We start from the raw sequence: 72089 nt of genomic DNA, 5'->3' as shown, positions 1-72089 counted from the left end.
AACAGTGTTGGATCGGATTTGGATAACCCTGATTCGAATCCGAATCGATACATTTGCATCCCTAACTTTATTCCATTTGTTAACTTTCCGTCAACTATCTGGAGCACATGATGTCAGGCATGATTTAAAACATTTCAAAATCCCAAAATTACCCTTAAGAAGAAGATATTTTTCATCGTCTTCTTGAGACTGAACTAGAGCAATAGTATCTTTTCCAACTCTTCGGAGTCTAAAATGCCAATGCACACAATTTTGTCACCTATTATCATTCTTTTACTTTTTAGGGTGATGTTCGGTATTGTTTTAATCATGGTTTTTAAAACTGACCCAGAGATCGAACTGGTCAGGGGTCCAGTTATTGGGTCGGACGGTCAGCTCGTTCTGACAAAAAAATAAAAAAAAAAACAATTAAAATTTTTTAAAAAAATAAAAAATGGGCAAAACTGTTCGAACGATTAACTGTCCGGATCAGCGGTTTGCTGACCAAAATCAACGATTTTTTGAGAAATCCCGGTTTTAGGGAAAAACAGAACCGATCACCTAACCGGTTCTTGATTTTTCAAGTCTGACCATCCGGTCCGATCCAGTTTTGAAAACTATGCTTTTATGCCCGTTTTGAACTTTTGAACCCTGAAGGAAAATGGATTTACTCGTCATAGAAGGGATTTGCTTCTCATAGGAGTCTGGATCTCCTATTCATACAAACTTCGCTCATGTCTAACCATGTAACATCGCAATCACATATGGAGAACATTTCATCCTCCTATTCCGGATTTCCTGTCCATATGAACTCTGCTCAGATCTATCCACATCTCATCCTTTTATATAGTATTATACAGGAAGAGATGTTCCCAATTTACTGGGGTAGTGTGTTGTGGATAAACCTGGTCAAGAGATCCAGAATCTTCTCCTCATAGAGCACCTTTACACTAATTTTATATCATATCATAGTGGTTTATTGGCAACATCTTCTCAAAATTAACAAAATCAAATATTGAAGATGTTCACAATGCATGGCTGAAAGGTTGGTGAGAGGCACATTCTGTGAGAAGTAGTAAATCCCACCGAGTCCAGATCTGTTCCTCACAGAGCACACCTCAGACTGACTACACAGCCTTATCTTACCGTGTAATGGCAGTATCTTCCATACTTTGTATCAATATTCATGGGGAGATATTCCCAATACACGGTAGGATGGGGCTGTGAGGAAGGTGTGAGGTGCACTTTGTGGGGAGGAGATCCAGACTTCCATCCCACTTCCCACCACATCTGATGATATATATCAGTGCGGTGCTAGTAATCTGTCTTCCTGCAATCGAAAATACCTGTAAGAACTAGGATTTCGAGGCCATGTTGTATTAGGAGGCCAAATCAGATGGAAGAAGTAGTCCATTCACTCAACCTTTTGCTCACGACTGGGAGTCATCCACGAGTCATAGCCCTCAAACCTGCCGGAGGAAGGATCACTTGCATATCCCTCTTTTGCTTTTTGTGGAAGCTGAAAGAATTCCTCACCGACATCTTGGAGACGGCGAATGAGCGACGCCGAGATGCAATGGTCAGTGACAAGAAAGAACCCCCATTGTGAACATGCACTTGATACATTGTTCACAAGTGCATCAGCTGTTTGAGAAAGTGAGATTACGGGTACTGAAACTCCTTCAATGGCCGTGGTGTTTTCCGGCCTCTCGTTTGCCAGATGGACAAATTTCTCCGGCAGCTCCTTGATCCCTCTCAGTGACAAGAATTGCACACTCTCCACCTCCATGTTTCCTCTAGAAATGGTTTTTATTAGTTGATTCTGTGCCCACCCTTTCCACAAGGAAGGGATAATGGATAGTTGACCCTAAATACTTTTAACCAATCACGCTCACCTAATTCGAGTGACAATTTCGTCCCTGAATTTTAAAATGTGATAACCCAGCACCTAAACTTTCAAAATGTGATAATTCAGTACCTGCCATTAATCAGTTCATTAATCAGCCGTTAAGTGACATTTGAAAAGTCAAAAATGCCCTAAGAATGCCATCTAATTTTCTTGATTAACCATCTAAGTATTGACAATAAACTGAACAGTTCCAAATCCTAGCATCTTCTATTCAAAAAAATTGGTGATTGTTTAGAAGAATCTAGAATTTGGTACTGTTCATTTTATTGTCAATGTTTGGATGGTTGATAAAGAGAATTAGATGGCATTCTTAGGGTATTTTTGACTTTTCAAATGTCACTTAACAGCTGATTAAAGGACTGATTAACGGAATTATCACATTTTGAAAGTATAGGTACTGGATTATTACATTTTAAAAGTTTGGGTACTAAATTATCGCATTTTAAAGTTCGAGAACTAAATTGTCACTCGAGCCAAAATGCGGGGTTCTGATAAGGAATTTTCCTAATAAAAAATCTAGATTTCCAACATCAAGCAACATTATGCAACCATCTCCGAGGACCTTGGTGATGGTTCCAGCCTAACGTTAAGTTTGTTATGGCCAGTAGGAGTTTCTTATCCTATATACGGACCCTTCAGTTCACCTACCTGCCTATAAAAATTTGCCATGTCATGAATGTTTGATGACTTAAATTTTGACGGAACTTTGTTCCTAACGGCAGTTTATTAGGCGAGACTCCCAAAAAGTAAATAATTCTGGTATCAGCCAGACTGAACCAGTCTACCTAATCTGAAACATCAAACAATTTCCACATAAATCCTTTGGATTACTGGACAGTGTATTCCCATAACCGGAGTTCCTCAAAACCAATCCCCTCTTTTAATATATGAAAGACTGAAACATTAAACAAAACCAGTCTACCTGATCTGGACACATTTGAATCCAATTTTGGCGATCCCAGTTACATTTTTGGTTTCAGTTGAATCTCTAGGTGATAAGTTGATGCTCTAAAGTAGGGTATTATCTATTTGACTCAGAAATTCATCTTTGTCCGTGGATGGAAACTGACGAATAGGGTGTTGCGAGAGGATTTCTCGAGAACACACTTACACTTCTACACTTCTACACCTTCGATGTAGAACTTTCTTTATCTATGTTCTCTGTAGAACTTTGTTATCAGAAATTGTTTCATAATTATTTAAATTACAATCAATTATTATTATTTCAATGAATAATTATTAAATAATTTAGGAAAATTATTTGATTAACTTCGATCCTTCGTGGTTTTACATCAATTAAAAATAAATTCTTTACTTTTAATTAAAGTTACATTTTACTTTGTTTAATAGTAAATAATTTAGGCTTAAAAAGTAAATAATTTATATTAATTTAGTATATGTTTGGTATCGGCTCTGCAGTTGCAGCACCGTTTTCTCTGCTGATGTGTGGCTTGGAGAGAAAACAGTGTCTTCTTTTTGTTTGGAATTGTTGCTGCCAGGTAGGACGTTTCCTGGAGCAACAACTTTTTCTGTTTGGTACCAATACTCTAGGTAAGGTTCAAAAAATCGTTACTTATTAGTCCGTATCGGTCGATACGTGTCATATCGGGCCCTTCCCGATACGCCCCTACAGGGGTTGTATCGGGTCAAGGCCTGGCTCAGAGGGTAGCTAGGACTTAAACCGGCTCCTCTGAACCAAAATCCGAAAAAAAAAAAAAAAGTGGACCCTATCTCCAAGGTCAACTTTCTCAGTGGGTACGACGTATCGGCCAGTATCGATATTTTGAACCTTGGCTCCAAGAAACGTTTTCTACACTTCTACCCATTATCCACTGCCACATCATTGCCACATCACTGCCTTATTGGCAGCAACGAGTTGTAGCTCCAGGAAACACCAAATTTGGCGTTGCTCCAAGCCATTCCTTCCCATTTCCAAGGCTTGGTTCGGAGCACCGTTTTCTATGGAAAAAAATTCCAAACATATGGCTATTTTTTTGGAGCACCGTTTTTTCCTACATGGCGCTGATGTGGCACCGTTTTCTGGAGCAACAACAACGGTTCTAAACAGATGCTTATTGTTATTGTAAATAATTAATTTACTATACATTACTTCTAATCAATAGCAATTTCAATAACTTTTTGGAAATTATCACAAAATATTTAATTTATTGTTGTTTAATTTATTGTTAGTTAATTAGTTATAGAAAATTATTAAAATTGTAGGGATTTCCCTATAAAACTAGGGCCCTACCCTGCCCTGCCCCGAATGGGGCAAGTTTTCTCAAATGAGGACAGGGCAAAGATAGGGTGGGGATAAGGAAAATATTTTTGCCCCAAATTAGGGATGGAGTTTGCATATAATTCCCTGAACGCAATGGTAAATTAGTAAAATATCCATGGATTTAATATTAATTTTTAAAATATCTCTAAGTTTTCCTCATATTCTTATAATCCTAGGATCCCATAATTTCATTTATAAGATACCCCCAAATTGTCATAATCCAATTCCTAAAATATCCCCAAATTCCCATAATCCTATTTGTAAAATAACCATAAATTAGATTTTTTTAGGCGATTGCCTCAGGGTAGGGAAATTTTGGGGATTACCCATCCCCGATAGGGAATGGGTGCTTCGCCCCAAACCCGCCCTGCCATTGGGGTCGAGGTGGGGATGGAGTTGTGTCTTGATTTATGAGGGCAAAGGACAAGGAGGGGTGCCCATCCCCGATGGGGAATGGGTGCTTTGCCCCAAACCCACCCCGCCATTGGGGTCGAGGTGGGGATGGAGTTGTGTGTCTTGACTTATGAGGGCAAAGGACAAGGAGGGGTGCCCCATCCCGTGCATTGCATGCCTCATGGGCCTCCACTAAGTATATATATATATATTTCATGAAGGAAGTGTAGGAATTTTCTCATTTTGTACAATTTTTTACTTTTCTAATTCCTTGTTATTTTTTAAACAACCAATAAGAGATTCTCCATTGCCCGTAAAAATCTTCCTAAAAGTTTTAATCTGTCTTTCTCCATACGTTCCAATTAACCTAAATAATCTCTAAAATTTCTCCTAAACTACCTCCCCCACCTAAAACATCTCCTAGTCTATCTCACAATAAACCATCTAATTCTAACACCTCTTTCCCACCTAAAACATCTCCTAGACTCTCTCTCTCTCTCTCTCTCTCTATACCTTCTAAATAGATGCATTTAATTTTTAACCAATGTATTAAAATATTATCGTTTATGCAAAACCTTTTTCAAAAAATAGTTTAAATTAAAAATTAAATATTGAAATAAGATGAGTAAACAAATCTAAAATACTAATAAGAGAAAAATAAATAATACAATAAGACAAATGATAAAACTAAAGTGATAAAATTTAATAATTAATTAAAATGCTATTATAATTATAAATAATATTTCCATGCTATCATTAAAAATTTAAGATTTATTTATAATAACTTTATAATTATAAAGTAATAAAATTTATTTCAATTTAAAAATGATTAAAATAATAGAAAATTCAAAGCCATTTATTGTTTTTAATTTTAACAATAATAATTGTTAAATTTAATTACATTAACATTACACTTAATTTGAAATAAAAAGATCTAACATTATTAAAATTTTAAACAATAATAAACTTAGCATAATATCATAACTTAAATTATGCAGTAATAACTATTTATTAAAAATTAAAACTTAATAAAAGTAAAAGTTATTAATTTAAACTAAATTTAAACTTAATTTTAAAATTATGAAAAATAAATAGCACAAATCCAGTGTAGTACAGGTTTGCCTTCCCAAGCCCTTAATTTTGCTACATCATCAAACTCTTAGCCTCTGGCCACATCACCTTGCTTCCCATTTCACCACCATAACAAAGGTGGAAACTTCCAAAACATAATATGTATAGGACAATTAAAATAATTAAAATATCAATTTATTTTGATACATTTAGTAATTAATTATTTTTAAATACATATATTTTTAAAAATTATTTTATTCAGATAAATTTATTGTTTATTGAGATTATTACTCATATAATTATCATGAATTATTAATTTATTTATCATTAATGATAATTAAAGAAATAATTATTAGTCAATGGTTATAGAGATAATTTGAAGTTTATAATTAATAAAAATTGCTCATATTTACTTAATATTAAAAATAGTTATCATAAACATGTGGATAGAATTTGTTGAAAAATGCAGAAATTTTCAATAAAATGTAGAATTTGCTAAATATCATAGATATTTTGAAGAAAATGCATATATTTGCAATAAAATATACGGTGATACACAAAATCATTAGCAATACGTATAACATGCGTTTAAACATTAATGACTATTAAATATATTTTATTTAATTCAGTTTGCTTTTTTCTGCAAAGCTTTTTGTCTACCTTAAGCTTTCTACCATCATCAATAAGTCATTAAAACTCTTGTTTTTTTGAAAGTGTTCATTTTTTATCATGCAATATATGTTTTTATTGGACTTCAATGTTATAAATTTCTTTGATAGTAAATTTTATTTTTGTTTCATATGATGTTTATTTTTATTGATTATAAATACCAAATATTACTATTTTTATATGTTTTCACCATGTGAAGAAGACAAATCAAGGATAAGAGGAAGGCTTAAGTTGGTGGAGGGAAGAGATGAGGTCTTTGTTAATCAATTTTTTTTTTTTTGTAGTTATATCTAGAAGTATTGAACTTAATAGTCATTTTTATTTAGGTTGGTATCTTTTTCAACAATACCAAGTATGCAATTGAAACTTTGAAGACTAATTTTTGGTTAAGAAAAGAAGAATTATTTAATAACTTAATTAACTAATTAAATGTAATAACTTAATTTATTATACAACACTCAATTATCCATACGGTATATGGGTGTGAATTTCTTTTTTTCTTTTTTTAGATTCATGAGGCTAGACAACGGGATGTGAGTTAGAACATGTCCAGGCGCCAAATAATTTTATTATAATTAGTAGTTTAAAGATTCATTAATAAAAATTCAAACTTAAGTAACAAAACCTTAGCACATATTGCATTAAAAAAATTCACGTAATAATATTATAACAATTATAATTAATTATAATTTGGATAAATTTAAATTATTTTTAATTACTTGGAATAAATTTGAATAACTTTATTACTAATTAACAATACTTAATAAATCTCATCTGACCAAAAAATAATACTTGGATTGGACTTGAATTAGTACATCCCAATTGGAAATGTCACAATGCTCCTTTTGCTTCAATTTTAATTCCCTTCATCATTGTATTGGGTAGAGGCTTTTCTCATACATCACACGGGGCCCTACTAATATACATTATAGCAACTTGTGTTTATCAACCAACTTAAGGCAAGGATGGACAAACGTTTAGCCTCAAAGCATTTAGGTTAAATCTTGAAAAATGGCACTTAACTACTAATTACCCAACGGTTGAAGCCTTTACCATAGCATTTCCATCTCTTTAATGAGCTTGGATCTTCTGTTTCCCAATATACAACTCTACTGTCCTCTGAAAAGGTGTGGGTATGATTCTTGTGAGTAGGAGATCCGGATTAGAATCCCCTTAGTTGGTAAAGTAACATACAAGGACCTCCCCTGGGTTTTCTGACAATCGTAAAAGCATCCCCTATATTTTGACCTTAATAAAAATCTCCCCTAATATTTAAAAAAAATGTGTGAATACCTCCTTTTCATTATGTGCCAATTAACGGAAATCTTCAAATCACCAAAATACCCTTCATTACTATCAGCTAATGTGCGACTATCAATTAATGAAGGACATAATTCAATTGTTGATTTCCTATGATTCCAATGTTTTAAAAACCGATTCAGAGGTTGAACCGATTTTGCCTCTGGGTCACGGATCACTGGTTTGACCATTCGGGTCAAACAGGTCAGGCTGCTCCATTGATAATATATGTTATATATTATTATCAATAAATAATATATTGATAATATATATTATCAATAAATAATGTATAATTATGTTTTAGATATGTTATATGTATTTTTATATTTAATTTATGTTTTTTATTTAAGTTTTTAATTTTTTATTTATAAAATATTAAAAATTGTAACTTAAGGCCAAAAAAGATATTTTTTTCATGAAAATAGCGGGGCAAGAAGACTATGGCTCCTTGAGACACAGATCTTGAAAAGTTACCCAAAATTAAAAAAAAAAAAAAAAAAAGAATTGTCCCAATTGCACATCGAAGTACAAAGTTATTGCCTCCAAAAGTTTATATGCATTGAATGTACAACCCATTATAACCCGGTGATTGGATCTAACAGGTCAACGGTTGAAAGAAAAAGAAACCCAAAGCTACCATTTTGATTAGTGAAGAAAAAGATCCAGCTGATGTGGCAATGAGGTAGCCAAGAAGACGGAAAATTTTCTGTGCAGAAAAGATCTGACAATGAGGCAACGTGCTTGTTTTCTGAACTTCAGACCTGGTCTGATGGTTACTTTCAAATCTTTTTGGCAAGATGTCCTCCAGTTGTGCCTTGTTTTGTACTTAAACATCGACACATGAGAAAACTCAGGGGAGGTTTTTATGCTTTACCGTAGTTGGAAATGAACTAATTCTAGCACAGTTTCCAAGGATAAAAGACCGTCTTTGGTTTGATATGATGGATTTATAGAAAATAAAGCCCCGACTGAGTGTTTTTTAGACTGATCAGACTGTAAGAAAACAATTTTTCAAACTGGCTTTTCGAAGAAGCGCTTTTTTATTATTAGGCTGATCACAACCTATTTTTGTTTACACTTTACAATTTATTTTTTGCCAAAGTGAACTGAAAAGCTTATTAGAGCTGTTTTGTTTTTCACCAAAGTTCTTTTTTATTAGCTTTCGATTTCTCCAATTTGAAAAACACAAAGCCCACAAAGCCCATTGGAGAAGCTCTCCCACAGCCTAAGAAAAAAAAAGTTGAGGAATTTCTTAATAACTATCCCTCAACTTTCCGTTTTTCTGTTTTCTACTAAACCAAACATAGATTAATTGTGCATAGTCTGCATGGTTGAGCGGTTGAGCCCCAAATGTTTAAAATCCAAAAATTCACAACAATGATTCCCCCATCAGAAAACCTATCATGAATTATTTAGAATTGCAGGGACATAAATCGGAAACTTTAAGTGCAAATGAATTCAAAACAAAAAATATATATAATTTAATAAAGAAATGGAGCTTACAGCCCGGTGCCAGTATCAATTGGTTGCCCAAAGAGAGAATTATTTATACACTACTTATTGATTTCAATTTCCCAAGCATATAATGGCCTCTTTCTAGCCAGTGGCTTTAACCATAGAATGCCCTGCTCAACCAATAGAGATGAGACTGGGAGTTACGATTTCAAGTAATCCCTTTGGATTGTCCACGTGGACCCAATGTCCAGAGTTCGGAAGAACATGAACCAAAACACTCCCCTTCGATCCATATGCCTCACGGGCACTAAGGCTCTCTAGTCGTTCAATCACATCCGAAGACCACCTATCACTATTCTCCGCACGCACAATTGAAATCTCTAACCCTTCAGGTGGATTCTCCAATAGGGACCAATAGCTGTTTTTCCTGCAAGATTTATTTGTAGGGTTGTGACAAGTTTGAGAAAGATGCTTGAAAAAGATGCTGGAAATAAAACTGAAAAACCAATAACCAGGGTGACACAGAAATTACATGTATGAATTGAACATCTCAACAGCAGCTTGGAGATCAAAAGCCCATGTCTCGTGTTCCCCACTCTTCTTTAGGTTGCTCCCAATCCATTCAGACAGTGACTTGGAGAAACCAAGCTTAGTCATGTGCTCCACAAGCCACCTGAGAACAGGATATACATCATCTACTGTATCAAATGCCTGACATGTCAAGAAACTAAAAGGGGGAATACTGGAATGTGCAATTATTTGTGAGTGGAACTGGAAAAAAAGTGGTTAGAGAGAGAGAGAGAGCAAGACAGAAGTATGGGTATTTAAGTAACTGTTCTACAATTACCGGTAGTTTCTTCTCTTTAAACTTTTTATTACCTGTTAAATTTACAAAATGATGCCCTTACTAATCTAGTTGAGCATTTTTGGAATATGAGAATATCATGGTAAAGAAGATGAAAGTTGAGAAACACTAGAATGAAAGAGTCACTTACGGTAATAAATGAATGTTCTTTTGGTAGTATTGATTAAAACACATCATCCAAATACCAACTTAAACAGTTTTTGAAAAAACATGGTCACCAACCTAAACCTCTTCCAGATTGACTTAAGCTTGGCATTCGTTGTGGCTTTCTATTTAAAACATAAAAGTTGAACTGCTCCTTGTTTCTAGGTATTAGAATTTAGAGCCATAAATACTCATGCACTAAAGATAATAATGGCTTTTTGTAACTCAAGTAATTTGTTAAAAATGATGAGGAAAAACCCTTCATATAGGAGTAAAGCAACTTTAACATTTTTCCCATCATACATATTGCAGCAGGTTTGGCTATTATATCAAATTAAACTTTGACGATTGTTGCTTACTACCAAGATAATGCTGTAAGTGGACAAAGCATAACTAAGATTTCTATGCATATAAACAAAATAGCAATGTCCCAAGATTTGATGGCTAAACAAATCCATCATCGAGAACCATACTCTGTCTCCTACATTATGGGTGATGGCTGCCCAACCACACCCATGTACAGTCAATAAACAACAGACACAATCAAGTAGAGAGACAAAGATATTACTTCCTTGATGGGATTGATGAAGGTAAGGTCTGCAATGTCTGTAGAACCTTCTCTACTTCTCCATTACTGTCATCAGAGCTCACTTGTCCAGGAACAGAGTCCAACACCCACAACTGTTCTGCATCAGGAAAGCATTAAAACTTCGTATTAGAAAATAAAATAGATATTTGTTACCTTGGAATAATTAAAATGGCATATAGGAAAAAAATGTTTTACTACAAAGTTACTTCTCTGTTTAGAAAAGCTTAGAATCAGGGGATCATACAAGTCTCAGGTATGCAATATCAATGTCATATGAACTCTATTGATGTAGGATATGAGTGTAAATTTAAACTACTTAAACAAATTCTGCAAGGCAGATGGGCTAGCAAAGCAGGGAACAACCAGAGATCAACCATACTGGGATCTGAATCCCCAAATGGGAATTTGTAAATCACGAGGCTAACAGGGGCTAGGCCAACATAACGGTGCTAGGCACATCACTGATTGTATGCCTTTCTTTTCATAATAACTAATAAAACTTCACATGTTAATGATCCAAAAAGTAATAGATAATTTATCAATAACAGAATTTCATTAGAAATATTAAAAATTACAAGATAGGGAGAGGTAAATTATCTTAACTCTCCACAGACAAACTATAATAGATAATAAAAGCTACAGAGCTTCAAGAGGGTTATCTTCAAATAGAGAAGGAACTTGATGTGTCAGGAGAGTTAAATCAGCAAGACTTGGAGAATGGTAGAAAGTAACTGGAGCAGCCAGCAAAGGAGGTGTATTATAGAAAGAAATACAGGATAAAACCCTTAGAATGAAAGGAAGATTTGGGAGGAAGAAAAAGATGAAGATGTTGAGGACAAAGTTGTGATAGATGAAACTCATATGGTAGAGAATTCGGTTGATTTGGAAGAAGTGGTTAATAAAGAAGTAGAGGTGAGTAAAATTTTGGGTTTGTTCTTTTTGGGTGGGGAGGAATTTGCAAGGATGATGATGTCCAGAGAGCTAGAGGAAGGAAGGTATGGTAAAAAATATGTAATGAGTGATATGGATATAGTTGGGAAGCAAAGTTTTCAAATAGCTTTTGATTATGCAAAAGATGGTCTTCTAGAGGAAGGACGGGAAGATGTTGTGATTGATGGAACTACTGTGGATTTCAATTCTAGTGTTAAGATGAGCTGTGAAGTGGATGGTGCAAGGACCATGTAACAAGGGTAGTTTACGATAAAAAGATTGCAGGGTTTAATTTCAATACAGCAAGACATTGCAGAAGTCAAAAAATCATTGAGATGTTTAAGTTTCAAAAGTTTTTAACAGATTGAAGAGAGGCTTATTTGGGATTAGCCCAAATAAAAAGGTGAAGAAAATTAGGAAAGTGTTGAGAAAAATTGGACATTTTTGGGTCTTGGAGGAGATGCTTTGGTTCTTCTATTGTGGATGTTTTTTTCCGGTGCTAGAACAGGAGAATGGCTTCAGTGGATAAAGGGTGATTAAGTTGAATGATGGTCTTGTGATTCTAGAATGGGGTACGGGGAAGGTGGTGGTTTAGGCATTTGTGTTTTGTGTTTGGTGTTTTGTTTTGTTTGAGGCTGGATAGTTCTATTGGGTTTCAGTGATCTGTGTGATGGTACTTTTTTGTTTTTCTTTTATTCCCTGATGATTTATCCTCACCTCTATTTTATTTCTCTTCCTTTTTCCTTTTAAAAAATTTTTTATTTATCTTCAGAGAAAAGGATCCAGTGCATATAGATGCTTTTATACCTATTTTCCAATTCCCAAAGTCCAATGTCATTTCTGAATTACTAATATTTTGCAAAATTAAATTAAACTTCTAACGTATATAGTTTTTTGGGTATTATTTGGTCACATCATTTGCATATGTTAAGAGTGTTAATGCTATAGAGTATACTGTATATTCCAGAAAGGACTACATGGTATCAAGTGCCATATCATGCATGTATCATCTGCATGTCTGATACTGGTCCACTAGGCATGCACAGGTATCCAAATATCAAATATGAGAGGATGAGTATAGGCATACAAGATAACACCTGCAGCCACCCCATCCTAATAAAAATCTAGATGATGAGAACAAATAGCCCCTCACACAAGTCTTTGGAAGGTGTTTGAAGTTCATTACTTACTTTATGTCCTTTACAATTAGGACAGAAAAGTATCTTGGAAATTTACTTTATGTCTGGAGTCCAGCCACTTGGAGTGATAGATCTGGTTTATGGCAGGTATCTTGAACCTAAGAAACCAGAAAAAGAAGAGAGAAAGGAGAGGAAGAGGAGAGAAGAAGTTCAAACAGGGAGAAAAAAAAAGAATACTCTTCCTATCAGCTAGATATTATTTATTAGTATGGGAGAGAGGTATAATCACTGTTATGCCCTGTTTAACTGTAGGACAAGTCATTTAGAATAGGGGTATAGCTGAGAAACAATTCGTACTAATAATATTGGTAAAAAGACTACTATATGTTTGATGGCCACTGAATAGGGGTAAAAATCACTGTTATGCCCTGTTCTACACACACTTGCTAACATGGTTCAACTTCAATTCTAAGTTTGATGGCCACTGGATCAATAGGTTTCAACTTGTTCTGATTTTGGAGTATATGCGATCTTGTAATCAAGTTTGATAGCCACTGGATCAGTAGGTTTCAACATGTTCTCTGACTTTGGAGTATATGCAATCTTGTAATTATAGTGAACAACGTTCTACGTTACACTCATTCACCTATAAATTTTTCTCTTCTTTATGAAGCTGATGAATGGAAAATTTAGAGTTTTGCTACTACAAGCTTCTGCTGTAAGATAGAACAACACTCATTCACCTATAAAGTTTTGCTGTATGAAATCACCTAGAGGTGATTTCTATGAAACTTCTAGTGTAATTTTAGGGTTATTCTCTTTAGTCTTTACTCTCTTGTTCTCAAGATATATATATATATATTTATATATATTGATCAGTTTGTTCTCAAGATTGTTATTCTTAATTTTTTGCAACATCTGCCAATGAATCATTGATGAATGTTCGAAGCCTAATCAAACTCTACTGTTGCGGTTTGACTTGCATCTGCAAACTAGTCTGTCGATTACCAGGAAACATGTTGGTCTTCCTACCAATCAGAAAAAGAAGATCCATAATTAACAGGAAAGTATCCTCCTTTCGCAAATTACAGGTGCAAATGGTTTGACCCAATTGCTAAAATTTCACATTTTCGGCCCCCCTAACAGCCCAACAAATGGCTAGGAGATTTCACTCCGGGTCACAAAGAAACCCATTCTTATTGATAAAAGCTATTTTTTAGCTAATATCTGAACAGCTGAAGAGCCTTGAATCATGGTAGCAGTCCACTTGATGGTATTGATGATTATGTGCAACAGCTTGAAAAAGAAATTCATAATTAGCAAAATTCCACGATTGAGTACAACACCATGTTCAAAGTTTGTCTTTGGGCATAAAAGAAGTATCCTGGTGGAGCCAATTTATCTAATATTGTAAGAAATAATCAAAGAAAATACCTGCTTGGGCAAGGTAGCAGAATGACCATAATCTCCACGAGCACAACTCTCCACAAATTGCAAAGCAACTTTTCCACCCATTGAATGACCTATAACAACATCTGGCCAAGACCAACCTTGACTCTTGACCAGATTGGCCAAATCCCTTGCAGCATTGAACATATCATGAGGTGGATTTAGACCTTTTATCTCAGAAGATCTTCCATGGTTTCTCAAATCAACAAGAACCATCCTCCAATCTACATAAACATAAATGGTTCAAAAATCACAAGGAAATGATACAACTGATAAATAAAAATTAAACCCCAATTTGCCAACTCAAGGAGAAAAGTAGAGAAATCAATCAAACAACGAAATCTAGACATAAGCAACCTTGGAAAAGAGACTGATTAAAAAATAAGCAAGCAAATTTAAATACAAGAAACACAGATATTTATGAGAAAATGGTAAAACAATGAGGTACCAACCAACAGAAGATGTAGAGCTTGCTAGTTTGGACACAAGATTGCGAGAGAAAGATCTCCAATTCCTCCCAGATCCCAGTAGTCCATGAAGAATGAAAGCTGTCGCACTGTACGGTCTCTCAGGATTAGCTTGAATCTCTTCATACGCTAGGGTTTCCAAAGATCTCGAATTTAGAAATGCTTGCACTAGATTTCTAACGACAACAGAAGAAAGGATTATAAATGAGTTCAGGTTCTTTATCAACTATGGTATTCCAATTAATTCTTATACAATCAAAATGAATGTTGCCATTATGACAAAAATCTAAAAAGCTTAATTTGAGCCCTATATGTAGCAAGTCAGCAAAAAGTTTTGTAACCTAAAATGCAGATTTAGTGAAGACCAAGAGTTTACTTGGGACAACAATATCTAGACTAACTGAATCCTGAAAGATTTAAGAACTAAGTGTTAAACAGTGAATGCCAAATCAAACTAACATAATCTGATATTTGTTGATGAATAAAATCAGAACATTAGCATTTCATGTGTGTTTTGGTATGCTCCTGTGATTTACCCCTTAAACTGGACATTTATGAGACTTAAGTTAGTTTAAAATGTTCTCAGCCATTTGATAAACTTGGGGCATTTATCATGCCAAGGCTGACACTGTTGTACTATCAAATTGGTGAAGCACTTTGCCTCAACTTCTAGGATTAGACCTAAAGTACAATAAATGGGTGTTTGCAGAAACACTGAACAAGGACCATTTCTAATTATGCCCTGGACCTTCGAGACAAATGGGAAAAATCTGGAATTGGTGAAGCAGTTTGCCTCAACTTCTAGGATTAGACCTAAGGTGCAATAAATGGGTGTTTGCAGAAACACTGAACAAGGACCATTTCTAATTATGCCCTGGACCTTCGAGACAGATGGGAAAAATCTAGAAAGTCACACTTAACCCTAGACTTGATAATGACACTATAATAAGTGATGGATTAGGTTGCTTTTGATATGCCAACCAATGAGATTCTCTAAGGGTCAAATATCTAAGTATGTTGGAGAAATTTGAAATCCCCTGAGTGGGTAATCATTGTGAAAAGAACAGCCACTTTGTCAAACAAAGAGAATATCCTAGTTTACACTCCCTGATGGAAACATCAAATTGTTGACAGTGGATTTCAACTCGTTTTGAAGTTGGTTTTGCAAAATGTATTTATATTTATAAATAGTTTGTTTTATGAAAGGGTTTGCAAAAGGCTTTAATTCCAAGATCCTTTTGAATAGAGAGTGTGATATTGTATTATACAATTAGGGAAGAAGTCCTTCCCTACGGTAGTGTATAGATACTATGGTCTAAGAGGTTAAGAGCAAAAGTCTATTAGCTGAAACCTCATGGGCTTATTTCACAAGTTAGACAAATGGATTTGGATTCATATGGTGGCTAAAACCCAAATCCCACTTTTGTTTTAGAGTTGGGCCAGTTCCAAGCCCAATAAGATTAGGAGGTGGTTCACTTGGTTTAACTAATGAATTCAGCCCATGTGTTTCATTACATGAACCAAACCCACATGGTTTAATGTGAGAGCTTAATGGATCCCACACCATACAAGGATCAGGTCAAATTGACTAGTCAAACATGTGAGTCAAAATAATTTTAAAGTTTTGATGCAATTCCAAACAAGACTAGTTTGAGTAGTTGCATGCCTAGTTTGACTAGGACATGGGGTAGTTGCATCTTTTGGGTCAAATTGGGAAGGATTTGGATTCTCACATGATTCCAATATGACTAGAATTGTTTCCTAATTAGAAACTGCTAATTTAGTTAGAAATCTGATTTGGAAACTCCATGTAGGACTCTAAGCATGATTATCATCAAGTTTCCTATCTCCAAACCCTACTTCAACCAAGGCTGAAATGGGAACCTTTTCTCTCTTTTCTCTCTAATATTTTCCAGCAGAAACAAAGAAATCTCAAGTGATTAACAGTTGCATTCAATAGAAGATATCAATTCACACAAAAAGACTAGATCAAGTTCTTGCAACATGGGTTGTGCCATCTTCAGCTTGCAACTCGATTTTGGCCAGATTCTTGGGTGTGTATCACCACTTTGGGAGCTATGTTTGTGGTATCCACATCGAGTAATGTTCCCTCTTCAATTTCACCTTTCTTGAGCTGATTAAAGATTTAAAATTTACACCAATTTTCCCAGCAAGGTTCGACCTTTTGTGTCAAAATCAGTTCACATAACACTAAGAACCTACATTACCCAGATATGGCAAGGACAAGGTGTTAGATATGAAACTTAGACTAAAAATTGAAGTATCTGACACATGGCACCCTTGCATACAGGCATCAAAGCTAAGAACAAGTTCAGCTCTCCAAGTAATAAGCAAGACCATTTACCTGAGAAGACTAAGGGACCAGACACACAAATAACCCCTATGGTTGTAGCCTTACAAAATTAACAACTCATTATCACTATTAGAAACGCTCAAGAGAAAAAATGAAGACATCAAAAAACAAACAAATCACCAATAAAAAAAGGTAAAGTCTCAAATACACCTATTAAATATCACATGCAATGTTACATTTTCACAAACCATACATGCATTAATTCAAATTCTCAAATATATAATAAAGAAGATACGAAGCTTACTTCCCGTAAATCATCTTGTCCTGATTGTATTTCCTAGCGAAAGCCATCAAAGAAGATTGGATAAATCCTCCTCGAAGCCTCAGAACCAGATGCAATGTAGACTCTGCATCAGCAGTAGCAACATAACGACGAAACAAACGATAGAAACCCGTTAAAAATGCGAAAGGCTTCAACAATAACTCAAAACCCTAACTGTTTAGAATTTAGAAAATTAACCTTTCTGGATGTTATAATCAGCAAGGGTTCGGCCATCTTCTAGCTGCTTTCCGGCAAAGATCAATCGCTGTTGATCAGGAGGAATTCCTGTAAAACCACCACTAAGAGCAGTAAGTAACCAAAATAGTGAGAGAAGATGCACAAGAAAAAACGAAAGTTAGAAACTGGCTTGGCCGAAACTTGAGAAATCAGTTTACCTTCCTTGTCTTGTATCTTTGCCTTGACATTGTCAATGGTGTCGCTGCTCTCTACTTCTAAGGTAATCGTCTTCCCCGTTAAGGTTTTCACGAAGATCTGCATGTTCGCGCTTCTCTCCAACTCTCTTGCAGTTAATCCGAGAAATCAAATAACTGGGATGTTTGATCACAATTATGAGTCTATAATAGAAAAAGAGCAACAATTATGTGTTCCGTAGGCGTTTATTGAAAAAGCCACGCCACATAAACGCCACATATGTCTTCACGATTAATTACTTGTTTGGTTCTCGGGGTTTGTTGAGTAAATGTTGCCACGTAAGCGCCCCATCAGCAAAGGCGTTGTTACGTGCATCGTACATTTGCAAATTCTGTGTGTCTTTCCGTCCCCTAATGAATAAGCGTTTATTAGCACTTTTGCTGATGTAGTGCTTAACGACGCCTATATGTCATAAATGCTTTTATTAATTATTTTTTTCGATTTTACAATTACATCAAGTATAAAACATTTATTCAATAAATGTCAATGGAATCAAATACATATTAAATGATAAAAACTGAAATTCTTTGATTTTTGTGTATGAGAGCGTGAAACACATGCATGCACAAGAGCATGTAGAAATTGATGATGGTTGAATGTGGTGAAATCAAAATACATATATGAGAATAAGTAATTAAAGTATTAAGAATAAAACTATTCATCCCAATAGAGTAAGAGGGATTCATTAGAGGGTTTGGAGGGTGAGGAGGTCGTTAAATCGGCATTAGAGGATCTAGGCAGTCATTACCTAGATTTGAAAAAAGTGTTTAAACTTCAATATATTTGTACCAACCATTCCCCATAAGGTTGGAAGAGGATTAGTAAGATTTAAACACTCTTGAGAAAAAGTTGAGAATATGTAAAATGTACAAAAATTAGGTTATGAAAGATCTAAGAATATTCTACCATGAAAAGTTGAAAATTAAACCCCTATTGCATGGAGCACCACATAATTAAGAAATTGAAGAGAAGTGTTTTAGGGCTTTGGAAAAAGCCCTAAAACGTATTCATTTGAGAGAGTTTACATATTTAAGAGAGCTAAATATATCAACTTGTAATGGTCCATTTACAAAGGCATGTGTGTAGGCAGCCACTAAGGAAGGATTTAAATAGATAGTGAAATATAGGGGCTTACCAATTTGGGTTTAGAGAAACGATGAGGGCAGGAGAAAAAAAAATAGAGGGAAAATTGGGTAGAAGAAAATAATTCAAGTTAGGGGAATAAAATCTCTCTAAGCAAACACATTAATAACATGGTAAATGACTATTATTGTCTCCATTTGTCAGTTATAAATTTCTCTGTATATAGGGAATAATGAAAAGAGAATTTAACAGTTCTATACGTGGCAATATCAACATTAAGGGTTACTTTTGTAATTTAAACAAAATAATATCACACATGTGAGAAGGGAGAAAACAGAGGTACTCATGTGAGCAACCTCGTGAGAGCCCTCTTGCCTTCTCTTGTTTCTCTTTATATTATTGATATAGATTTGGGGAAACGTCAAATTATTTGTTTCCTTCAATGCCCCAGCGTTTTTTGAAACCAAATGCTGATGTGGCATACTTTAATGGGTATTAATCTGAGGTGGAAAGTAAAAAAACGTTTAAAGTGAAGCCCAACTAAACAACAAAAACAGAAAACATTTAAAGTGAAAAAGTACAAATAAACAACCCATCCATAAAGGCCCACAAAACCAAACATATACTAGATGAACACATTGGCTGTTCAGCGGGCTATAGAACATGATAATAAAATACATGAGATCCATAGCTTTTATAGTGAGACCTTATATTCCATGTCATAAAACTTAAGTGTACCTTAAAGTAATTCAGGCAAGTTTTTAAAGCATATGGGTACTTTAAGTATTTAACCATAGGAAAAAAATCAAAACAAAACAAAACAAAGAAAAAGCAAAATACAAAACAAAAATAATTGGGATGTTTGATTACAATTGTAAAACCATTACTTTATTTGAATAAATTGCTGAAAAGTTTTTTTATCAATGCTGAAAACCTCCCCAAAATTTGGTAATTGCAATCACCTCTCCTGAACTTTTGAATACAGTTGCAAGTAGACCCCCCTTAATTAGAATCCTGCATGAAAAATTAGAATCAAAATAAAGAGGCTGAAGAGGGAGGTACCATTGGGGTGATTGTTGTAATTGTTGGGGACTTAGTCGTGGCAGGATACGGCCATACCACTAGGAAGGCCTCGATCAGGGAGTTGCAAACTGACCTCAGCACTCAACCTTTGAAGCAAACGAAGACCGAAGAAGCAATTTCATTCTTTGAAGAAGATCTAAAGGATGTCTGCCTACCTCATGATGATGCATTGGTCATGAAAATGTTAATAGCCAACTACAAGGTAAGAGAGATTTTGATTGATAGTGGAAGTTCAGTTGACATTTTGTTTTATGAAGTGTTTGAGTAGATGAAAATCGACTAAAAGAAGCTCGTCTCCACTGATGTGCCATTAGTTGATTTTAGTGGGACATTGTCCAATCGATTGGAAAGATATGCTTGTTGGTAACAATGGGGACCACGCCGAGATGGGCAACAATCATGACACAATTCCTAGTTGTTAAATCACCAACACCTTACTTACAATGTGATTTTGAGTCACCTTTTATTACATGCCACTCCAAGACATAGTTTTTACATACCACCTTGCCATGAAGTTCCCAATTGAGCGAGGGATTGGTGTGGTTTGGGGGGACTAACTCGAATCAAGGAAGTGCTATGTGGCAGCATTAAAAGGGAAGCAATCCTTAGTTGTCAACCTAGATCTACTTGATGGAATCAACAACAATTGGGGATAGCCTATGGAGCAAGTGGTCTCGGTACTACTTTTAGATGTTGAGCTAGACAAGATAGTGCAAGCTCATTCCTCCTAGATTCCCTTTAAACCGAGCTTCAAGTTTTCTTCATTTAAACTCTGATGTTTTTGCATGGTTTACTACTGATATAATAGGGATTGACCCATCGATCATTAACTCATAAGATAAGCATGAACCCCCAATTTATACATGTGAAACAAAAATGGAAGAACTTCACCCTAGATCGATAGAAGACAAATGAAGAGGATGTCGAGAAGCTCCTAGACGTGGATTTCATATGAGAAGTGAAGTACCAGGACTGGATTTCGAATGTGGTATTCGTTAAGAAAGCATATGGGAAGTGACGCATCTGCATCGACTATACCAACCTAAACAAAGATTGTCCAAAGGATAGCTTCCTGCTCCCTAGAATAGATTGGCTAGTAGAGTCCACCTCGGGCTTTGAATTACTAAGCTTTATGAACACCTCAAGTTATAACCAAATCCTAATGCATCTTGATGATCAAGAGAAAACATATTTTGATATTAACTGGTCTATATCGTTATAGAGTCAAGCCCTTCGGCCTGAAAAATGTTGGGGTGACCTATCAATGACTTATAAATAAAATTTTCAAAAATCAAATAAGAAGGAATGTTGAAGTCTACGTTGATGATATGGTAGCTAAAAACGATATGCTAACTCTTACATTGATGATCTGGCCAAAGTATTTGAGGTCTTGAAAACATATCAATTAAAACTAAACCTGAATAAGTATCTTCGGTGTTACCTCAGGAAAATTCATTGGATATATGTTAACTCGATATGACATCAAATCCAACCTAGAGAAAATTTAGGCCATCTTGGACATGCAACCACTGAGATCTATTAAGGAAGTTCAAAGGCTCACTAGCTGAGTTGCAGCACTTATTCACTTCATGTCGAAATTTAGAAGATGCTTACCATTTTCCAAGCCATCAAAAAGCAAAGATTTCTAGTGGACAAAAGAATGCCAACATGCATTTGAAGAACTGAAAGAGTACCTCAACTCACCTCCATTATTAATGAGGCCAAAGCCCGAAGATGAGTTATACTTGTACTGGTCAACAAGCGATGAAGTTGTTAGCATGGTACTGGTTTGATAGAGGAAAAAATATAGCAACCAATTTACTATGCCAACAAGGTTCTACATGCAGCCAAAACCAAGTACTTGAACATAGAGAAGCTTGCCATTGCACTAACCATTTTTGCTAAAAGGGTATGACCTTACTTCCAGTCTCACATAGCCGTGGTGTTCACTGACCAAGCACTAAGATAGGTCCTTCAGAAGCCCAAAGTATCAGGGAGACTCACCAAGTGGGTAATGGAACTCAACGAGTTTAACATATGACTTGTTTTGACTTGCTATCAAGGCCTAAACGTATGGTTTAACTTTATCACAGAGTGCACTTCAACCTAGAAACACCGACCCTGACTGAATCATTTACTAGTTTGGAAGCCTCCACCAATTTGATTGAAGAACTTGGATGCTCCATGTAGATGGATCGTCAAACCAGAAGGGTAGCAAAACCAGATTGATCCTGCTTGGACTTAAAGAAGTGAAGCTAAAATACGCCCTCCGATTTGGGTTCAAAGCATCTAATAACAAAGCAAACCATGAGGCACTACTGGTAGGACTGTCTTTAGCTAAGGAGGTTGATGTGAGGAGAATAGCCATCTATAGTGACTTAACTCATTGTAAGCTAGGTTAATGAACACTATGAAGCTCGGGAACCAACTATAGCCAAATATTTGAAAAAGTTATAAGAGCTCACCCAAAAGTTCGATTCCTTTACCATCCAACAAATCTTAAGGTCTAAGAAAACTCAGGTTGATGCATTGTCAAAGCTAACCAACTCTACGAACTCAAATGCTGAAGGACCGTCCATATAGAAGATTTGGCATGCCCCAGCATAAAAGACACACTAGAAGTTGAGGTATCTCCAGTGTTAGCTGCGGAATTGAGCTAGACTGACTTATTATAGAATATTTACGCCAAGGAATTCTACTTGCTGATCGAAGAGAAGCATGGAAAGGTTCAATGCAAGTCAACTCAATACACCATTGCAAGTGACCAATTGTACAAAAAGTCCTTCACCTTGCCCTACCTTAAATGTCTTAGGCCCATTGAAGTGGACTACGTGTTGAGGAAACCAATGAAGGGATTTATTGAGAACACTTGGGGGGCAGGTCGTTGACCTAGAAAACACTTTGGCAGGGGTACTATTGGCCCACAATGAAGGAAGATTCCATTCGAATGGTTCAACGGTGTGATTGATGTCAATGTTAGCTCGCACACCACATTGACCGACCTTCGACCTATAATACCTCACTAGCCCTTGGCCATTTTTTTAGTGGAGAATTGATATCCTCAGTTCTTTCCCACCAGCCCCACATCAAAGGAAATTCCTAGTCGTAGCTATTGATTATTTCACTAAGTGGGTGGAAGTCGAGACCATGGCTACTATCATAGCTCTACACATCCAAAACTTCTTCTAGAAGAACATCATTTACAGATTCGGGCTACCTTAGGTGTTAGTCTCGGACAACAAAAAGTAGTTCAGTAACTTGAAGTTCTAAGACTTTTACTCCAGATTAGGGATTCACTAGAGGTTCACCTCGATGACCTACCTCCAGACCAATGGATAGGCTGAAGTGACTAATAGGATGATCCTCCATGGGCCAAAGGACAATGGATGGAAGAGCTTCCTAGTGTATTATGGGATTAACGGACTATAAGCAGAATGACCATAGGGGAAACTCCTTTTAACCTCACTTTTGATACCAAGGCGGTTATCCTGACTGAAATTAAAATATCAACCTTGTGGGTAGAGAGCTATAACGAGGAGGAGAACGATGATGAGCTCCAAGCTAATCTCATCTTGGTAGAAGAGGTATGTGAATAAGCTTAAGTTCGAACTACAACTTATCAATAGAGGGTAACTCAATATCAAATGCTCGAGTCCGGAGAAAGAGTTTCTGTGTTGGAGATTTGGTCCTTAGAAAAGTTATAATACCCGAAGTGGGTTTTGAAAAACTCAGCTCAAACTATGGACCCTACAAGATAGTGAGGGTGTTGGGACCTAGAACCTACTAGCTCAAAAGGGGGGATTAGTATCTCACACATGGAATGCAAAAACTTAAAATTGTACTTTCAATGATTGTGTATTTCCATTATTCAATAAAGTCTCGAGCATATTCCATGTGTGTCTTAAAATTTTAAGGTTATCTAACTTGGTTTAGTTTGTTTGACTAGACTAGGGTGGATACATAATTCAGCTAGCCGTTATGAGCTAGGGTAACCCATCTTGATTCAAGTTAACACTAATGTGGGTAACTCGAATGTACCTTACTAGGAGAACTCAAGTGGAAATGTTTGAATTGTTTGGGTACGAGATCGACCATCTTGTAACCTTGCTTTGTTTAACCTAGGCTAGGCGTAAGCTCGAACTCAACCTCCTTGAGACCAATGTGTAAAAAATCGAAAAAAAAAACTAACTAAATGTTTAATAGAGGTTGGTGAATAAAAAAGGTCGCATCATTACAACAAAAGGGGTTTTCATTACAACAAAGAAAGGAGAGAAGACAAAACAACGAAAAAAATTGAGCACGAAAGCCTAGACTACATGGCTATATGTATAAGAGCCAAAAAAGAGGCAAAAAGGTTTTAAGTGTCACTAGGGGCATGTTGCCACCAGCCTCATCATCCTTGGCCGAGTCTCCCACACCCATCTACCTTATTTGGAATCTCCTCAGTGATGATGAATAGCTTTAATCCTTTCACTCTAACCTTGGGGTGCCAAGATGCAACCAACTTACAATATATCTTAAACCCCTTGATGAGGGACATTGAAGCATAGTTGTCTTGGTTCACCCGGAACTCGAGGGAGGAAGTGTACTCCTTGATGGCCTTAGCTTTAATGGCCAATAGGACTGTGGTGTTCTTCTCCACCTCAACCAATTTCTCTATTAGTCCAGCCCTCTCCCGCTCTATTGTAACCGCTCTCTCCTCCATACTAGCTAGGCTGGCCTTTCCCTTAGCTCGAAGAGCGTTTATCTTGGCACATAGTTTGGAGATCTCTCTTCTTGACAAGCTCGTATTGGGCAGTCTGTGCCTAATCTCATAGCAACCCCTATGTTAAGGAATTAGCATGAAAAAGGAGTAAGAGGTCAGTTCATAATAGAAGGGAAATTTTGGGACAAGGGAAAACCATGTGCCTACCATAACAAAACCAACTGAGCTCCAAGCACCATAGTGGCCTAACCTCCCTTCTGGTCTTGTGGGAGGAGGACGCTCTTGCTTAGCTCGAGTGCCACCCTGGGGTCCTTTACTTGTTGGTCCATCTGAATTGACCATTAAGGACAAAGAAGCGACACTAGCTCAGAAGCTTCCTACCCTTAAGTCACTCCTATGCTAGCAGCTCGGGACCCCAAAGTATTAGCCCCCTCCATGCTAGGTGTAGCAGGGGCCTCACGTTCAATAAGGGGGACCCCAAAGTTGGTAAACTTCAACACGGATGGCATGTCATTTGCTCTTGCCGAACTTGTTTAGTTGACCTTTCTACCTCGGTCTCATTGACATTTATATTTACAACCTCTAGGGTGGTAACGTCCCACTCGACTAACTATGAGTCTTCTCTGGCAACTCAAGAAGTTCCACCCTTCACCAGCTTCCTCTTCTTTCGGGCAACAGCGATCACCCCGATAATGTTGATAGGCGACAACTCTTCTACCAAAGGAAAACATGTTAAGCAATTACCCAAGGTAAGACAATAGTAAATTAAAACACTTAAAGGAAACATCGATAGCAACCTACTTATTGCATTCAAGTCAACCCTGATCAGTGACACCTCAAATAGGTACTCCTAGCCTTTAAATTCTTTTGGACCAATCCTTTAACTAATTCATTCTTGGCCTCTATCAAAGTCATTGTCTAGGTCACCTATGGTGATGACCCACTCAAAAGTAAAAGGCCACCCCCTCAATTGCCACAAAAATGAACTTATTCTTCTAGGTTGACGCCTTGGAGGGGAGACCTTGAAATATTTTACACTAAGGATGGTAAGACAACTAATCAAAACCATCCTCGCTAGTTGGATGCTTTATTTGACAAATGCCCTCCAAAGGTTTTCATGTGTAGAGGGAAGTTGAATTGGTGACAGACTGATATTGTGCATATAAGCACCCTAACAAAGTTCGAATGGAGCTGGCCTAGGGCCGAAATGGTTTAACACCTCCAAGAAGGCATGGAGAGGGAACCTAAGACCCATTATGAAGGACTGCTCGTACATGTAGATCTCCTTGTCCTTATGATCCCAAGGACACTTGTCGGGATATATAGGGGAGAATAAACCTAAAACTTTTAGGGACATAGTACTAATCTTTGATTCGCTAGAGATTAGAAGCATCAACTAAGTTGGGACAAACTCATACTTATTCGACCTTAGCTAAAACCCCTCTATGGGATCCTTGGTGCTCCAAGATCGGGAACCCCTCTTCCCTAGCCTAAGCTCCAATTTACTCTTCTTCTTCCTCCTCTAGAGATTATGACGAGATAGATATGTTAGAAATAAAATGAAACTAGATGAAGAAAGGAAGATTCACCCGGAATACTTAAATGACTCGACCAACCTGAAGGGTCAACACGAGCTCCTCAATCATGCACCAAGCTCTTTGACCCCACCATAAGGTAACCCTAAAATGGACAATGTGAAATGGACCTCTCATGTCCCTACTATTTACAAAGTTCTCCAATGGTCCAAATCTATTTGGTTCAATGGTAAAGAGGCACAACGGTTTGATCTCCCCGAGAAGTGAAATCAATTTAGCATGATTTTTAGCGCTTGATCAGGTTAATAATGCATGTGAAGTTTGCACGTAAGACAATGTAACTTCTCACTCTGTCAAAACAATCCCAAATTAGCAATCTGAACTTGCGAGAATACGAGATCTGTTAGAAACCCTGCACCAGAGCATTTGACACGATCCATCCACCATGAAGTGGTGGGGGTCGATTTACCTTCCAATAATGCCATGACACATGGTAGCGTGAAGGATGCTTTATTGCACCACATTGTGACATGTGGCAGCACAACACTTGATAGCTCCTTGGATCACTAGTGGCAAGCTAACTTGGGTATCCTGATGGCTACTAACCTTTGACCTAGAACGAGCTCAGACTGGGTTACTCACGAAGGCATGCATCCGACCTGAGCTACTTCGGACATGAAGGACATACTCCTGATCTAACTTACCTCCAACGTCAAAGGGGTAGGACTGACCTTTACCATATGCAACCGGAAATTACCACCTGGCGGTGCTAGTACCCCATTTCCCCACTTTGCGACTAATGCCTTTCGCATTGCTTGCCCTTAACCCCATGTTCCAATCGAGGCATGGGCTCCATATAAAGGTAAATAGTTGCCATCCAAGGCCATTTATTGGATTTCGATTTCTGCTCTAGCATTTTACCACTTCGGACATATTGACATATATTGACTTAAAGCATCAGAGTTACTACCCAAGACACCTACTCGGACCCTTATATTGTTGTTTTCTTCGCAGGTTCCTTCACTAGAGTCCACATCTGTGTTCAAGGGTCCCAGTTGTAGTAAGGATCAAGTTGATCACTTTTGATCTTCATCAATACATCAATTCAATTTGATTGACTTTAAAATCTTAAAAATGTAGTATGAACTTCATCCTCTCTTATCCTTATTTGTTGCTCAAATTTAGACTGCAACAGAATTTACGATTCTCACCTTTTTCATTTGATAGTTCAGGTGGGGTGTTATTTCAAATATTTACTCGGTCCAGCTCCACCAAACCTCTATATTATGTTCTCTTCCGCCCATATGATATCTCCGGATTATCAAGATTCAAGACATTGTGCAAGTGTTCCAAGAGGAATTCAATGTGGGTTTTCTATTGAAGGAGCTTCTCAAGATCAAGAGGCACCTCTACTCCAAGGGTATTTAAGGCCTTGTTTGGTTCTTTGGAACATAATGGTGTTTGGCATTGTCATTTCCGAAGAATGGCTCCAATTCTAGATGGAAATTCTCATCCGAATGGCCATTTCTTTAAATCCACTTATTCACGTTTCTAAAGATGAATGATTCTCATCTTTTGGTTTCTCGCTATGTATTTTAGTGAAAAACAAACATGAGTGCCCATGTTCGCACGTGAAACATGAGCACTTCTATAATTTTGCAATGCAAAATAGAGGATCAACAAAAGCCCTAATCCCAATCATGTTTTTCTCCCACCCCAACGGTTATCTACAACCTAGGTGATCTCAGGTAAATCTCATCCATCTCTTCGCTGTTTTTCACTTCCAATCAATACAACCCCAAAAATATCACCATTTCTATTCCATTTTTTTTTCTCTTTCTCTTCTTGTCGCTGCTTTCATAATATTTCCAAGAAAAGTGAAGATCTTTGCAACTCTCCAATGGCTATCTGCAGCCCGGACGATCTCAGATAAACAAATCACCCTCCTTGTTTTTTCTTCACTTTCAATCAATACAACCCCCAAAATCTCACGGTTTCTCTCTATTTTTTTTTTCTCTGCCTTTGTTCTCAAAATTTTTCTAGGCATCTGCAAGTTCTGGTTTGTTAGAACATACCTCACAAAATCCAGGTACCGTTAATATCTATTAAAACATCTCTTTGTTAAATATAGTATCAGGATCATCATATAAAAACATTGGTTCCAAAAATCACCATATATCCTCTGGCAAGGTAAGTGAATACATTACCCCTTTTGGACTGAGTTGGTTAACCCGACAAAGTATTAAACAATCTTAAGGATTTTGTATATATGGGTTAATTTCTGTTTATACAAAGAACTATGGATTCTTTCTTATCACTATGAATCTCTGGAGATATTTATTATAGGTAATTTTCATAGATTTGAACTATGGATTCATTTTTCTCACTACTTTATTTTAATTCTTTTTGTTTCCAGTTTTTTTTTTTATATAAATGTGTTGCATTTAATATAGATAGAGAAAGATTGCAAGTAACTTTAGCTTGGTAGCCAACTTGCGCTTACAGAAACTTTTATAAATTCTTTGACATAGATCTTGACAATGTTTTAAGGGTGCTCTCAAGAACTAAAATGCTTACACTAGGGAATGTGGGTCTATGTAGCAAGAAATAACTTTTGGTAGTGCAGAATCGGTCAATTCTATAGCAATAAAGTAATTGAAAAGAAGCTATTCCTCATATAAGAGCCTTCTGATGTATGATTCTTTAGTGTAGTCATGAGTATCATTCATGTAGCCAGCATACAAGGGAAGATTTTGGATTTACATCAAAGATAGACATAGAAGTTCCAAGGGGAAAATAATAATAAATACCTAGATACCACTAATATGCCACTAATAAGTTTATTGGATGGCATCTATTTCTCTCCTTTTTTTTTAGTTGTGCTTGACAATGATTTAAACGTAATAGAGTAAAATGTATCTTCATTTGAACTTTTATTTATTATAATTGACATGATTTTTCCTATCAATAATTTATTAAAAAATTGATTCAAAGAAATTGGTAACTATTGTTTATGAGAAAAAAAGAATCATATGACTCTGCTAAATACATTTGGTGATTCTTTGTTTGGATGGAAATGATCAGAATCCATTATTGTTGAAAGGATTCTTAAGTGAAAATCCCTAGAATAATTTCATTCATGAACACAATGAATTATGCTTCAAATAACCCAATTGCCCCTACTCGGAATCCCCATCATTGTGGTGTTCTCCAAAATTTAGATTTTGGGTTCCTCCGTAGATTTCACTCAACATATCTTTCTCTCCCAAAGAAAAGCCGCCAACCTAGCCTGATTCCTTTCCCTACCGTTTCTCTCCTCTCCAATGTCATTTACTCTTCAACTCTAGGTTAGTTTTACTCCCCCAAAAAAAAAGCCCCTGACATGTGGCATACTTTCATCAGTTGACAATCCCCCAAAGGGCAACAGGGTAACTCCCACCCTAAATGGTTGCGGAGCATTTAAGGTTTGTGAGATGGGGAAACGATCTCTGATGTCTATAGTTCGCATCTGCCCCCACATACTTGCCCCCCAAAAATGTCCCACAAAGCCGGAAGGTGACGCGTGTCATAACACACGCACATTAAGCGAGATGCATGCAGAACCCATTTCACGCCGTGAAATGCACCTCCGTTAATTTCTCTCTTGCTCAAAAGCGTTTCTTTTCCCATACTCCTCCATTCTACTTCGAACTGAAACTCTTGGCATCGTCCCCCTTTCGTAACCCACTCACCGGAGATTAACCCAGTCAAGTTCCACCAGCCGACGCCGACGACCATGCCGACATGAGGTAAGTTCATATATATATATATTGTTTTTTCTCATTAATTTTCTAACATTTGCAAATCTAAACCCACTGGAGTGGGAGCCTCCTGATGCCGTTTCAAACCCTTGACACCCCCAGAATTCAAAAGCCCTCCAAAATTCGAAACTCTCCAGAATTTAAGTTTTGACTTGAGGCGCTTGGCCATGGCTGGAATAGCCTGGGAGGAGGAGTGGGAGCTATGCAACGATGACGGCTTCGTTTACAAGAGAAAGAAAAGAAGACAAGATTATATTGCTGCTACCGCACCACCAGTATTGGCTTCTGATCCAATGGTGGAGTAGAGCAGCGGAGGGAGCGGAAGAAGAGGACGCTGTTGAAGTTGAGAGATCAGTTGGGACAAATGAATTTGATCATAATTTCCTTTGTAATGATTGTCATGTATTCTCTTATGAAATATTAAAGGTTCTTTGTCAATATTCTGTCTCTCTTGATTAGTATCTACATTGTAATACGATCTCTCTTTCTCTCTCGGAAGAGGCAGTTGGTTTCAGCAATGGTAAAAATTTTTAAGTCTTAGGCTTCATTTGCTTTTCCTTATTTCAAGGACTTACCTCTTTTTGGTGTTGGGGGCATTTTAACCACAAAAAGGAGTCCTTAAAACAAGGAATGCCAAATGCAGCCTTAGACCTAGAAGCCATATCTAGAGAGGTCATGTAACAACAACGGAAAGCAAAAATTTAAAGGAGCATCAGTGTTGATGAGAGTATATATCTACTGAGTACTTGCTATACAAGACTATAACTCCTGCTACTATAAATATATGAATAAATATACATTACCTTGCTATAACAGTAGAAATACTACTAGTCTTTGGTTATTACCAAAATCCCTCTTCTAGACATAGCAACTACCTAAATGCATACATGAGCAATAATCGAAGATATAATTGCATTTATTTAGTATTTTTTCTGATAACCCGCTCAAGTTGTAGAGGGTTTTAGAAAATGGTTGATAGGACCAACTACTGAAAGAACTCAGACCTTTGGCTTCTCTCTTTATAATCCTGCTCCCGAACTTCATCTGATGTAGATTGCTCCATGCTGCATCAACACAAATTGTCAGCCATATCCTCTTATAGTCAAAGTGTTGAAACACACCAACAGTTCCTTGCATAGTAGCTATGTTTCCTTCCAAACTACTGTTTACCATTATGAATTTTAATTGTTTACCATTATGAATTTTAATTGCTTATGACCAGAGAGTTTCTAATTTTGGAGGGCTTTCGAATTCTGGGGGTGTCAAGGGTTTGAAATGGCGTCAGGAGGCTCCCACTCCGGCGGATTCAGATCTTTGAATGTTAGAAAACAAATGAGAAAAAACAATATATATATATATATATATGAGAAAAACTTACAGAGTACTTACCTCCTACCGGTATGGTCGTCGGTGTCGGCAGGTGGAACTCGACCAGATTAATCTCCGGTGAGTGAATTACGAAAAGGGGCCGGCGCCAAGAGTTTTAGTTTGAAGTAGAATGGAGGAGTATGAGAGAAAGAATGCTTTTAGGCAAGAGAGGAATTAACGGAGGTACATTTGACGGTGTGAAATGAGTTCCGCACGCATCTCGCTTAATGCGCGTGTGTCACGCGTCGCGTTCCGATTTTGTGGGACGTTTTTGGGGGCAAGTATGTGGGGGGGGGGGGCAGATGCGAGTCCCTTCGTCGCTCGAGGAACAGTGATCCTTGCTGAATACGAATTTGTTCACCGGCGGACAGTGAGCGCGATTTGGAGCTCTCGGGTTTGAGAACAAAACCCCACCACATGTGGGGGTAATACGGTCATTTAGCTCTCGTCGTTCACCGGGGATTCTGATTGGTCAAATTTATTCCAGGACCCAGGTTCGATTCTTCCAGGTCGATTGAGGTCGTGGACGTGGTTCAATAATTCGAGTTGGTTTTGGGTTGATATCAACCCGACCTAACCAGCTAACCTCCCGGTCTTCCCCTACCGGAGTCGAAATTTAAGGGGCAAAGTACTTGAGCTCGCGAGCAAAGCAAAAGGCATGGCTCCGAAAAACAACGCACTCATTCCTTGCTCAATCCCTTCTCTCTTTCTCTCTCTTGGTCTCTTCTGTGTTCTTCCACTCTCCATCTTCTTTCTCTTACAATCAACCCATCAGCAAACCTCTTGTTCTTCTCCGTTTCTCACCTTCTCTCAGAAAATCCCTCAAAATCCTAACCAATCCATCAGAGTCTACGTTGCAGATCTCCCCAGATCACTCAATTACGGTTTGTTAGGCAAATACTGGTCCCTGAGCGACGACTCGAGACTTGGAAGCGACGTCGACAATGACATTCGGTCCACGGTTTCTTCTAAAGGGAAGCTCGAGTTCCCTCCATACCCAGAGAACCCGTTGATCAAGCAGTACAGCGCTGAGTACTGGATCTTGGGTGATCTGATGACCCCCGAGGAATTGAGAACTGGGTCATTCGCGAAACGGGTTTTCGATGTCAATGAAGCTGATGTTGTTTTTGTGCCATTCTTCGCAACGCTCAGTGCGGAAATGCAGTTGGGAATGGCCAAGGGGGCATTTAGGAAGAAAGTGGGTAATGAGGATTATGAGAGGCAGAAGGAGGTTGTAGATTTGATTCGAGGTACGGATGCTTGGAAACGCTCGGGCGGGCGGGATCACGTCTTCGTATTGACCGGTATGTTTTTTTTTTGTTATTAATTCTCTTTATATTTTTATTTTTCTGTTTTGGAAATGATTCAAATGTTGGTATTGAAGATTCTTATTCTGTGTCTTTCATTGTTTATCAGTGGGTATTATTGTAGACTAATAGATTCTAAACTCGTTTTCCATTGCTGGGAGCTTCATCTGTATGTTGAGTTTTGTAGATTTTACTGGGGTTTATGTTTTGTAGATTCTAACAAAGACAGTATCTTTCGTATATTGGAGGTAGTGGTGGCCAGTGGATGCGATCATTTGTCATTTTGCTTGAATTAGCTTTTGCGGTTAAGAAATTGAAGCTCCATTGCTTGGCTATAGTTGATCTTTCCATTAGCGTTTTTTTTATTATTTTTTAATTTTGAGTAAAGGTCAGGTAAATTTCATTAAAATCAAAAAGTATGGACCGTATAACAAGGTTCTGTACATGTATATTAGGGCCCTAAAAGAAGCTGAAAAAGTGTCATCTTTAACAACGTGTTGTATGGACAACCAATTCCTAAGATCTTCAATCACTCCATTCATCACCCTTTCTTCTTATGCTGATTTCTGTTCAAATAATCTATTGTTCCTCTCATGCCAAATAACTCCTAGCATTGTTAGTAGGATGGCTGACCAACAGCGTTTGCCTTTCTCGGAGATCCCCAAAACTTGCCATTCTTCAAACCTCTCCCCCGAGTGTGGGTGAGCCTCTTTGATCCATCTTTTTGCATGCAACCAGAGGTGCGTGGAAGGGCTATGTGGAGAGCTACAAGAACACCTGTGTTATGGTCAGTATGGGAGGGAAGAAACAATAGGATCTTCAATGGTGTGTTTAGATCCAAGGAAGAGGTAGTGGAAAGAATAACCATTAAGGTCATCCATTGATTGAAATCATGTGATCTGTTTAAGAATTTCTCAGCTGAAGACATTTACAGAAATTGGGGTGCTGTGGTAGCTACAACTCCATCCAAACCTTTGGTACAGTTAATTTGGTCCCCACTGACACAACAAAGGGTAAAGCATAACCTTATGGAAGCTCTAATGGTAATCTGGGCCTATCTGGAATAGGAGGTGCTTTCAGAGATGATGAAGGTAGGATAATGTCTCTTTATTCAGGTCCAGTAGGAGTTGGAGATACCCTAAGAGCGGAAATCTTGGCTCTACATCAAGGAGTAAGATTGGCCAAACAGTTTGGGCTACAGCAGATTGAGATAGAGGGGGACTCCAAATTGGTAATTGAGTGGATGCAATTAGGGCATCTGGGAATTTGGCAACATAGACAGCTGATAGGGGAAATTTTTAGCATAACAAGGGAGGTGGGTGTTTACTTTAAGTGGGTAAGGAGATCAGCAAATGATTTAGCTGATACCTTTGCAAAACAAGGGACTGTAAGAGAGAGTTTGTACTGGGTAGTGCTGTAATTTCATGTCTATTGGCCCAAACTCTTCTACTAGGGGTTGATGTCTGTATTTCAGAATTTTAAGGGCCTGTCGTTTCCTCTTAACTCTTATCTTTTAAGAGGAATCTTACAACTTTAAGAGGAAAATGGGTGTTCGTGTCCTCTTATCTCTTATCTCTTAAAGAGGAATCTTACAACTTTTGGTTTTCCAATGATACCCCCAAAACGCAAACAAAAATTCTCATATATGGGGTTAAAAGGGATATTTGACAATTTTCAGAATTCAGAAATCAGAAATCAGAACAACATACTCTGCATTCAGAGTTTAGAGGAAAGAAAAGTTCACCAATACCAATATACCTCTTAATGTAATTATTGCATTTCCACATATTAGGCGTCAGAGAAAATGAACATGCCCTAAATCTCATTATTGAAGTTATCGTTTCTGATAAAAAATGTTTTCACTGAGCTTGGGAAGCACTAATTTAGATTTAGGGCTTTGAGGAAATCATGCCAAACAGTTGCACTGAAGTTGCAATGAATGAATGAGTGGTTTGAAGTCTCCAGTCTCCCTGTTGCATAGAGGGCAAACCAAATCTGAAATGTTGAAACCTTTCTTTATCAACATTTCTTTAGTAAGGCACTTTTTCCAAAGTGCTACCCAAGCAAAGAGCTCACTTTTGGTGGAGTGGCATATCCCCGAATATAGTGTTTTTTTTTTGGTTCAAATGTTGCATTTCTGAAAAGCATTATGGGTCTCTTACTATAAAAAAACTATTTGTTTAGATCTCTTACTCTAAAAGAGCTCTCCCAAGCCTGGGTTTAGCTTGGAATCCATTAAATATGAATTAAATCACCTTCCATAGGTTCTCTTATTTAAAGTAAGAAATAAGCCAGACTCTATGGGCCATTTCTCAGTGTTATTCCATCTAATTATATTAGCTCACTCTCTATGGCCAAGGTTGAAATGCGAAGATGTTTGGCAATCTTGAGCCCTCACGTCAGCTTCTGTGGTATTGGTGTCATCCATGAGACTACTGTCATCATCATCCAAGCCTTATCCCTGTGGTTGGGGAAGGCTACATAAATCCTGTTTTGCCATTCCATTCCTTTTAATGCCAGAGACTGAGAATTTGGAAAAACTTTTAGTGTCAGCTGCCAACCTGGTGCAACCATCTTCCTTTATACCAGCTTGGGACTGGTAGTGTAAGATAAGCTGACACTGGTGATACCAATGAGACTACTGTAAGCATAGAAAGAGGGCTTCCACTTAGAAGAAGGATCATATGGGGATGATTGAAGGATTTCCAAAACATTCTTAAGGACCTCATCTTAAGAATAAAATATTGGTTATTCATAAGTAGTGCAAATTACTGGAGGATAAGGATTGGGGCAGTTGTTGATTTAAACATGTGTGTGGTAAGTGGAAATTTGCATTGTCTATTGTGAACCTTGTAAAGGCTTAGGTCAACTACACCCATGTTGGATGTTTCTTGTTTTCTTTAAACTCTGCATGAATTACTGGACAACAAGGGTAAAAGGGCTTTCCTTCTTGACCTCCCTTGTGTGAAACTAAACTGAATGTGATGTCTTTGCTACTTGTCTATATCTTATAAAAAAATTTTACTCTTTTTCTGATGACATAAAAGCTAATTTAAGTGCAAGGACCAGCATGGTGTATGAGGGATGACTATACTGTTAAGTGTTAAATAGCTGGAGATATTAAAACTTATAAGAACTATTAAGGGGGTAGTGGCAATGCTAGGTGACTTAAGAAGATTAGACATCAAATTTGTGAACTAGACCTCTAGAACAGAAACCAATTAGTGCAGATGTTCCTCTTCCCAGTTAAAATGCTTAGATATATAAAAGTGTACATGCCTTTCATCTAGGAAGGAGGAAATGATATCATGTTGCGGTTTCAAATTCCAAAAGCCTTATATATGGGTGAGCTTGACAACTGTCCATTTATCCAAATTTGAATACCAATTTGATCCATTTATAACTTGGTCAAATGTGGATCAACCCCAGTCCAATCCATTAAGATCCAATGGAATAACATTTAAGTATATACTGATAAAAAATAATATTTTAAGTATATGTACTATGTAGTTAGAAATTAATATGTATCTATTCGTAAGGTTGGTTTTTTGTTATATCTTTACATAGTCATAGGTTCAACTCTCATAGAAGTTATTTTCTAGTAAGGTTTTAAAAGGCTAGAGGTGGAGGTTTGGTGTAGGAGTCAAGGCATTTGAGGTTAGTATAGTGTTTTATGTTTATAACATTTTCTACCCATGTTAAATAATCTTTTTACTAAAATATTCATAAAAAAATAATCTTTTTACTAAATTGGTTAATTTACACATATTCTACTTTATTTTCAATATAAAACAATTTTAAATATCTTCAAATGAATACTATTCATCATATACAACTTTATTATTGAAACAAAATCTCTCTTGCAACTTGCAAGTAAAACTGCATAAAAAGAGTTTGATAATTTTGTTCAATTTTTTATTGTATTGGTAGCTTCTATGTGTTTTTTATTTATTTTAAGTAGAATCATAGTTGTCATTTTTGGTTTATAGACTGGTTGCACTGTCATTATTTATTAGTAAACACATAAATGGAGATGATATTCTCACATTAGGTACGTTGAGACATAAAGCAAATAAGAGAAAAAATAGATATTTTTGGGATAAAAAGATATTATTATATATTTTTAAGTGTAAACTGCTTTTTTTTTATTTGTAACCAACCAAAAAGTGATTATTTTTTGAATTTTGGAAAGTATTTTATATCAATATATTTATATCTGTTATTTTCTTCTGCAATATAATGTTTTCTATATGTGGTGTATCCTTCACCAAATTGAGGTGTGCGGCAGTGAGGCATAGGCCTCACAAAATTGTCATGGGATCTGCTGTGAACAATGTGAATGTGGCTGTGACCAATCACTAGTGAATGTGCCAGTGTTTTATACACATGGTTACCTCACGTGGTGTGGGCTGCATGTGTAGAGAATACTGGTGTGTTCACTTGTGATTGGTCACACACATAGCTAGGTTTGCACCAGATTCGGATTCCTCAAAATCTGAAGGCAGCAATAGGAAGTAGTGATAAGTAATTTAAGGGCCCATAATTTAACAACGGAACAGAATGGGATGGCAGAACATGATTCAGTAGCCAACCCCATATAGTTGGGACAAGGCTTAGATGATGATGATGATGTCATATCATTACCTTTTGAAACAAAAAATAAATAAATATTATAAATAATTATGCTCATACTGTTATCCACTTAAGGTTCTGTAGCTATTTTCCAGTTATTCTTCAACATGACAAATATCACCAGATTCCTTACTGGGCCATCATATGTTCTTAAGTCTATCTATCACACTTTAATGCTGCTTTAAAAGTTTTGCACAGATATGAATGAGTACAAATCTCTGTTTGCATACTGTCAAAATCAAACAAGCTTTAGAAGCTTATGATTCAGTCTCTGGATTGTCAGGTTATGTTAAAACTTGAGGCATTCTTTGACAGACCCAGTTGCAATGTGGCATGTTAAAGCTGAGATAGCACCAGCAGTGCTCCTGGTGGTGGATTTTGGTGGGTGGTACAGGCTTGACTTGAAAGCATCCAGTGACAACACTTCTGATATGATACAACACACGCAAGTTTCATTGCTCAAAGATGTAATTGTTCCATATACCCATCTACTTCCTAGACTGCACTTGTCAGAAAATCAGGATCGTATTACCCTTCTTTACTTCAAAGGAGCAAAGCATAGGCACCGGGTTAGTATTGAACTTCCACTTTTTAAATATTTATGCTTTTTTTTTTTTGTTTTACCTTAGTCATGGAACTTATTAAATCCAGAAAGTTTTCTTCTTTTCAATTGATTAGCAATAGCCCTAGTTTTCATTCTGTCAGCATGTGTAAATTGGATATCAGTTCTCTTTTGATCATTACTGCTTAAGAAAATTCTATTGCTTACTCTAATCATTTTAATTGATGCTGGATCTGAAATTTATTTTGAATACCCTCTCAAATTAAACTTGAGTGAATTTAAGTAGGCACAGAGATAGGGATATTGTGCATAATTGCCATAATCTCTCACCCAGTGATTTAAAAGGCGCACCTAGGCACACAGGCGAGGTGCACTTTAGGGTATGTGCCTCGCGTAGGTACTAGGTGCACTTTAGGGTATGCGCCTCACCTAGGTACTATGCATACGCCTGGTGTGCCTAGCCGTGCGCTTGATGCGCTTTGCACCTCAGCCCAGGCATGCACCTTTTGAAAAATTCACACTTTTTTGCTTTTTTTTAACCTAGCGGCTGGGTTGGGGACTCCGCACCCAAACCCCCGACCACACCCCTTGAAGCAAGCCCAAACAAGTCCATGTTAGGGTCTTAAATTCTTAATTCTCACATAAAAAATAATGATTTTATAACTTTAATTGCCATTTAAGAAGATATTTTAATTTGCTTGCTTTGCTCGCTCACCGAAGCTTTGAGAACCCCCCATGTGATAATGTTGTTCATTCATTCATTCTAATAAAAATATTTTCTTAAAAGGCAATGAAAGTTATAAAGTCATTATTTTTTATGTGTGAATTAAGAATTTAAGACCCTAACATGGACTTGTTTGGGCTTGGCTCGAGGGGTATGGTACAAAGGCGGCTCATAGAATCAAGAATGCAATATGTTTTACATCAAATTAGCTACTTGAAGTAATGCAATTGAGGAAAAAAAGAGATTGTGGCTTTTACATGCTTGAAAATGCTTTATATGTTTGATTTTATTTTTAAAATTTTATTTGAATACGCTTTACATGTTGTGGTTATTATTCTAATTTTAGATAATAGGTTTTTTAAAACATTTATTTTAAAATTTAAGTTTATGTTTTTTATTAATATTATGTTTATTTTTTTTGATATTTTTTAATTTTCTGACATTTTTTTATTTATTTAGCAATTTTTTTTTTTTAAATTTTTACGCCTTGCTTCAAAAAGGCATGCACCTCGTCTTGTACCTTGTGCCTCGGGTGCAAATTGCCCCTTGTGCTTTTAAAACACTGCTCTCACCAGGGGGGTTTCTGTTTCAACCACTACAAGCGGTTATTGTGATCATTTCACTTATGACCATAGCATTTTAGTGATCATCTCCATGCAGTTGCAGTAACTCTGGAGCATCATCACCTTATTGGATTGAATGCACCTGCTGTGGTCTTTTTTGTGATTTATAGCCTTTTAGTTCCTTACTTGATAATTGCTAAGTAGCAATTATTTTGGGTTCAGCTGCTTTAAGGATCAAGTGTTAACCTGCTCCTGTGGATAAGTGATGGGTAGGGAGTGATTGTATTGGGTTTAGTTGTTCCATCTGCTTAAAGGGGTACGTACTCAATCCCTGGTTGTATTTCTCTGTATATTATTGTTTAGGTAATGAAATTCTTTCTGTTATCTATCAAAAAAAAAAAAAAAAGCTAATTGCATGTATTTTGTTTGATCATGACTCTTTGCTAAGAGGCCTGTGTTCTGCCCAAGTCTTACAGCCATAAGTTGTCAGAGACATGGCTAGTGGCAACTTGGTTTTCTAGGTATCTAGTTATACAATTAGTATATTGCAGCTTGTCTTGTAATCAAGAGCTTTTCATTTTGAACCATCCACTATACATTTTAATCCATAATCATGGAACAACAATGTTTTGCAACTGTGCCTTATGAAACATAGGAGAGGCAACCAATTCCAAGGCTATAATTATTTCTACCTGTTATCCTAGGTTACATAGTAGCTTTAATGAGATTACCATACTAACAAATTGATAAAAGCAATTGGCAAATGTGAATATTATTGTCAGCTACTGCACTAATTGATGTTTTTCTTTGTTATATTTCTAAATTTTTCACGTCCAAATTTATATAGTGGTGCCCATTTTACAGATTGGAAAAAATTTTCTGTGGTAGTTTTTTCTTTTCTGAAAAACTCATTTCATGTAAATATAACTGTTAGTATAATTTCTTCAATAATGTTATTTCTACAGGGAGGTCTTGTTCGGGAAAAGTTGTGGGACTTATTGGTTAATGAGCCTGGTGTCGTCATGGAGGAAGGCTTCCCTAATGCTACTGGCAGAGAGCAGTCAATCAAAGGGATGAGGACATCAGAATTCTGCTTGCATCCAGCTGGTGATACTCCAACTTCATGCCGCCTTTTTGATGCTGTCCTCAGCCTTTGTATACCTGTAATTGTTAGTGATAACATCGAGCTTCCATTTGAAGGCATGGTGGACTACTCAGATTTTTCCGTTTTTGTGTCAGTAAGTGATGTCCTTAAACCAAACTGGCTTTTGAATCACCTCAGAAGCTTCTCCAAAGAACAGAAGGATGCATTTCGCCGAAATATGGCCCATGTTCAACCCATTTTTGAATATGACAATGGTCATCCAGGTGGTATTGGGCCAGTTCCTCCTGATGGTGCGGTCAACCACATTTGGAGGAAGGTTCACCAAAAACTACCCATGATTAAAGAAGCAATTATTCGAGAAAAGAGAAAATCCCCAGGTGTCTCAATTCCTCTAAGATGTCATTGTACATGAATTTTCCACATCCTCCTTAGACATGGTTTTCTCTCTGTAATGTAATGCAGAAACTGGAGAATTAAACTACAATTCGCTTGTGGTATTATTTCATAAGATGTAGTTATGTTGAGAAAATTGGAGAATTAAATTAGAATGTGCTTTTGGTGTTATTTATTTAATGACATATGTAACCAAGTAAATTTTTGCTACTGCCATCAGCTTGGACCCATGGAGAGACCGATCATTGTATAAATGATAAAAGGTGTTTGATATTTTTGATTTTTTTTGAATGTCTCCCTATTGGTTGGTTACAGAAGAGATCAAGAAAATTAAGAACAAATGAATAAATCAGTTCCCTGAAGTCACAGGGTAACCTATACCATGTCTTGTGGTGGGGAAAACCACAAACAGCAGGCTGCAAAAGAGACCGATAGCAAGGGGAACTATGTCGAGAACTTCTTGGGTCTCGTGTGCAGGCGATGGATAGAAGCAACTCAAAATATTCTTGTCTCTCAGCGCGACGGTACCGAAAACAAAGACTGATAGAACTGCATGGACAAAGTCAATGGACCTGAGCCGGTAGTTTCTGAGATCAGGAACGCTTGAGCCTGTGTAGTCAAAGAGCCACATGCCCTTCCAGGTGGCTATACCATGATAGACCTTTCCATCTGGAGCTTTGAAGCTGTCGGTGAAGGAAGCCAGGGAACAAGAAACAGCCAGTACCAACAACAAGATCAGCGTCAAGGGGCGAGTGACAGAATCACAGGTTCCGTTGTTGGTGAAAGTCGGGACAAGGAGCTGGAAGGCCAAGAGGGTGCCGGTGGGGAGGAGGTTGGCCAAATGTGCAGTGCTTGCCAAGGTCTGGCTGATGGCTCGTTGCGAGATCGAGGGATACGCTGAGGAATCTGTTGCAATTGGAGGCTTCTTTTCATCATCTGACGAGCTGGGTGTCTCTGTGATCGGTGTCTCGTTGTTGGTCCTCGATCTTTGTCTGAGAGACGTATCTGTTGCCATTCTGATATTGAAGCTTGAAGCTTGAAGACAGGAAGATTGGTGATATAGCTGTGAGACTTGTGAATCGAGAATTGAGATGAAGATGGGGAGATGAATAAATAAATAGATGATGGAAAAAATACGAAGAGGGAAGACTTTCTTGTCTTGTAAAGGCGTTCTTGCTTCTATGATGTTTCCTTTTGATTCAAGCTTTGACATTTTCCATGTTTCTGGGCTGGGGTCTCCACTCCACCACCCTCGGTTGTCTCGGGCGTGACGGTATTGACAATCTCAACCCAGTAGTTCTAGATAATATATGAATCAGTTTGGACGTTTGAGAAAGAAATCACCAGGAAACTCCTCTACCGGATTACCACGTACCACAGCTTCATGGTGATTTAACGGTGTTATAGGTGATGTTTGGTACTGATATTGTTGTTTCTACGTTACATCAGCGCCACCTAGATAATCATTTATTTTTTGTTTGGTTGAGACTGTTTTGAGTTAAAATAGTGATAGAGCTATAGAAGTTTCTACTAGAAAGGGGGTGTTGGGGAAAAATCAAATCCATTATTTGCCCATTTGAAGAAACAGCCCATGACTTAGGCTCTTAGGTGGCATTATATATAGCAGTGCAGTGATATTTTGGTGCATCGCAAACTAGCAAAAAAAGATGGATATGTACTACCAAAATACCCAGAAACCTTACCTGTCGTTTTTTTTGGTTTTATGCTTCTAAAACCATTAGATTGCATCTACATGTTCGTCTATGTATAATTGGATGGTGTTTGATTGCACAATTCATTTAAATGATAATAACTCTGTCACTGTCAGCTTGTCTTGTACTCCCAGTCCCAAACCTAAATAAAAGAGAGTTGCGTCACATTAACGGTGAGCACTAAAACTTTTGCATATTTCTTATGATAGCCAATCCTATTTAATTGGGATAAAGCTTAGCTTGAATGATGATGATGAGATAGCAACACTAAAACCAAACACAAAAATTCTCAGAACACTAGTTCAGCATCTAAATTAGTATGAAGCAAATAAGTTTGGCGTTTTGACATGAGATGAGTAGGGATTAGTTCTTCAAATAATTGTATTTTCTATTTGGGAAGCTCCCGATATGATACGTATTGGCCGATAAGGGCCGATATATGTCAATTTTTTGAACCTTACCTCCAATAATAAGTCCTTTCAAAAGACTTTCTCTTTTGCTAAAACATGGGCAGGCAATGTTAAGTTTCTATTCCTTTTTTTGGGTAAATAATGTTAAGGTACAAGTTTAACAAACTTAAATTGTTCTTTTAACAAAAGACATCTTATCCAGCAAATTCAAACAGGATCAAGGAAGATCAGTATGACCGGCGTTAACTGCATCCATTGCCAGTAAACTATCTGATTCAACTATAAACCCTTTAAAAAAGAAGTGCCTTCCAAACAGCAAAAGTTGAGCAGACACATCACCGTCCTATGTTTTTATTTAAAAATAAATATTTCGCAAGAAAGCTTAGACATAAGAATTCTTAATAATACTGAAATTTTGCTGAAATGTAAGTGGATGATATCTTCACCATTGTCCTGTTAATATATATACATTTTATATTTTAATTTCATTTAAAGTTTACCTGTTTTAAAATCATTGCAAAGTACCCAATGGGTCGCTATAGAACTACTTCCCATACCCAATACAATTGAATTCAAAATGGATATCTAAAACCCGGTTATATTGTCTTCTTCTCTCAAATAGACAACGGTTTTTTGGAAACCCATTTTTTTGTGGAACACTTCTAAAATTGGCCCTTTTGACCGATGTTTGGCCGGAGGACATTTTGAATCAGTTATTGCCCATTTTTAAAGATATTCCGGCAGCTGTTGCTCAAAAAAATATCAAACTGAAGCATGTTTTGGTGCATATTTTTATGGGAAATTTTCTTATAATACCCCTATGGTTTAGGAAATTGACTAACATTATACCTTTACTATTTAATTATTGTTTTAAAGTATTCTTAAGTTTTTTGACAATAGTCTAAAATCTCCATTTCCGTTAATTTTCTGTCACACTCTGTTAACATGTGACATCACGTGACTATATTTTAAAAATTCTTAAAATGCCCTTTTATGGTTAAATTATGAAGGACAAGGAAAACCCACTTCTAAGTCCACTCTATCACTGTCTCCTCTCTATTAGAGCTATGCATTTGGAATAGTTGAATTCAAAAATATGTATCAGAGGTTGTTGGTTCATTTTGTTGGAAGGGTTTAGAATCCATCATATGAATGGCTGAACCATGCTAAATGGCTAGACAAAATTTCAAAATTTTTCTAACTCTTTCAAGAACAAATTTTTGGTGAATTTGAAAGCTGAATTTTTCGGATTGATCTTGCACTAAATCAGACTAAATTTGAAGTCAAATTGAAAGGATATTATACCTGATACGAAGACCACAAATCATAGCTCTCAAGGTGGAAGTTCACACCCAATATCAGTCCCAAAATCGGCCTTCAACTGAAGATGGAACAATGTACGGGAGAAACCGATTCAACAACTTTGATTTCAACAAATCTGCTATCCAACTTGCTTGGATCGAATGGGATGTGTGAGCCTAATTTCCTCAATGTTTTTCTTTTAAAAATTCCAAGGAAAAACTAATAGAAATCAGTTCTTGAAAAGCCTAAGTCGTAATTAGGGTTTCTTGAGACATAAGAGAGAAGAAGAGAAAGCAAGAATGCAAAGTTCAAGATTGGTTTGCCATCTTCTCTCTTTATCCTTGTATGGAGCAAGACTCCTAATCTAATTAGGAGATGATCCAAATTTGATTTGGATTAGAACCTTTCTTTTGATAAACATTATCCTCTTGAGAGGATAGATTCTCCATACCAAGATCCAAACCCAGTTTTTGACCCAAATCACAAGACAACTTAAATTGTCATGTGACAACTTAACTAATCATATTAGTAATGGGCCTTAGGCCCATTTTTCTTAAAGGCTCACGTTCCTAAGTGTTGCATGGCCACATTGGGCTTGATATTGTATGGCGTGGGATCCCACAAAGGTCTCACACAAATCCATGAGGGTTTGACCCCACCTCTGAAAGAGATTGGGCCGAATTCATTACTTAGGGCAGTGAACTCCTAAGCCAATTAACATGGGCTCAATCTGGGCTCAAAATTTACACCTAAATGATCTTTGGATTTAACCACCTTATGGATACCTAAGGGTAACAGACTTATGTAAGATAAAGCCCATTAAGTAATCAGTCCTGTAATGGTCTTTTACAATTAACCTCTTAATCCATAATTACCAAAGCACTACCCGATAGGAAATGACCTCTCCCTTGCCTGCAAGGTGCAGTGCCACACTCTCTGTTCGGATGGATCCTAGAATTAAAACATTTTGCAAACCATTTTCACAAAATAATAATATAGTATATAAATATATTTTGCAAAACCAAATTTCAAACACATGTGAAATTCATTATTGACAGTTTAGGTTTCCATCAGAGAGTGTAAACCTTGATATTCACTTTATTCGACAAAGGGGTTGATCCTATCACTATGATCACCCATTCAAATAATTTCCCAAATTGCTCTAATATGCCTAGATATTTAACTCTTAATGGATTCCATTAGTTGGTATATCAAAGATAGCCTGATCCATTACTTAATGTAATATCATAATCAAGTTTGGGATTATGTATAACTTTCTAGTTTTGCCCATCTATTTCCAAGGTACAAGGCATAATTGGAAATTAGTCCGGGTTCAGTGTCTCTTCTAAACATCCACTACATGTGCTTTGGTCTAACCCTAACAGCTGAGACAAGTTACTCCAACTATTTGGTAGAACACCAGTGTCAGTCTTGTCAAAATAAACTCCCAAAGTCCATCAAATGGCTGAGAACATTATAAACTTAACACGGGTCTCATAAGTGTTTAATTTAAGGGGTAATACACAAAAATACACCGATATAAACATGAAACAACAATGTGCTTTATTAATTTATAGATAAATGTTTGTATACCTCAGACTGATTGAAGATAAGGGCATACACTGTCTAACGCCTTTTCAATATCTCGTTGTAATTTTCATATTTATTCCATGAATTAGGGCATGCAAACCTTGTATATATTCCAAAAATCAAGATCCCTAAAAAATCCAACAATATAGAACCATAAGTGTTTGTAATTTCTTATACAAAATAATAGCCAAATGCTTGGTTCTCAAGATGTAGAAGTTACTAGACAGATTAATTACTCCTAACCTATCAACCTTTATAAAAGGAAGACAAGGGATATACAACATTCTTCTACCATGAGAAATGGTTCACAAATTGAAAAAAACAAGAGAGGAAAGGGATGGCTGCTATTAAAGATGGACATGTCCAATGCTTATGACAGAATGAGAAGAGATTTCGTCATCCAGATGTTAAAGGAAATGGTTTTCCTAGAAGGTGTCAAAAGATTGAATTATGTATAACACACCAAAATTTTCATTAAAATAAACTTCAGTCAGAATATTTTCAGCTACAAAACGAGCTTAGACAAGGTGATCCTTTGTCACCTTATATATTCATCATTGGAATGCAAGCCTTCTTAAGACTCTTCTATAAGGCTGGACAAATAAGGAGTTATAGGGCTTTAAAATATGCAGAGGGACCCCAATTACACATCTATTGTTCACAGATGACTACATAGTGATATGCAAGGCTGAATTCAATCAAGCAAGGAAAGTCAAGGAAACCCTAAAAAATTTTAGTGAAAAAGTGAACTTAGCCAAATTAGGGGCCCAATTCAACAGTTTAGTGCATAGAAGGAAAAATAAATTATTTCTGCATATGATATAGATAAAACAAATGTAAGCCCGTGAAAAATATTTGGGTGATAAACTATGATTTCAAGATAAACCATCCTTAAAACACCAGAGATAATAGAGAAAGTAAATTCTAAATTGGCCACATTTAAGGCAAAACTCCTATCTCGAGCAAGGAAACCACAATCGTTAAATAAGTTCTACAAGCCCTACCTACTTACATTACGTGAACTTCTCTTTTACCCAAAAAGATTGTAAACCAGATTGAGAAGCTCTAGTGAAATTTTTGGTCGGAGGGCTCCTCACTCCATTCATTTATGTAGGGGTGTCAATCGGTTAGTTTTGGTTTGGATCCAATTCGATCCAAATCTCATCAAATGGATTTGGGCCAATTATAATTATTGGATTGAGCCAATTCAAAATAAATTGGTTCATATTCTTATTGGTTTGAATTGGACCTAAACCAAATTTCCAATAATCTGATCATGAGGCCAAACCCTTGTCCAATTTGAAATCAATCAAAACTGAAGCCAGCATAAAATCACTTTTACAGAAATACTTTTATAAAAGCATTTTTATAAAAATAATTTTATGAAAAATATTTTTGTGAAAGCACTTTTATAAAAATACTTTTATGAAAGCGTTTTTACACAAGTAATTTTATGAAAGCACTTTTATAGAAGTAGTTTTATAAAATCACTTTTACAAAAACACTTTAGTAAAAGCACTTGTACAAAAGTACTTTTATGAAAACACTTTTACAAAAGTACTTTTATGAAGGAACTTTTATAAAAGTACTTTTACATGAAAGCACTTTTATGAAATCACTTTTACAAAAAAAACTTTTATAGAAGTACTTTTATGAAAGCACTTTTATAAAAGTAGTTTTATAGAAGCACTTTTACAAAAGTACTTTTACGAAAAACACTTACAAAAGTACTTTTATGAAAGCACTTATAAAAGTACTTTTACAAAAAAACTTTTACGGAAGTACTTTTATAAAAACACTTTTATGGAAGCACTTTTATGAAAGAACTTTTACCGAAAGCACTTTTATGAAAATATTTTTATAAAAGCATTTCTATGAAAGTACTTTTACGAAAGTATTTTTACAAAAGCACTTTTCTGGAAGTATTTTTATAAAAGCACTTTTATAAAAGTACTTTTATAAAAGTCTGGAAGTACTTTTCTAAAAGTGCTTTTACAAAAGCACTGTTATGAAGTACCTTCAATAAAGTGCTTTTGTAAAGCACTTTTACGAAAATACTTTTGTCAAAGTACTTTTACAAAAATGATTTTTCAATGTCAAAAGTGCTTTTATATAATTTTTGATATTTCATTTGGTTTGGATTGGATCCAATCCAATCCATTTACATTTTAATGGATTGAATTGGATTTGGTTTGTATTAAATCCAGTCCATTTGTAAGTGGATTCACATTGGACTGGATTGAGTTGGACCAAATCCGTCCAATTGACACCTCTACATCTATGCACACAATAGCATGAGAGAAAATTTGCAAGCCAAAGAAAAAAGTGGAGGATTAGGATTCAGAAAGATGGGAGAATTTAAAAGAGACCCTTTTACAAAACAAGTGTGGAGACTTTATAAATGCAAATGGTGTCTGGTCTCAAGTCATCAAGTAAAAAGATATGAAAATGAAATCCTTATTTCAATTAAGGCTCCATTCGGAAGGAGTACAAATACAAATTATGTAGAGCACAAAACCTTTTATTTTATATTATTTTGTATGTATTTGTACTGTGCATATTTGTATTTCTACTCCTTCCAAACTAAGGCTAAAGAAAAAACACTCGTGTGACTCCCCTTGGTGTAAAAAAGTTGTGACTAAAACAAATCAAAGATTACCTCTTCTTTCAAATAAAAGATGGGTTCAAGGTTCACATCCAAGACCATGGATTCCTACATTAGAGTGGCTCTCCTCAGTTAAGGGAAGATTTGAACAGCCAATGTTACAATAACAGTCAACGAATTGTTAGATAATGAAGGGAACTAGAATATCCAACTCTTGAGGGACTTGTTCACAATGAACTCTGTAAATTACACCGTTCAACTTCGTAGGTCATCCCTAATTCCTAAAGACACCCTTCTATGGAAAAGATTTAAAAGAACAAGGTACTGTGTATCACATTGTTCATCAGCCACTTCCCATCATCCTCAGAGCCAACAAGGTCATGGAACATCGTTTAGAGGGCTAAAGTTCTATTAGGTTCCAAATCTTCATGCCACAATGAGACCAACTTCGCACTTTCTTTAAATCAACGCAAGAATCATGGCAACATTTATTCTTTGTTCACAACACATATAGACTTAAGCCCAGAGGCCATACTAAATTTGCAGCTTAGTCAATTCATGCCCCAATGGGTACAATCTAAATTAAAGTCCCTTCCCAAAGATACTCAACAACTATACATATTGCAAAATTTCTCATCCTATTCAAACTCATTTGGGACATGAGAAGTGCATAATTGCATGGCCAACCTCCTCTCTATCCATCTCAACTAATTGAAAAAGTTGAATCTTTCATGTCACCATTACAGAAGCTCACCATTACAATGCAGACCTCCTTAATATCTGCTTTTCATAGAAGGAGCCTACGTACATGTCAACTACATGGGTAGTGATTGGAATCATAATTTTATCTAAGGCTTCATCTATTGTTTCTGCAGAAAGTCAAAGAATTCCAGCCACATCTGCAGCCTAAGTTGAATGCAGAGCACTAATAGGACTAAAGAAAGCAGTGAGGCTGGACATTAAGGCCCCGCTTGTTTTTTGGGAAGTTAGAGTAAATGCTTTTTTTCGGATAAATTTTTTTCACAAAACACTTACTCCAGTAAGTGCATTTATCCATATTCTTTTATTTCTCAAATAAATAAGACAATGACCATTTTAACAATAAAAAAATCATTATTAAAAATGGTAATTTGTCCCATCCAAGTGTTGATCACTTTCTTTCTCACTTGGGAGATGAGTATCACTTACTTGGATAAGTGATACCTAGGGAAAATGAATTTTCAGTGAACCCCACATGAATTAAAAAAAAAAGAACATGAATATCTTGGTCAATGGGAACTAAGATCCCATTAACCAATTTTTCCCCTCTCAAAATCCAAAAAAAAAAAAAAAGAATGGGCCCTAAGTCAATGTTATTAACTTATTATTATTATTATTATTATTATTATTGTTATTTTATTTTATTTTTTTGTGATTCATCAGGGGTGATAATACAGTTCATAAAGACATAAAAGCTGAAAGGGATCTGCACACTTTAAATATCATGTTTAGAATCTCTGAATTTATTTTGATTATGTATGTCTAAATCATATAAGTAGACCAGGTAATACTAGGGGTGTCAATTGGACTGGATTTGGTCCAATCCGATCCAGTCCAATGTGAGCCCATTATAAATGGCCAGGTCCACTCCAATCCAATGAATGTTTTGGACCAATTTGGACCAGTCCAATTCAATATCTGGACTGTCCAATCTATTCAAATTCATTTTGATTTATTTAGATTGATTTCAACTCAAACCTGGTCCATTGATACATACATTCTTATCTTATATCAATGGACCAGATAGTGGCTTAATCCAACCCAATCCAATATAAATTTATTACAGACCGATTAGGTCCAATCCAATCTAATAAATGTTTTGGACCGGATTGGTCCCATCCAATGTCTTTTTAGTCCTTCCAATCCGTCCAAATTGATTTTGGACTGGACGGGGTCCAATCCAAAACCAGTCCATTGACACCCTTAAGTAACACTACTGCCATGAACTTGCTTACCATGCTTATAAATATAACAGTATAGTCATGACTAATTGTAGTAGGAACACTCCTTATGAATTTAGGGGTGGCAAATGGGTGCCCACCCACATTGACCCTTTGACCCATTTGTCACCCACTTGACCCACCTTGTTTTTGGTTCTTAATGCTTTACAACCCACTTGACCCTCACCCACCCTAACCCACTCATATGACTTGCTAATCCAATGCAAATATTAAGAAAATACAAATGCTTTAGCCAAACAAAAGTACAAATATTAAGAAAATTATTGAGAAATACCAGTATTAATAAAAACATACAAATTTTGAAAAATAGTAAAAAACAAAAAGTTAGGAAAAAATGAAAATGATAGAATTAAAAAAAGATATTTGTTTAGAAAGTAGAAATTGCATAAAATACCTAAATTGAAAAAATTAAAATAATTATATATTTCAACCCAAAACTTGTGGAAAAATAAAAGAATAATAAAATTCAAAAAATATTTTTCAAATAAGAAAATAAAAATGTATAAAACATGGAAACAACAAAAAAATTATACAGGGAAATTATAGGAAATTATAAAAACAAAAGAATAGAAAATTATATAAGTTGCAAAAAATTTACAAAAAAGCAAAAATATAACATAAGTTATAAGAAAATACATAAATTGAAGCAAATGTAAAAAAATACAAAAAATAGAAATTGTAGAAAAATAATAGAAATTATAAAAACAACAAAAAATATAAAAAGGAAAAATTGCAAATAAAAATAAAAGAAAAAGCATAAATTGCAAAAAAAAACGTTAAAAATGTAGATTTTGTCCTGCAATGGTAGGACGATCAGGGAGATCTGGTGCAATTTCGGAAAGTTTTGGGAGAAATAGTATTGGGTTCACACTAGATTTTGAACCTCTATCTTCTGCTATTGCTGTAATTGTGAAAAAAAAAAGAGAATATTGTCTGGCCTTGTTCTATAATGGTAGAAAGACTAGAGAGTCGGTGCGAATCGAATCTCAATCGTCGGCTGTCATTGCAGTGGCAAAAACACAACTCTCATTCATTTGCTCTATCTTCCATCAGAGGTGAAGAAGGAAAACACAGGCACCAGCGGAACTATTCGAACCTTTGTTTGTCAATCGCCGGCCATCACTGCATCTCCCTTCTCTCTCCTTCCATCGGTGGTGAAGAAGAAAAACACAATCCTCTTAGAACTATTTGAACCTTAGTTTGTTAATTGCCAACCACCGCTGTATCTCCCTTCTCACTCCTTCCGTTAGTGGTGGAGAAGGAAAATTTAGTTGTCATAAAGGTATTTGAACCCCAGTTCGCCAGTTCCCAGCTGCCGCTGCTTCTCCTTCCATCGATTATGCAAAGTTGCAAACCCAAACTCTTTTGGGTAAGCAAATGAATGAGGGTTGTTTTTTTAGAAATTGTAATTGCTATTAAGAATAGGATTTGGGAAATTAGGTGTTCAGGTTAAGACTTAAGAGGGAAGTTATTTTTTACCTATTTATCTCTAGAAGTTTGGTTTTTTCGATTAACCAAACTGCTAAATGCAATAACCAAAACTAAAAACTGAAAACTCTAATAAACGATGTTTAAAACCGAAACTGAACTAATCGCCCCAAAAACATCAAACCCAGCACAACTTGCAGCTGTGTTATTGGGCATATCCCAATTTTGACAAAGAGGAAACATCCATTGTGAAAAAGACAAAAGAATATCCATCCAAGGCACTAAAAGTCCACTCGTTCACAATGGGCTGGCCCACCATAGGACTTGTATTTTGCATATAATGTTTGGCTAAGTGGCTACTTTTGACCAGTCCTTACCTGGTATTGATTTGGTGAGAAAAAAAAAAAAAACATGAAAACGAAAATTACTTGAACTTTCATTTTATTTTTCATGGGTTGAAACTTCCACTCATTTTCCCCATCAAAAAACACAAATTAAAATGTGCGATTACCATAAAATTCTCGGTAAATGATTGGAGATGCTTTTATGCAATTTAAATTTCAAGTATACTTTTACATACCAACTATTATTTTTTCTCTCAAAATATTTGTGTTTTTTCTGTGTTAATATACCAAATGTTAGTGTACTTTACTACGTTGTTACCAACTCACCAAAAAGAGACTCTTACTCACCCAATGTTATCAAGTATCAAACTCAAAGTGGACTGGACATGAAAATCAGGGCTCAACAATCTATACGGGTTTTTGTTTTCTGATTGCTAGAAATGTTTATTTGGTTAAACTTTCCACTGTTCACGGGTTGGGTTGGGTCAGTTTATTGCGATTTTTCCAATCGACTCGACTTGGTCGGGTTACCTGACATAGAAACCAAAACCGACCCAGTGTTAAGCAAAATCGACCTAGTCGATTTGAGTCGGGTTGGGTCAGTTTGGGTTGGTTTCGGTTCTAAGTTCATCCCTGTGATAAAATCTTGCTAATTTTAAAAGCAGTCATAAATTGAACATCATTTCAGCCATCTCCTATGATAAAATTTAAATGAAAAGTTAATCACAAAAGTTATTTATTAATCACTATTCACTAATCCAAAGTTTCTTGCAACCATTCAAAAACTAGGTGGCCTAATGGGCCTTGGAACTTCATGTTTGAACTAAGTCGGTTCGGTTTTCTTGTGTGAAAACCGAAACCGATCCGAATCATCGGTTTAGGAATTTGAACAACCTGAAACCGACCCGTGCTAATGAAAACCCGGCCGACTCGGGTTGGGTCGGTCCGGGTTGGTCGGTTTGATCGGGTTGGGCATTCTTATGAACAGCCCTATTAATATATTTATACCCTGTTTTTTTTTTTTTTTTTTTTTTTTTTTTTTTTTTTTTTTGCTTTAGCCTCCAAGGGGCAACGCAAAGGGGATTTGGGGTTAATTCGTCCCCTAAACCCATAAGCCCCCAACCCAGGTGCAGATGGGATTTGATCCAAAGTCTCTGTTATGATCAACAGGATACCTTACCAACCAACCAGGAAGTAAGGACTAAGATATTGGCCAAGGCCCACCCTAGAAATTTTAGGACTGGGCTAGTGGGCTGGACTGGACCAGGAAAAAGATGATCAACCCTATACGTAGGAGTGTCAAGTGGACTGGATTTGGTCCAATCCGGTCCAATCCAATGTGAGTCCATTACAAATGGACTTAGTCCAATCTAGTCCAACAAATATTTTAGCCTCCAACCCAGTGTCCATTTCAATGGACCAGATATTGGCTCAATCCAATATAAATTCATTATGGACAGACCAAGTCTAATCCAATATGTCATATTGGTCATCCAGTTCGTCCAAATTCAATATGTCTTATTGGTTCGTCCAATCTGTTCAAATAGATTTTGATTTGGATGGAGTCTAACCCAAAACTGGTCCATTGACACCCCTACCTATATGTATCCATATCAGACGAGAAGTATATCGTAAGCAAACTAAACTATTAATATTTCATGCCTATTTCTGAAAAACAGGAAGCCCTTTCCAAAAAGTATTGCCCTTTTCAGTTTCTTTTCTTAAAAAAAAAAAAACAAAAAACAAAAAAAATGCTCTTTTCAGTTTAAGGGTTCTCATCCAATTTATAAGTGGTTGTGATTCGTCTAAACCTTTTGGTTTTGGGTATCATGTCTTTCCGGCATCATAGATCATATAAAAGAGAGATGCTACTGATAAACCGGATTGAGTACGCAATTGGTTGACTAGTCAAGTCCATGGTCACATTTTCCTTCAAGTAAATATCATCTGAGATGGTGCGAGGAAGTATGCTCATAAGAATAGGGAGAAAGAGTTTCAGATGGCTGAATCTGCTGTTGCCTCTGTTGTATTTAGGCTCGGTGTTCTACTCGCTAGAGAAGCAGAAGTCTTACTTTCTGGGGTGAGTAATCAAGTTGAATGGCTGCGGTCCGAATTGATAAGGATGCAAGGCTTTCTAAGATATGCAGAGGAGAACCAATTAGAAGGTCAACCGATCAACAACTGGATTACGGAAATTAGAGACCTTGCTTCAGAGATTGAGGATGCTATTACCCTCTACATCCAGAAAGAAGCAGCACGAAGGGAAAGAAGAGGATGGAAGGGCTTCCCAAACAGGGTCTTCACCATCAACAGCAAGTGGAAAGACCTCCATAAGTTTGGAAAGCAAATCGAAGAAATCCAGAATAAGATTGCAAGCATTCACAGGAGTCGGCAAATATATGGTATTGGAGAAAATAGCAACTCAAATACAGCGAAAATCTCTGCAATTGAGACGCAGAAGCAACTAAGACGGACCTATTCACATGGTGTAGAAGAGGATGTCACTGGATTTGAAGAAAACACTCACCAGTTGGTGGCTCAGTTGTTGAACGAGGACCGACGGCTCCGTGTGGTTTCCATCGTTGGCATGGGGGGTCTTGGAAAGACTACTCTCGCCAAGCAAGTCTACCATCACAAAGACGTTAGACACCACTTTGATTGTAGCGCCTGGGCTTTTATATCTCAGCAACCCAGCAGGAGAGATGTGTTGCACGGGTTCATCAAAAGGGCTAATCATTTCTGCAAAGAGGATATAGAGATGATTCAGCAAATGAACGAGGAAGAATTGGTTTCGAAGCTTTACAAAATATTGGATTCGAAGCGATATTTGCTGGTTCTTGATGATATTTGGAGGAAGGAAGATTGGGATTGCCTGAAATCCGCTTTCCCAAATGGGCGAAAGGGAAGCAAAATTATCATAACCACCCGTAACAAGGAAGTCGCTTTGCACGCTGATCCATTTAGTATTCCCTACAAACTCGAGACCTTGACACCAGAGCAAAGCTGGGATCTGTTTTGCAAGAAAGCATTCAATGGAGCCACAAACAGTAGTTATTCTCCAGCTTTAGAGAAGATTGGGAAAGAGATGTTGGAGAAATGTTGCGGCCTGCCTCTGGCCATCGTTGTATTAGGAGGGCTGTTAGCAACAAAAAGCTCTGTCTATGAATGGGAGGATGTGCACGAAAGTATCAAATCCATCTTTGCAAAAGGGGAACAACATGGAGGAGGAGTCATGGGGATTCTGGCGTTAAGCTACGATGATCTACCTTACCACCTGAAACGTTGCTTCCTTTATTTAGCACTCTTCCCAGAGGACTGCGAAATCCCCAGAAGGAGATTGATCCAGCTGTGGCTCGTTGAGGATTTCATAGTCGAATGTAGACGGGGAGAAACCTTGGAAAGCCTTGCAAATAAGTGTTTCGAGGAGCTGCTTGATAGGTTTATTCTAGAGGTGGGATCCATCAGCCCAATTGGAAGGGTTAAGACATGCCGCATTCATGACCTCATGCGAGATCTGTGTGTGTCAAAAGCAAGGGAGCAGAACTTCGCTGAAAGTTATCATCCTGCAAAAACATCTCTTGGATTGCGAAGGAACGCTGTGCATTTTGATGCAGACAGGTACTATCTCTCCCTCAAGAAACATACCTCACAACTCCGCTCTCTTTCGTTCTTCACTGTCTTGAGAAGCTACCAACTGAAGCCTGTCTGTGAGCACTTCAAATCGCTTCAGATCTTGGATCTTGAGGGCGTCTTTGTCACAAGACTACCTAAGGAAATAGGAAGGTTAAGGCAATTGAAGTACTTAGGCCTAAGGAACACTAACATTGAAAAGATTCCGAGCTCCATAGGCAACTTGCAGAGATTGGAAACCCTAGATCTGTTTCATAGATCTCTCCCCACACTAATTGTACCCAACGTGATATGGAGGATGAAACAACTGAGATACATTTGTCTTCCTGAGCGCCAAAACCAGGATTTACAGTTGCGAATAGATACTTTGACAGGGCTCCAAGCCCTATTGAATGTCAGCGTTAGTAGATGGATGGAAGAAGATTTGGGCCATTTGGCCAATTTGACTAATCTTCGAAAATTAAGCATATTGAGCATCTTGAATCCATCTCAAGGGCAAGCAGTGTTGGAATCCGTAAGAAAATTCCACTACCTTCAAACTTTGAAGTTGAAGTCGAATGGGCTTGGGAAACTAATTCATAGTCTGGAACCAATTTCTGGTTTTAAGCATCCCCTGAGAATGAATCTGTCAGGAGAAATAGAAAAGCTACCTGGTCCACTTGATTTTCCACCAAAACTCACCAAATTGACCTTAGAGGAGTCCAGATTTGGGCAACTGCAGCTATCTGCGCTTGAGAAGCTACCATTTTTGATGGTGCTTAACCTGTATACTGAATCATATGTAGAGAAGGAAATGGTTTGTCTTAGAAATGGCTTTCCTCAACTTGAGTTTCTTGGGTTCTCTGATCTACATGAATTAGAGAAATGGAGAATAGAAGAAGGAGCAATGCCAAGACTTAGACGTTTACATATTGAATACTGTAATAGGTGGAAAATGGTTCCAGAAGGATTGAGGTTCATAACTACGCTGTGTGAACTGGATGTGATTAAAATGCCAAAAGAATTCGAAGACAACATCAAAGGGAATGGAGTGGGTTTCTGCGAGGTCCAGCATATACCATCTATCAGATTTGATCTGAAATATGCAAGAAAAATATAATAGGACGAATTATAACATTAGTTATATGATTAATTCCCCCATTTCTACCCTGTTTGTTTGTACCTTCCATTAATTCTACCCTGTTCTACATCTGATTAGTTTGTGCCCAGGATTTTTTTATTTTATTTTTTCTTTTAGTTTAGAATTTTCAATCAATTGGGCACATCATGAGTCGGGCATAAGCCCAGAAGCAGGTTAGCAAGATGAATTTTAACTTCCATATGTAGTTAGGACAACCAATGTAAAAGTTGGTTCATAGATGGGAGAGGGAGTCTAACTGGGATGGTGTTTGGTTCTATTATCGTTTATTTAAAAAATGGCATCAGCTTATTGCCATATATGTGTTTGGTTCTATTATTCTTTATTTAAAAAATGGTATCAGCTTAGTGCCATATAGGTATTTATCTAATAGAGTTTGAAATATTGTTTGATTAAATCTTTATCAAATAAACATTTGTCTCAATTTATATGAGAATCATTTGTTAGGAAAACTTATTTTTCATGATTCCACCACCATCATATTCTTTTTCACTATTCAACCATTGTATCTACTAATGCGTAAGGATCAAAACAACATCAATAAACTTTTTCAACGATTTTCTTTCCAACATACATGTTGTACAAAATATTTATTAAGGAGTTTAAGGGCCCCAAGATTGTCACATCCTAGTTCTGAGACTATAGGCTTGTTGGATCACTTACACAGTTACACCTTTCAGATGAGGCGCCATACAATTGGTTCTGAATGTATGAAGGGAGAAAACGCATGCGGGTCATGCCATGCTAGCCCAGCACGACTTGATTTACATTTCTATTCGAATCCGTCCAATACTGGGGACGGGACAGAAAAATTCAAGGATTCTCCATCTTTGATGAGGAGTGGGGTGCCTTGCCTTGAACCCGCCTTAACACTGGGGATGGGGCGGAGATGGGGTAGAGTGTCTTGACTATGGGGCAGGGACAAGGATGGGGTGCCCTGCCCTAAATCCACCCTGTTGTCATTCCTATATAAATGTTAATTATTAGTGAACTTAATAAAATGTTTGCTTTTGTAACTAGATTTATTAAAAAATTAAATTTATTAAAAAAATATTTGTTCATATTAACTTAACAATAATTAATAAAAAAAATTTAATTATTAATTTAATATTAATTAATAGTAAATAAAATTGTTAAATCTTTCAGATTTTTTCATGCATCACGCGGGACCCACTAGTATACTATAAAAACATGGTAAAAAATGGTAGGAGGAAGCCTCGACCTTTACTCAAAAACCCTCAACTTGAACAAAGACTTTCGAATTACTAAAACCAAAGATTAAAGTATCAGCATCGGGTATCGTATCGGATAACACGGATACGGATATACTTTGGAAATGCATAGATACTAACAACAAATATGGAAACATATGGATACGCTAGGAAAATACATACATATTATATAAATACATTAATAACACTAAATTTAAGATCAAAATAATGACAAAATAGCATATAAATACATAGAAAATGTAAATTTTAATGATATATATGAAGAAATATATTACAATTAATATACTATGGTGCATAAATACCATATAATTTTATTTATAATGGATCAAACAAGAGTCCAAGACACTAAACATGTGCACCTATTATATTTTAATTATTATATCAATTATTATTTTATTTTACTATTTTAATTTTTTAAATCAACAAAAATCAACTCAAATTAAGATATTAATTAATAGTTTATAAAAATATAATCTTAACTTGGAGTATATCAAATTTGCTAAAATTTCAAAGATACATTTCATATACAAATTCATAATTTTTAATTACTAAAATAATTATTCCATTACTAGTATGTTTATTTTTATAAATTTTATGAAAAAATCAATTTTTTTTGAAATAAATGTAGATTAGTGGATTTGATAGGTTCAATTTGATATTATATTCTTCAATACTTTTGTTTGTAATATTTTTATTTTTTGTAAATAATAAATATTTTATTGTTACTTATTAATGTAAATTAAAATATTACTTATAAGAACATATAAAAATTTTAAGATTTATATCATATGCGAATTTATAAAGTTTAATTATTAAAATGATTATTCTATTATTAAATAGATTATTTATTATATTAGTTTTTAAAATACTATTTTTAATATTATCTTTTAATTTTTAGTTAAGTTGTTAAGTATAAATATATGCTTTTTGTTTAAATTGCATGCATGGTTTTTAAAACCGAACTGGTGACCGAACCGGTCAGGGGTCCGGTTACTGGTTCGAATAGTCCAACGTTTCGTTTTGACAAAAACTAAAAAAATTAAAAAATAAAATAAAAAATTTGAAAAATGGTCAAAACCGTTCAAACAGTTAATCGGACAGTTCAGCGGTTTGCTAACCAAAATCAATGGTTTTGGGGGAAAAACGAAACCGGTCAGGTGATCGATTCCCGGTTTTCCGATCTAATCGTCCGGTCCAATACGGTTTTGAAAACCATGATTACATGTGAATATAAAAGGTAATAAAATTTATTTTGTTTTACTTTTAATCACAAAATAAAATGTTGCTTGGTGGCTTGGAATTGGAGCAAGACATGGACATGCTAAGTGGCCTTGGGTTTGAGTAATAGCAAATGCTTTTTTATGAGACTTGGCGAAACAGTCGACCCAACCCATCATGACCTTAATGAGTACCCTTGACCCAACCCACCTTGATCCTTTTCCACAGACCCTAATGGGTTGTTCGACCCATATTGACTCGCCAAAAGAATGGGTGAGTATGAGTGGGTTCCAAGGTGGGTGGGTCAATTGGGTTGGAGTCAAGATTGCCAGCCCTATTTATATTTATTTAAAAAAAAATTTATTACTTAACTATGACATCATAAGTTAATCAATTTGATTCGGATCGTTGAATTGCTTAGCCGCCACTTGGATAAACAACGATTTTGTTTTTGAGTTAGTTTTAAAATATATTGGTTTATATTGTTAAAAATATTGACATAAATCTGATTAATAGCATTTATTACTAAAAAATAACTCAAGTATAAAATTTAATAAGAAAAAATAAGAGTTAATACCTTTAAGTATAAGACTTAATGAGAAAGGATTAAATGCGATGAAAAGAAATAATCAAAACACAAAATAAAAACATATTAACGGCGATACCTAGATGAATAGAGAAATGATTACTAAACCCCATCCCTCAATGCAGAAATTGGTTCCAAAATCTTAGGCCATAGTAGGGAATCCCTACCTTTAGTGGGCCATGGCATTGGTGCAGACTGTCAAAATTTCTTGGATGTTATTTACTGCATTAGTTGAATGCTTAAAGTTGGATTGGTACATGGGATTATTTCCAAATTGTTGGATTTTAATCTCATAAGAGATTAAATCCAATGGGTTTGATTGGTCAATTACATGAGAAATTGCACCTGCACACTTGTTTGGAAAATTAGTTTTTCTCTTACAAAACCCAGTTTTGAACTTATCCCACATTGGAAAATTATAAGCTTTGTTTTTAGTATTTTAATAGGAGCTGATTTACACTCCTTAGAAATAGTAGAGGAGAGTATGGGGGTTTGATACCGCACAACGTGTGCGCGCGTGTGTGCGGTGCAATGAGGCACTTTAGAGGCGCACTTTGCTCGCACTTCGGCGGCTTTGGTTTTGGTGCGATGTTGACCGTTGATCACCATTGATGAGATCAATGGTCACGATTCGATCAGGTGTGAGCAAGAGGCACAATTCAAAGTTAACAGTCATTAACTACCTTTTAAACAGTTATAATGTTTGAAATTGTGATTGTTCAAGGTGCCTTCTCTGAACCAACACCTACCTTTTCTTCATACCTCTTCATAAACTATTTAAGGAGCATGAATTAGACTTCAAAAACACACATTTTTGAAATCCACTTTCTCTCTCTCTCTAAGTCCGGTCTGCTACAGTCTCATAGAAGGTTTCTTCGGAGATTCTTCAACTTTGCTGGTTGTAGATTCTCGCCCAAGGCTCTGTTGTATCCTGGGAACGGATTTACCTGTAACCCAACAATAAATTCAGTGAAACTGAGTGGGGGCAAATAATGTTCTAAAGACGGTGTCTTCAGACGTGCCTCAGAGCTTCTCCTCCAAAGTTACAGTGACCTCATTTCCGAAGCAACTGTAAACAAATGGCTAATTATAATATAAGACTAAACCTATAGGCCAAATCATTTTGTTACAATTTGGTCTGGTTTTAAATTTGTGATAATTCATGAATCAATTTTTCATCGCGTGCATGTGATTGGATGAGAGCACTTTATGGGTGAAGTATTAGCTAGTTTTCAGATAATAGATATTCATCCTAGTCACTATGGGCATATTTGCACCTTAATTACATAGGACTCCTTGGATTATTAAATCTTGAGTAGTTTATGTAAAGATTGATCATTGGCGATCTTACAAAGCTAGCTCATTTTAGAAATATTTGAAGCCTCAAAAGTTCTGAAAATTTATCTTTAAAATGACCAAGGGTCCAAAATTTTAAATAAATATTTTCAGATCCATGATTAAGCATGCGTAATGCGTTTATGTCTTTTATACATTGATTTTGTTCAAACAAATGGCTAATTAACAAGACAAGTTGCATTTCTAAAGCATAGAAAGTTGAAATTTCAAAATTATTTAGGCTCAATTTAAAAGGAGTACAAATACAAATATGAAGAGTGCAAAGCCTTGTATTTTGTATTATTTTGAAGTGCTTTGGGATTTAGACCGAGCACTAATACGAAATAAAGGGAAGAGGAAGATTCTGATCATAGCTAGACAAGTGTGGCTTAGTATTAGTGATTATCTTCAACTATTTTGTAGTCCAAATGATTTTGTGCTTGACGAGTGGAACTCTGGGAGGCTAGGATGATTCTCCCATTTTGGAAGAAAAGTTTACTATGCTATTATGGCAGATATGGAAAAACCAAAATGCTTGTGTTTTTAATAACAAAAATGTGCCCCTCTTGTTATAACTGATAGAGCTTGGCATACATTTATGGAAATCCAGTCTTGTATGGAACTTGATGTGAATGACTTCAAGGGTAAATCTATTATCTCTGTCATGAGAAAGCCCTAAAATGGGATCTATAAAGATTTACCTTGACACCTCTTGCATCAATGGTACATGTACCATTGCTTGCATAGATAAAAATTATGCGGGTCAAATTAATAGTGCATTATTAATGTAAGCTCCGACCTCTTTGGAAGCCCACAATGTGGCCCTCAACTTTTCAAGCAATAACATCACTATTGAGGGTGATTCAAAACTTGTGATTGAGTGTCTAAAGAAACATGTTGAACCACCGTGGAGATTGAAATCGATCATTGAGAATTGCATGTCGTTGTTCGAGAGTCTAGAGGGCAAAATGGAGTATTGTCATACTTATAGAAAATACAACATTGCAACAAATTGATTAGCTAATTTTGCTCATTCCAATGTTGTAACTAGTACTATCTAAGTGTTATTAACTGTTTTGATTTCTAAGGACATGCAACCCCCATCCTGTCCCTTTTCTTGATTTATCAAAAAATAAAAAGCCTATGTTAGTCATATGCCTTAATCCTATGAAGGTCGTTTTAGTCCTGTTTTTTACTTAGTAGTTTAAGATTAAAAATGGTAAAATAAGTTGTTATTCTTTGAATTAGAAAATGTGACAGCATTAGTAAGGAACTGAGTGGATGGACTTCCATAGCTGACAACTGAAAGTGATGTTTTATGAGGTAGACTTTGAGCAACTTGTTTCTTCTTAGGAGCCATCATCCATAGAATTATTAAGTTTGAGCTCTGGTATCAATTGGCATAGTACGGAAACAAACCATGTTTAGAGAAGATTCAAAGAAAAGAGCAAAAGCCAAAATAAACAGGAAGAAAAATTATTCATTGAATAATTAAAAGAAAATCAACATAAAGTGCCCTAACCTTGCCTTAGCTATTCTTTATATAGACCTACACCCTTATGATTCATATAAGAAAATTTTCTAATCTATGAAAACACTCCTTAATAGAATCTTACTAAAACTCCTCGAAAAAAAAGTCTTAATTGAACAAAAATTAAAAAATCACAATCTAATGCTACACTAAAAAAAATAGTGTTTGGCAACATTACCTAAACGTTGCCAAAACCTACCCAAACGTCATGGAAACATATCGACAACGTATGCCCAAACATTGCAATCATCAATGTTGTGGAAACTTTTCGTGACGTTCACAAACAAATTGACGACATTTGACAAATGTTGCAAATCATATGCTCAAATGCAGATTGACCGTTTTTCAACGACACAAAAATGCATTTTCGCAACGCTTGGTAAACGTCACGAAAAATGACTTTTGGTGACATTTACCAAGCGTCATGAAAACCCATCATTTTGAAAATGGTAGCGACCTTTTGGCAACATTTACTAAACATCACCAAAACACAATTTTAGTGACGTTAACCTCAGGTGTCATTATATCGTTAATTTTTGCTTTTGGTGGCATTTAATTAAACACCGCTAAAAGTTGTGTAAATGATTTAATAACCACCCATTACCTATTTGTGTGGTTTGCCCAATAAGACTTTTATGAACATGTAATTTACATTCATGCATAATGCAAACTTTCAAAATAAACTTAAATATTAAATTTTTAATGATCTCCTTTACAAGTAAATATCAAGTAAATATTTGATGTTTAAAAAGAACTTTCTTCTTTTTCTTCGCATCCCCCCTCCCTCTCTCAACTTTTATAATGTATATGAGATGCTCCTTCACTCTCTCGACTTGTTTCGCATGCATCTAGGGGTGTAAATAGATTGAATTTGAATCGGATCAGGCAATATCTGAATATGAATCCGATTAAATATTTGAATATTTGATTCGAATCAAATTCGATTAATTAATTATTTTAGATAACTAATAAATATATAAAATATTTATATAACTTAATTATTATATATATACAAATTATATAAAATATTTATATATTATATATAAGAATTAAATAATTGGTCAAATTCGTATATTTATCAAATCGAATCATGTCATATATGAATTCAAATTCGATTAAATATTCGATATGAATAGGATATCTGAATTCGACCAATTAGATATTCGAATTATCTGAATTCGATTCGGTTATGTTGAATATCGAATTTGAAATAGGATTTTCGAATACTGTTGACACCCCTACATGCCTAATCCAAGCTATTGGGTCTCCTATAAAAGACAATGAAAGTAGAATATTAATTTCATGCCAAAAGTTATAAACATATAAAAAATAAAGTTGAGATAGCTAACAGGGTTTGATGGTGAAGCTTCATGAGAGATATAGAGATAATCTCCACCTAAAATAGGATTGTTTTCCGATCCACGACTCTACACAAAACATATATTTTTTAAAATTCAAACAATAACTTATTCTTTAAATGTTAAAGTCATTATAAATAAACAAACTAGGGTTCTTTTGAGAACCATACATCATTGCAAAAAAAAAAAAAAACTCAAATACTAAAACTAAAGTCTAAATCAGCAATAGAGTTAATATTCTACATCAGATTCAATCAAGCATAGAGGACCAAATATACATAAATGCAACATTTCAGCCAATTAGAATAATCAACTAAAAATAAACACTCTTGTAGATGATACCAACTACATTTTAATGGATATAGGTACTATTTATACATAAATAGTCAACTAAAAATAATGTAGGATAAACAATCCATTTAATTAGAAACTTAACATGATCATTGGATGCTTTATGAAACATAATATCAAATCACTATCATGCTTCAAAGCTAGAGTGTGTTTTAGGCTCAGTTTGGAAAGATACAAATACAAATATATAGATTACAAAACCTTTTATTTTATATTAATTTGTATGTATTTGTATTTATACTCTTTCCAAACTGAACCTTAGGCTTTGTTTATTATCAAAAAAATGGGCCATGTATTACACCTCTAGGTTGGCCTTAACTCCTAAGTCTGGCATGGTCTGCCTAGTTGCAAAATCAGGTTTAATAAAGTGAAGGCCAACCCACTTGGTATCCAATTGGTAGAGATACAAGTTCGATGGGCTTTGCCAAGTTTTAGCTTAATTCAGGCCCAACCCTATGAATTGGGTCTAAATCTTGAGATTGGCCTGAGTCCAAGGTTAGGCTTGAATTATCCAATATGTATGATCTATTAAAAATATTATGCATATATTCATATATGCATGAAAACATGTGTCTTATATAATTGGGTCAGACTTGAGTTGGGATAAGGTTGGATCAAGTTTCGGACTACCTAAAGGCTAGGTCTGAGCTCAGCCCAAAAACTTAAGAAGTCTGAACTTTTTGGCCCAAACCGAATTTAAAGACTGAAAATTCAAAGCCAGTCCATATAAGATTGCAGGCTGAGTCAATGTTCAAATTCACAAAGGCAGAATCTACACATTGCGTATCAGTGGGTCTTGTATACACTCTGTTAGTAGCCCCACTAAACCACTAACCATGTTAGGCTTATACAATATATGGCCCTTAGAGTGAATCACCTATATATTACCATTTCTAAACCGCATAGATTTATGTTCTAGTAACCTAATGGATTTGAAAGGGGGTGACTGCCACCTAACATTTCTCCATGTGATGATCATCTAGGAGTCTTCCACGTGGCTAGTTCGACTCAGATGTCCTACTCATTTCTTTTTCTCAAATTTCTCCTGCACTAAGATTCACTCTAGGATAACTGATAAGTGTTCCTGTATGAAGATTCTCATTCATGTGAATATTCATATGTGATAAGTGTCCCCTTTCACAAGAGGACCATTTTCCAAGGAACCATTCAACCTAAATGCTTAATTTAGTTGCTAGTTGAGATTCCTGAATAGGTTTCCGATTCTCTAACATGCTGCTTGGATGAAATCCCATTGGGCTTGAAGCATGGATAAATGAAGAGGATTGAATACTAGATAACATGAACAAATAAACTTTGATACGGTGTCAAATGACCATTAAACCTAAAAACGTAAACTATTAAGTGAGGTTCAGAATGATCTAGTTCAGAATTATTCAATAGAAGATGAAGATGAAGGGCAGATTTCTATCTATCTACTACATAAAATCATTCCCATGAAGATGAAGGGCAGTTTTCTTAGGATTGGACATCAACTTTTTTAGGAAAGCTTAGAATCTTTGGGCATCTATGGACCACCACAGCTGTTGTCTATTGCACTTCCCTTCTCTTTCATATTCATACACAAAACCCATAATTCCGTTGCACTTCCCATCATTAGGTGACACATGGAAATTTATAGACTTAGTTACTTAAAGCTTCACCCATGGGGAACTCATCCATATGATGATATGAGAGAGAGAGAGAGAGAGAGGGACAGATGTGGTAGCAAATTAACTAGCAATAGCATCACATCCACAAACTCACATGGTCCCCATGAAGGACAATCAGCCCTCTACCAGCTGGACAGACCCACAAATCAAAATCTGAAACATTATTTTTACATAAATATATATTCTTTATTATTTTATTCTGCCTCTAGTTTAGTGATAGAACCCTATCATCAACCACTCAAGCAGTGCCACAGATGGAATCTCCATATGGAGCTACTGGATTAGTTGCTTTCAGAGCTATACACCTCAAATACTAAAACCAAAATGAGCTTAGCCCCATCAAACCTACAAAGACTTAAGGCAGATCAATTTCTATAAGATTTGCCTGACAAAAAGAGAAGGAAGAGTTCGACTATCAAAGTATCCAAGTCCAAGACAATCAGATCCTTCTTTGTGGAGTCAATTCTCCACTGTTAATTGTTGCCAACATCTGATTACATATAAAATCAAAGTGTCCATTGTGGCTTACTTTTCATATATGTCAATGTTAATTAAAATGTCTTTATTTCTTGGATGTTCATTGAAGGCATAGACGTTTCATCAAATGATACTCATCAAAGTGCACTCTTATCAACTATTTAATCATAGTAGAGGATCATTTTTCAAGATTTTACCTGAACCGAATGGGGGAGTGGTAAAGAAGGCATCCATTCCTTGACGGTGCCCTAACTACTCCACCACGGACTCCAATCATACTACTTTTTCTTGAAGATTAACACAAAAGAAATAAATATATAAAAACTTTTTTTTTTTAACCTGAAGCAATCCATCCAAACCACACTAACAAGCCTATAAATTAGTAAATATATTTCATGGGATACCCAACAGAAAAAAAAATAAATAAATAAATGATTGCGGAAAAGGGGGGTTGGTAAGATGGTTAGATGACGGACCAGGTCTACAAGAGTGGATGGTAGTGAAGTTGACGGCCCAATGGTGTAGCAGGGATGAGATAATGAAGGCCATCGTGAGGAGGATAGAGAGGGGTGAGACAGACTAAAGAAACCAGAAAAAATAAAAAATAGGGAGAATCTAGAGATGGAACTTCGACTGGCCTGAATTACAAAGCAGGTATATCCAGATAATTCAGCTAGGCCTGAATTACACATCGACTGGCCTAGCAAAAAGTAAATACCAGCCATAAATCCATTCTGTCTCAAATAGAAGCCAATAATTCAGTTGTGGAGATGAGCATTTATTGGCGCCTCTAGCTAGGGGCGAGATCAAACCTGCAACAGTACTGTAGGCTCTCAAGTACCACATTCAGTAGTATTTCATTACTTCATGTGGAGAATCTAGAGAGTGACCAACTGATATTGCATATGCATTATCTTTCATGATCACTTGGCACCTATTTTAATTGGCATTTGGAAAGCATTTGTCTTATAACAAGTTTTAAGTTTTAAGATTTGTCATGGGAAAAGTTCTTGTATGGTTTATGCACCGTTTATGTGTTCATAGAGAATTGGATTATTTTAAGCTTAGAAACAATTACTAGCTTGGAGATCTAATGTAATGGTTCTTGATGAGGGGCATTTTGGTCACCCCGCTCAACTAATGACACATGGACACTGTTGACAACACAGCATCCAAGTCAGCAGGATATCTCGACAAGTCAACATGAGACACCCAACGTCAGGTGGGCGGTCGAGCTGGGGCAAGCTTGGGCTGCTGCCAACACAAACTTGCCTAAACTGTTCTGCGCGCCACGCCTCCACAGGCACCATTACCACGATAATTGGAATGGCTTGCCGAATTGCACGCCACAAGACCTACAGGCGACCTATAACCACCGTACGAATCTATCAACTAACACTCCAGCATGCCTCAAACTACAGAAACAGCTCCATAGGAGACTCAGAGACATTGCCTAATGGCACATGAACCCCAGATAACTATAAAAGAGCTTCAGATCCACTCAGAAGAGGTATATGCACTAATGCTCTTAAACTCTCTCACATATTCTCACAAAATCACTTTTCTGACTTAAGCATCGGAGTATTCTCTTGGGTAAAACCTACCCCGACACTCTAATCCTTCTTCTTTACAGCTCTTTTTAGCTCGGATGTACAGATACCAGTTTGGATGTGCAGCTCGGCACTGTCAAATCAAAACCCTAGTTCGAGCCCAATCATTAAACACGAGGAAGTGAGCAGATCGCATATCATCAATTCTAATTGAAAATCAATTAAAATTGGTATATGGTTGATATGATGGAAGCACCTAAAAATCACTTTGGAATGTAATAATTTCTACAACTATTGTTGCAATGGATTCACAGAAATGTATTATGCCCGTGAAAACTCATATTCAATATACGCAGTAATTTGTTACGAGTCTGGTTCTGGTGCACGTTTTCCTACACTTCCATTACTCTATATATGAAAGACTATGCCTGTGAAAACTCATATTCATATGCACTTTTTCCTACAAATTAATCTTTAAACACTAGATTTACCTATCCAATGGCCACCTAGATTAAAACTAAAACCTTAGGACTAACTAAAATTTCAAACTAAAGCAAAAGGAAAGAAGAAAGAAGAAAACAAAGAGAACAATAAGGATTTTGAGAAAGGCCAGAGATAAAGTACCCAACATCAATGGTGTTTTCATGAGTTAAAGTGGGACAAAGAAAGTCCAGTATTGGCCCATCAGGTTCATTTGCACAAATGCTATGTTATCATCGACAACAACACATTTTAGTTCTTTATCACAAAAGAAGCTAGTGCCAAATTAGTCTTTTAATATCCTAATCTTGTTATAGTAAGATGGAAAAACATAATGTTTCCAAGATCAGCTGCTACATAAATCATTCCACATACCAAGGAATCAATAGCTCTTATATTTAATTATGTGTCTATTTCTTTTATTACCATATCATAATAAAAAATTAAAGGAATTAGCTGTTGATGTGCTAAAACAATTGGGCCTATATAAAACCTAAGTTCAATGGTGCTAGGAGTCAATCATCATATGTTAGTATGTTATTGTTGTTCTCCGAGCTGGGTGGATGAATTTCATAAATGTCCCTATCTTAATTGTCTTCTTTAATAGGTAAAGTGTTTGACACTAAACTACCTCTATCATATCAAATGGTTGACAGACATGCCTGATGCCTCTAGCTTTAAGTATCACTTAATTCTGGGTTTTGATATTATTGCAGTGAAGTATTGAGAAACCTCTCCTTTAATAAATGTTAATCAAGCATTTAAGTGGATGAAGACATGCATCAACCCATTAAAAAGTAAAAACAACGGATTGGCTCATTAGAATGAAAGTAAAGAGATGTTGAACATACATTTTATATTCATCATTTTGAGGTATTTAGCTAGGAATGCTTCATATATATATATATTATATTTGTTCATTTAGAGTGAAAGTAAAATATAGATGATGATGATGAGTTGTTAAGTATTAAACAGAAAACCAACTATCCCCTTTTGAAAAAAATAGAATTGGACTCAAAGGAAAATATTATTTTATTGACTTGAAAGGAATAAGTATTTATAGAAAAAAGTATGCGATGAGATCCTTATGCGGTGAATGTTGGTCCATCTACGATGGATGTTGGTAATTTCATTTTGATTTTCCAACAAACTACAAACTTTTTAACTAACTTGATGACATCTGTCTAACAGACTACAACTGTTTGTTACATTCCGTTAAGACTCCAACACACCCCCTTCAAGTTGGAGCAGGAGGTGGATGGATGCCCAACTTGGGTAAGAAGGAGTGGAATTGACCACAACCAAGTGCCTTAGTGAATATATCTGCAGATTGTCCCTTGGAAGATATATGAGCCATAGTGATGAAACTGAGATTGAATAAGTTCCCTTATGAAGTGACAATCTATTTCATATGCTTGGTCCGTTCATGAAAGCTGGATTTGCCGCAATGTGCAACGTTGCCTTGTTGTCACAGAAGAGTTGCATGGGTTGTTGATGATCAAGTCCAAGATCTAAAAACAATTGTTTGAGCTAGACTAGCTCACTTGCTGTGGCTGCCATGGATCGATATTCAGCTTTTGCCGAGGATTGAGAAATGGTGGACTGTCATTTGGACTATCACGATAGAGGAGACTAACCCAAGGTGGTAAAGTAGCTTGTGATCGAGCGCCTTGTAGTAGGGTAACCTGCTCAATCTGAATCACAATAAGCTCTAATCGTGAAATCACTAGAAGAGGATAGGAATATCTCATGATTTGGCGAAGATCGGAGATATCGCAAGACATGCAGCATCAAGATGTGGCTATCAAGTATCAGACATAAACTAGCTGAGTGTATTGATCGAATAGCTAATTTTAAGTCTTGTAATGGTTAAATACAACAACTTGCCCACAAGGTGTCAATGTTGTGTTGGATCCTTAATGGGAGGACCATTGCTAGCCTGTAAATCGTGATGTTGTTCCATGCGAAATGAGCTAGGCCGACAATCTGGCATGCCCGTGTCTTTAAGAATTTCTTTGAGGTATTTTTGTTGATTAAGAAAAATGCCTTCAGATGTCCTAATGGCTTCAATTCCTAGGAAGTAATGGAGAGTTTCGAGATCCTTAATAAGAAAGCAACTGCCGAGATATGTCTTGTGACTGTTCATGTCATTAAGATCATCACCAACTAGCACCAGATCGTCGATATAGGCTAACACTACGAGGGAGTGGCCAGATTTGTGAAGTGTAAACAGAGTATTGTCAGCCTTGGATTGATTGAAACCTCATTCCTTCAAGGCATTGGCTAGTGTATCGAACTAGTTGCGAGAGGCCTACTTAAGGCCATAAATGGATTTATAGAGTTTGCATACCCAATTATCTCTTGGTGGGAGTAGTTCGGGTGGAGGATCCATGTACACTTCTTCATGTAATTGTCCATGCAAAAAGGCATTATTTATATTCATTTGATGTAAATGCCAATGACAGATTGAAGCAAGGGCCAATAAGCACCGCACAGTCACCAGTTTTGCTGTCGGTGCATATGTCTATGTATAGTCCACACCCTCAATCTGGGTGTATCCCTTTGCAACTAAGTGTACATTGTATTGCTCAATGCTATCATCAGGATTCGTTTTCACCTTGAAGACCCATCTACAACCCATAGTAGATTTGTTGCTAGGAAGGTTAGTCAATGTCCAGGTTTGAGTGGCTTTGAGGGCTGCCAACTCAACTGCCATTGTCATTCTCCAATGATAAGATTTATATGCTTGCTGATATGTGGTGGGTTCTAAATTGGGAACACTACTGGTAACTTTGGATGGGTCAAGAGTGACTAAATGGGCCTTCATAGTGTGAACCGTTCAGTAGTCATAGATGGATAGACGCATTGGAGGTCGACACTCTCTCCTGGGTTGAAAGCCAGTGGAGCGATTTTTGTCAACTAGTAATTAATGTGAAATATGGGACAAATCCATGGTGGACTGAGTTGCATCATGATTGTTTGTAGATAGGTGGTTAATAGACCGCAGCGGTTTAGGTGAGCCAGATGTGACATCATCAAGAGCTGGCAATGGCATGACCGGGCATTGAACGCCACTAGTGACAGAGTTCTGATATGGAAACTGGTTCTCAAAGAAACGGATGTCTCGTGAGACAAACAACCTTTCGTCCTCCGAGCTATACATGTGGTACCCCTTTTGCATATGAAGGTAGCCAAGGAACACACATTTTTGAGCACGCGAAGTAAAAAATGTCCTAATGTGGTCATAGGTGGGTGCCTGGTGAGATAATAATACTTCATATGGTGTCTTACCCTTTAAAATCGAACTAGGGAGGTAATTGATAATGTAGGCAGAAGTGAGTACGCATTCTCCCCAAAATCGTATGGGAAGACCAGCTTGAAACCTCAATGCTTTAGCAACTTCAAGGAGGTGTCAGTGTTTTCATTATGCCACTCCATTCTATTAGGGAGTGTCTACGCAGGAACGTTGATGGAGTGTCGTGTTCATTAAAATAATGTTGCACAGGCCCTGAATGGAACTCTTGTCCATTGTCCATCTGAATACACTTCATATGAGATTGAAAGTGTATTCAAAC

At 36.4% G+C, this 72089-nt stretch overlaps 3 protein-coding genes and 2 pseudogenes across 5 annotated transcripts in view; 2 read left to right on the top strand and 3 right to left on the bottom strand.

Moving 5' to 3' along the window:
• LOC148791612 (flavonol synthase/flavanone 3-hydroxylase-like) overlaps positions 1-1811 on the bottom strand; it is a 20282-nt pseudogene extending 18471 nt beyond the window's left edge. The window contains exon 1 of the transcript XR_016076117.1: positions 1326-1811. The product of XR_016076117.1 is annotated as a flavonol synthase/flavanone 3-hydroxylase-like (transcript). The remainder of the gene's footprint in view (positions 1-1325) is intronic.
• Positions 1812-9048: 7237 nt separating this feature from the next.
• LOC104596699 (alpha/beta-Hydrolases superfamily protein) lies at positions 9049-17876 on the bottom strand. Its single transcript, XM_010257952.3, has 8 exons — positions 17671-17876; positions 17474-17560; positions 17258-17360; positions 14625-14815; positions 14158-14396; positions 10634-10746; positions 9589-9729; positions 9049-9483 (listed from the first exon to the last, which is right to left on the bottom strand). Exons 1-8 carry the CDS (start codon positions 17771-17773, stop codon positions 9231-9233), a joined length of 1230 nt encoding a protein of 409 aa, XP_010256254.1. The 5' UTR covers positions 17774-17876; the 3' UTR covers positions 9049-9230.
• Positions 17877-31620: 13744 nt separating this feature from the next.
• On the top strand, positions 31621-40743 carry LOC104596697 (Exostosin family protein). The gene is made up of 3 exons (XM_010257950.3): positions 31621-32585; positions 37536-37789; positions 40035-40743. Exons 1-3 carry the CDS (start codon positions 31940-31942, stop codon positions 40584-40586), a joined length of 1452 nt encoding a protein of 483 aa, XP_010256252.1. The 5' UTR covers positions 31621-31939; the 3' UTR covers positions 40587-40743.
• A 69-nt stretch (positions 40744-40812) lies between these two features.
• LOC104596698 (protein DMP3 pseudogene) lies at positions 40813-41964 on the bottom strand (annotated as a pseudogene). Its single transcript, XR_016076683.1, has one exon. The product of XR_016076683.1 is annotated as a protein DMP3 pseudogene (transcript).
• An 11656-nt stretch (positions 41965-53620) lies between these two features.
• LOC104596696 (putative disease resistance protein At1g50180) lies at positions 53621-57156 on the top strand. The gene has a single exon (XM_010257949.3). It carries the CDS (start codon positions 53958-53960, stop codon positions 56685-56687), a length of 2730 nt encoding a protein of 909 aa, XP_010256251.1. The 5' UTR covers positions 53621-53957; the 3' UTR covers positions 56688-57156.
• Positions 57157-72089: the final 14933 nt, after the last annotated feature.

Source organism: Nelumbo nucifera, chromosome 5 (assembly GCF_055504915.1).
Source record: "Nelumbo nucifera cultivar China Antique chromosome 5, China Antique-T2T, whole genome shotgun sequence".
Taxonomy (NCBI): domain Eukaryota; kingdom Viridiplantae; phylum Streptophyta; class Magnoliopsida; order Proteales; family Nelumbonaceae; genus Nelumbo; species Nelumbo nucifera.
This window is presented reverse-complemented; position numbering and strand designations above follow the sequence as displayed.

Bases quoted from the DNA above. Each gene is read 5' to 3' on its own strand.
- LOC104596696 (XM_010257949.3), top strand. From the start codon at position 53,958: ATGGCTGAATCTGCTGTTGCCTCTGTTGTATTTAGGCTCGGTGTTCTA.
- LOC104596697 (XM_010257950.3), top strand. From the start codon at position 31,940: ATGGCTCCGAAAAACAACGCACTCATTCCTTGCTCAATCCCTTCTCTC. The intron at 32,586-37,535 runs GTATGTTTTTTT...ATTCTTTGACAG, and splicing joins TCACGTCTTCGTATTGACCG to ACCCAGTTGCAATGTGGCAT. The intron at 37,790-40,034 runs GTTAGTATTGAA...TTATTTCTACAG, and splicing joins GAGCAAAGCATAGGCACCGG to GGAGGTCTTGTTCGGGAAAA.
- LOC104596699 (XM_010257952.3), bottom strand. From the start codon at position 17,773: ATGCAGATCTTCGTGAAAACCTTAACGGGGAAGACGATTACCTTAGAA. The intron at 17,361-17,473 runs GTTAATTTTCTA...CTGCTGATGCAG, and splicing joins TGATTATAACATCCAGAAAG to AGTCTACATTGCATCTGGTT. The intron at 10,747-14,157 runs GTATTTTCTTTG...GATGCAGAACAG, and splicing joins CTGCTACCTTGCCCAAGCAG to TTGTGGGTGTTGGACTCTGT.